Source organism: Meriones unguiculatus, chromosome 6, assembly GCF_030254825.1.
Source record: "Meriones unguiculatus strain TT.TT164.6M chromosome 6, Bangor_MerUng_6.1, whole genome shotgun sequence".
Taxonomy (NCBI): domain Eukaryota; kingdom Metazoa; phylum Chordata; class Mammalia; order Rodentia; family Muridae; genus Meriones; species Meriones unguiculatus.
The window spans coordinates 44865578-44933700 of NC_083354.1; the positions used below are offsets into that span (position 1 = coordinate 44865578).

Sequence of the window (68123 nt, forward strand, 5' to 3'; positions counted from 1 at the left end):
TGTGTACACAAATAAAAAAAAGGAACACTTTAATTGCATAATTGATCATGATGGTTTGGGTCAGAGGTCTTTCTCCTCTCATCTTTCGGATTAACACAGGATGGAGTACTAAGCCCTTCAGATAAACGGTGTGTATCACAGCCAGCAAGGACTTTGGACAATGCTCCATGTAAAATAAAAAAATAAAAAAAAAAAAAAAACAAGAGCTAATTAAGTGTTGGGGCACATAACCCCAGCAGAAGCAGGGAAATCTGGTGAAGTCTGAAGCTATCCTGGCCCACGGAGCAAGACCCTGACTCAACAAAACAACAAAAACAGGGCCAAGGACTGCAGAAGACCCTGGGTTCAATCCTCAGTGCTGTATACCCCAGGCATGGAGACTCATGCCTGTAATCCCAGCACTGGGGGGAGGTTGAGGCAGCATGACTCCAAGGTCAAGGTTGTCTAAATAGCAACTCTGAGGCCAGTCTGGATTGATGACATGAGACCTTGTCCCAAAATAAAAACCGGAGCAATCACTTAATAGCTGTTAAATCCTGCGTCAGGCCCTGTAATGTCATGTCACCCTCACCATCTGGGTGACTAGAGCTGTGGAGCTATGGGCTCCATTTAGCCAGGTCCTCTGTTTTCTCTTCAATTCCGACCAGAACGTGCCACCACTGGGCTCCCTTCTGCTGCTGTTTTCTTCAACCTGATTGTCTGCGCCCCTTAGCCCGTCCTCGCCAGGGCCATTCTATTATTGCGCCATCCAGCCAGTGAAGGGGCCCTGTCATTGCCTCAAACAAAACCAAGCCTCTCGTTGATCGGATCTTAAGACGGTGGCTCGAAAATCCTTCTTCTGGTCCTTTTTCTAGCAGGTAAGTTCCCGGGGGCGCAGCAGTCTGATGCACAGGGCTGCTCGTGGAAGGTGACGGAGGGCCGAAGCGAAGGGGTCCAGAAAGGGACTTGCCCGACCACCGTCTTGCCGTCCCGGCCGGGGTAGCCTACGTGGAACCCAGTCCCATCAGTTGGAGCGGAGCCCACGCTGACAGACCCGCCACCCTGCCCCGCGGACTCGGGCGCGCGTGCGCGGGGCAGGCCGCGCCCACGGCGCATGCGCAGCGGTTACTCCGGCTCTATATTAGGGCCACAGCGGTCGGGGCCTGAGGCTGCTCGTGGACAAGGGCACTGGTTCGTTTAGCGTCCTTCGCTCGAGTGCCCACCGCCGCCTCGTCGAGAGCCCGCGCAGGTGAGGGCCGCGCTCGGTGATCGCGGGAGCCCGGCACGCCCCGCCACCGCGGCCACAAGCCCCATCCCCCTCCAGCCCCCAGCTTGGCTCGGCGTTCATCCCCCGCTCTTTACCTCTTGGGCTACCTCAGACGGCCCATTCCGTCCGCTCTGACATTCGGCGTTTGACAGGCGGCTTCAAAATCTCCTTCGTGCCCTTTCCACTCGCGAGCTCCTGACCCCGGGGAACCTCTGACTCACTGCTGACCCCCTTCCACCAGCCCGATTCTCTGCCTGTCTAATCCAGCTCCTGTCCGAGTCATCCCTGACCTTAACCCTTCTTTCTGCCCCCTTTCCCGGTTCCAGCTGTAAGAGCATGACCTTGTGTCGGCCCCTCAGGACTGGTCTAGACTCCTCCCTTCCTCGGATCCCCAGGAATCCTCCCTACCTGGATAGGTGACAGTGACGTTTCCCCTCGCCTCACTGTTGCCCCTGGGTGTGTGCTAAGGAGTGTCTTACCTACACAGTGCACACTTCTGGGAACCTCTGGCCTCCCACACCTCTTCTGCCTTGTCCTTTATCTCTTTCACACCCTTAGTGGTAAAGTTGCTTTGTGGGGTGCTTTTCTGGAGAGGTGAAGAATGAAGAAGTTGGTTAACTGGATAGAGTGTGGCGCCCACCCGTTTCCTGAGTCCTATGTCAGTGCTATCCTCAGTTGTTTTTTTTTTGTGTGTGTGTGTTGAGTGAGGTGTGTATCTGGGCCTCCCTTGACATAGTTCATCATGGATTCTTCTACAGGATCCCGCACACTTTGCAGACATGGAGACTGTCGTTCGGAGATGCCCGTTCTTATCTCGAGTCCCTCAGGCCTTCCTACAGAAGGCAGGAAAATCTCTGTTGTTCTATGCTCAAAACTGCCCCAAGATGATGGAGGTTGGGGCCAAGCCAGCCCCTCGGACCATGTCCACTTCAGCAGTCCACTGCCAGCAGATCAAAGAAACCCCTCCAGCCAATGAGAGTAAGTAGTGTTAGCAGGGAAAACGCCACCTCCTTCCTGGTGAAAGGCCACCCTGAGGGAGAGCTCACTCTGTCAGAATCAGCACTAGTGTATGGGGAAGGGAGTGGGGGTCACCTTGGAGCTTCTAAGGCTCGTGGCTTTAAAAGTAAACAGTACAGGTTTCTGGTACATGTCAGGTCTGAGGGGCTCTAGCGTTTCCTCGTTGTCCGGGATGAGTAGTTGCTTGCAACCTTTTCTTCAATAAAGATTTGGCCTGTGGCTTATAAAGTCGTAATTTAAAAACTCTGTTTGGTATTTTGAGGCGGGGTATCGTCTGTACCCTCGGCAAGCCTGGAACTCACTGCACAGTCCGGCTGGCCATTAAGTCACAGCCTCCCAAGGGCTGACATCACAGGCCTGAGCTGCTGCTGCCAGCTTGTTTTTTTGTTTGAATTTTTTTGAAAGGTGTATTTGTTTTATCTTATGTGTATGAGTGTTCAGCTGTACCACACGTGTGTCTGGTGTCAGAAGAGAGGGGGTCAGATCCTTTGGACCTGGAGTGGCAGATGATTTGTGAGCGACCATCTCAGTGCTGGAGCTTGAACCTGAGTCCTCTGGAAGAGCAACAAGTGCTCTTAACCACCGAGCCATCTCTTCAGCCCCTGTTACTGTTTTTTTTTTTCTCCTTTAAGAAAAAAACATTGGCAAAATGTATATAACATTACCATTTTAGGTTTTTTTTCCCCATCCGCGTCTCACAGTATAGCCCAGATTGCCTTCCAACTTGTGCAAGCCTTTTAAGTGCAAGAATTAAAAGCATGCACCACCACAGTGCTCATTTTAATCAGTTAAGTGTGAGATTCAGCAGTATTCTGCCACCACCACCATCCAATTCCAGAACTTTCTTCACCTTCCCAAATGAAAGCAGCCATTAAACATTAGCTCCCATACTCCTTCCCCCAGGGCCTGGCCACCACCGCTCTACTGTCTGTCTTTTTTAGCTTCACTGCTCTAGTTGCCTTATGTGAGATACAGTGTTTGTTAGTGACTGTCAGTGCACGGATCCATCTCATGCAGGTAAGTTCTGATGACCGGACCAGAGCTGGTCTTGGTCAGGTTCTATCAGGAGAGGGGCTTTTCAGAGTCCACTTAACCCTGGTGGACATTTCACCTTCCAGGCTTCTCTTCGGTGTGGGCCTGTAGGGAAGGAGTATTTGTTTTGTAAGTCCTGTCAGGAGTTAATTGTCTTTTCTCAGAATGTCTGTAGAGTGGCCACGGTTTGAGTTGTTTAGACTTTCCATAACAGATGTACATTACTTGTAAAATTTAGTTAATTTCAAAATAACATTTCTTGACTTCCCTTTATAGACCATGTTATGGGAACTGTTTTGAGACACCTTACCCAGGCTGTAGAAAGAGCAGCTGGTGACTCATGGGAGTATTCCAAAATGATGAAGGAAGACTTTTCTAGAAGGAAGGTGGACACATTGCTCAAGGGATCGAGGAGGGACTGTAACTTAGGGCACAGAACCAGCCAATGACAATAATGTGTCAGCAGCTTCCTTTGATGAACTTAGATGAGAAAGTAGGTGAGCCGTGTGGCGGTAGCCCGCCTGGGTCTTCTCCAGGCGTACCTGAGGACAATGTGAAGATCCAAGTGATAGCCTGCTTTTCTTTTTTTTTTTTTTTTTTTTTCCTCCAGAAGTATTTTTGAAACTGGCTGAGCCTTGTTAGGAACTATGAAGAGAAAATAACTGCGTGTCTACTCCCGGTTGCCTTAGAGAGCATTACTGTCCTGAAATATGCTGAAACTCCGTGGGGTAGAAATCGCTGACAGTGGTGACCCATGTCAAGAGCTTTTGGGACTAAGTGCACACATAAACCCAGCACTTAGGAGGCGGAGGCAGGAGGAACTGCTAAGTCAAGCATCATGGGCTACATAGCAAGACCCTGTCTTAAACAAACAAACAAACAAAAAAACGAATGTTGGATTGTCTAAAAATATAAAATAGTGCTCTTGATTTATAAGGAGAACTGTTGTGGGTTTGAGAGTTAATTGGGATGGGCTAATACCCTAAACCCTTCAGAGGACCCCTGTTACAGCAGGGCAGGTGAGGACGGATATTAGCAGAGTTTAACAAAGGTAAACTTGGATGTGGAGCCTAGACTAGAATGAGTCTAAAGTTTGAGGTGATAAGGGAAGGACTCAGTGACTTGCTTGTGCACTCCATGAGCAGGTCTGATGCCTCATTCTTTCCATTTCCTTCCTCAGAAGAGAAAACTGCCAAAGCCACAGCCCATCAGGCTCCTGATGAGTCCCAGATGGCACAGAATCCAGATGGCACACAGCTCCCGGCTGGACACCCGTCACCCGCTGCAAGCCAGGGCTCTGGGAGCAAGTGCCCTTTCCTGGCTGCACAGCTGAGCCAGACAGGCAGCAGCGTCTTCCGCAAGGCCAGTCTGGAGCTTCAGGAGGATGTGCAAGAAATGCATGCCGTGAGGAAAGGTAACAGAAAGAACTCCAGCCAGTGGAAAGAGTGAGGGGGTCCTTGGGGCCCCCGAGACCCTCCAGTTTATATGCCAGCTATCACTAGCTGTCACAATAATGATGTGAACACCTTCCTCTTTTGGTGCCAGAGGGGAAGGAAGGTCTTCAGGCTAGACAGCCCAAACTGGATTGCAAAATGTGGTACTTGCTTTCTGGTGAGGGTGTAGGAGGTAACCAGCTTCCCAAGTCATGCTCAGTTTCTGGAAATAACCTGCAGTCTTGAATGGATACCTGCATTGGTCTGTCTCTTTGGTCCTTCCTACCCTTTGGCAGAATGGAAGATAGAATGCTGGTGTTACTGCAGTAAGTGCTGTCCTAGGACTCCCAAGCTGTGTGTCCTGCTGATGGTCATGGAGGGACACTAACCCCATCTGAGCTCCCAACAGCCCCTAAAAGTCTCAGCATGCTCCACATGATGGCATACACCTTCAATTCCAGTACCTGGGAGGCAGAGGCAGGAGGATCAGTGTGAGTTCTCATCTACATAGCCAGTTCCCGGACAGCCAGGGCTGCAGAGGGAGACTCTGTCTGTGGGCATGGGAGCTGCCTCAGTAGGAGTTGCTTTCTATGCAAGAAATATTTAGGAGGGGAGTAGGCTGTGCGGAGTCCAGGCGGGAGGCGTGCCAGTTGGCTGGGGAGCATTAGGCTCTAATTCATGCCCATTAAAACTGGCTGGAAGCTGTGAAAACAAAATGGCACTGAAACCAGGGGGTTCACTAGACATGCCCAGGCAGGGGGATCTTGAGCTTTGGGCCAGCCTGGGCTACAACAAGAACCCATCTTAAACCAAAAAGCTGAGTAGCAAAAGCTACTATAGGCTGAAGGAAGAGACATTCCATACACTTCATCACAATCAACTGGTTATGACTGTTTTGTTTTGTTTTGTTTTTTTTTCCCCATGAAATAAGCAATAGGCATTTTTTTTTTTTTTTTGAAACAAGGTCTCACTATGTAGCACAGCTTGGCCTTAGATTTATAGAGCTCTGCCTGACTCTGCCTCCCGAGTGCTGGAGCGAAAGCCAATGCAGATAATAAGCTATTTTGGAAAAAAAAAATTGATTTTAATGCATGGATGTTTTGCCTGAGTGTATATTTGGGCACTAAAGTGTGCCTAGCATCAGATCTCCTGGAACTGTAGTTACCGACAGCTATGATCCACCATATGGATGCTGAGAATCGAACCCAGGTCCTCCAGGAGGGCAGCCAGTGCTCTTAGCCAATGAGCTATCTCCTGCTACACCCCCCTGTAAGCTACATTTGACAGTATGTCTAGAAGGTGTTGTGAACTCTCTGTGCCTCTTGTTACTTTTGTTACAGAGGTTGCCCAAAGCCCAGTGACCCCCAGCGTGATCACTGTGAAAACTGACAGAGAGGATCCAAGCCGACTGCTGAAGAATTTCCAGGATATCATGAGACAGCAAAGGCCAGAAAGAGTGTCTCATCTTCTTCAGGATAACTTGCCAAAATGTGAGTCTTGTTGTTTATGAGTTACATATATGTCTGATTAAATGTGAAGTTGCATGATGAGGTCATAGTTGAAGCCCCGTGGCCTTGCTTGAGTACTGCTGGGCTTAGTGGCAGCGAGAGCTACTCGTGCTGGCCTTCTGTCTTTCATGACCCACCGCCTGGGCACTGGGCAATGTGCCAGACACTCGGCAGGTCTTGTTTACCCTCCCAGGCCAGGACGTCTTTCCAGTCATTCTAGTTTGGCAATTAATAGTGCCATTAATTGGCCAAACTGAGGGCTGAAGAGATGGCCCAGAGCTTAAGAGCACTGGCTGCTCTTCCAGAGGTCCTGAGTTCAATTCCCAGCACCCACCAGGTGGCTCACAAGCATCTAAAATGAAATCTGGTGTCCTTTTCTGCCATGTAGGTGTACATGCAGGCAGAACATTGTATACATTGTATAAATAAATCTTGAAAAACAAAATGGCCAAACTGAGATTTGAACCCAGATTCATCCTTTCCTAAAACTCAGATATGCGTCTTAAAAAACTGTACTATCTTCTGTTTGTTTCCACCTTAGCTGTTTCCACTTTTCAATATGATCATTTCTTTGAGAAGAAAATTGATGAGAAGAAAAATGACCATACCTACAGAGTGTTTAAAACCGTGAACCGGAAAGCACAGACCTTCCCCATGGCGGATGACTATACGGACTCCCTCATCACCAAAAAGCAGGTGTCGGTCTGGTGCAGCAATGACTACCTGGGCATGAGTCGACACCCACGAGTGTGTGGGGCCGTCATGTAAGTGGCTGTCAGTTTTCAGACACCACTGTCATTCTTTGGCAAGACAGGGATGCTTTATACAGCTGGAGCGTTTATGGGAGAATGTTTAGTCACTGAACGTGTGCCGTGGTGGTACACTATTATTCTTCGCAGAGACAGCTCTCTCTGTCAGCTTTGGCAGGAGTTATGGGGTTGAAGCCAGGTTACTCGGCTTCACAGTGGAGCCCCTTTACCTGCTGAGCCACCTCAATGGCATGGTGTTCTTAGCCTCTGAAAATCTCTACAGATGATATCTGGGCTGGAGGGTATCTCAAAAAGCAAAGACGAAAAGCATAGGGAGGAGCCAGGCATGGTGGCACACGCCTGCATTCTCAGCACTCAGAGAGGCAGGGGCAGGTGTACTTCTGTGAGTTCGAGGCCAGCCTGATCTACATGGTGAGTCCAGGACAGCCAAGGCTACACAGAGAAACCCTGTCTTGGGCAGGAGGAGGGAGAAGGCTATAGAGGAAAAACCTGATGCTCACCTCAGTCCTACAAGCTCACCCCACCCACCGCACCCCACACTCACAGGAATACACATACTTGTGTGTGTGCGCGCGCGCATACATACACACACGCACACACACGCACACATGAACACTTTGGGGCTAGAGATGTAGCTAAGCTAAATGTCTGCTTTTGTGGAGAAACCCTAATGTACAGATAGTGGAGGGGCTGTTTCAGTAGAATGTGTTAAAAAGGAGACTAAGGTCCCTTTGTCCTGCAGGAGGACCATCATGTCTGAAGAGAGTCAAATTCTTCAAGAGGCTAAAGAGGGCCCCACGTGCAATTGAGCAGTAGCTTCGTGTGTGTGTCCTAATGTTATGTAACTGCTCTGCAGCCTTCTTGAGTATGCTTTCTCTTATTATTGGGGCAGTGATTATTTTTAGAAAAAAAAAAGAAACCTTAGTTTAAGTTACTTGGCTAATACTCCCTAGTGACTGTTAGGTGAACTTACTCTTTGGTTTTTTAAGATTTATGTGTCTGAGTGTTTTGCCTGCATGGCTGCCACGTGTGAGCCTGCTGTCCGTGGAAGTGAGAAGAGGGTGTTGGATCCTCTGGAGCTGGGAACTGAACCCGGTCCTCTGGACGAGCAGCCAGAGGACCACTGAGCCATGGCTCCATTCTTTTAAGATGTATGGTCCCCAGTTTCAAAATGAGAAAGATGCTAGATGAGATTGACACAATTTTCATTCTCCTGAATTTTTAAAATAAAATAAAAAAATAAGCTGGCCATAGTGGTGCACACCTTTTATCCCAGCACTGGGGAGGCAGAGGCAGGAGGACCTCTGTGAGTTTGAGGCCAGCCTGGTCTACAGAGTGAGTTCCAGGACAGCCAGGGCTATATGGTGAGACCCTGTTCCAAAAATAAAAAGAAACAGTCAAAAATAGAACCATGAGTTTTCTTGCTTGCTTGGGACATGGTCCTGTTGTTGTTTGTGGTTTTTTTGTGCTGAGATTACAGGCACATACTCCATGCCTGTTTAAGCAGTACTAGAGATTGAACCCAGAGCTTTGTGTATGCTAAGCAAACACTCTACCAGCTGAGCTACATCACTGATCCCAAAGTGTGTGTGTGTGTGTACGCGTATGTTTTTTGTGAGTGTGTATGAGTGTGTGTGAGTGTATATGTGTGTGACTGTGTGTTTTTATGATGTGTATTGTGTATTCATGTGTTTTGTATTTGTGAAGGTCGGGTGAGGAGTGTAGGTATTGTAGGACTGAGGTCAGCATTAGTTCTTTCCTCTGTAGCCTTTTCATCTCTGTGTTTTGGGATGTGCTCTGCCCGAGTGCTGGGGTTGCTGGAATTGAAGCCCTTGGGTTTCAAGTGAGTTCTGGAGATCTGAACCCTGGAGTATTGGTATTGTACTTATCTTTCACAGGGAGACTGTGAAGCAGCACGGTGCTGGAGCGGGGGGAACTAGGAATATTTCTGGAACGAGTAAGTTCCATGTGGAACTGGAGCAGGCCCTGGCTGACCTCCATGGTAAAGACGCAGCGCTCTTGTTTTCCTCCTGCTTTGTGGCCAACGACTCCACCCTCTTCACTCTGGCTAAGATGATGCCAGGTAAGGAAGCCCAGTGTCGTGACCTAGCACACTTGAGGTTACTGTGTCATGACGAGAATCCTGGTGACAAGGAAGGCCCACTCCAGTTCAGCCTGACTGCTGAGTGTCGGGACACTGTCCTAAGCACCAGGTGCTGACTGCATGGTGTTGAGTCTCAAAGTCACAGTCAGGGGTGACTGAAACACGAGGAGAGGTCCTGTCCTTATGCTCCCGACGCATGTGTGCTTCGGATTCGAAGACGCTCCTTTAGCAAAATGCTTCATTGCATTTAGTCACATCTTCACTGGCTTTGAAACGAGGTGCCGTATTTACCGCCATTACCCATATTTAAAGACCGTTTTTGTTTTTGGAGGCAATCTCAATGTAAAACCCAGGCTGGCCTCCAACTCTTTGATCCTCCTGTCTCAGAATGCTGGGCTTACAGGCATGTGACATTGTGGCTTTAAAGATTGCCCTTTATGGGTTTTGGGTTTCATGATGCTGGGATGGAACCCAGGGCATCAGCTCATGGGAATCTAATGCTTTGCCATTGAGCTTCATCCTAGCAGCCACCAGGTATCTCTGCCTTAGCATCTTCCCAGAGGAGAAGCAGTAGCTAGTTACTGTGTCAGGACTTTATTTTTTGAAAAAATACACTGTGTTTTTGTAGTAGCCATTTTCAAGATATTATCAGCAGGAAGAGGTCTGTTGTATCTGCCCAGGAAGTATTTGTCTTGATGTCTCTGCCACTAAGTAACATTTTCCTCATGTCAGGCTGTGAAATTTACTCTGATGCTGGGAACCACGCCTCCATGATCCAAGGGATTCGAAACAGTCGAGTGCCAAAATATATCTTCCGCCACAATGACGTCAACCATCTCAGAGAACTGCTACAAAGATCTGACCCCTCGGTCCCCAAAATCGTAGCATTTGAAACTGTTCATTCAATGGATGGTAAGTCTACACTGAGACTAATCTGAAGCCCGAGATGCAGAACTAGGCTTGAACTGTTTAAAAAGAAGGTGCATGGGCCCTGGGGATAGAACTGTTTGTCAGGCTTCTGCTTAGCTGTGTCTGAGGTTCTGTCCTCAGCTCCAGAAACAAACAAAAAAATGTGATGTTTCTGGTTTTGCATTTTTTTTCTCTGAAGGAATTCTATAATTGAGAGGCTTTATATGGATGGGGTAACTGGGCTGTTGCTAGACTGTATCACCTCAAGGCAAACAAGAACTGGGGGAGAAGTTCATTTTCTCTCCAGTACTAAGAATGACCCCTCGGAACGGACAGTACTTGTTTGCTTTGGCTCTGAGCACCATCAGTGCCATCTTCCCTGGCTTTCCTCAGGAGCAGTGTGCCCACTGGAAGAGCTGTGTGATGTGGCCCATGAGTTCGGAGCGATCACGTTTGTGGACGAGGTCCATGCGGTGGGGCTGTATGGGGCTCGAGGTGGAGGGATTGGTGATCGGGATGGAGTCATGCCAAAAATGGACATCATTTCTGGGACCCTTGGTATGTATGCTGTGCAGAGTCTGTCCTTTTACACTGAACTCTTGAGTATCTGACAAGACCAGCACCTGCCTGGCCCAACTGCCACCTGTGTGATAACACGTAAAGCCTGAGCTATTTCTCTTTGGGGTTTCGTCTTCTTGAGACAGGGTCTGAGTCTTTTTGCCCAGGCCGTCCATGTTTCAGGGTCTCAGTACTAGGTTGGCAAGTGTGTGTCATCACTTCTGTCTTGCAGTGAAAAAAAAAAAAAAATTTTTTTTTTTTTTCAGTGAATACTAGCCCAGCTTTGTAGAATCCCTGAGAGCATGGAGGCTCACAGACTCCCACAGCTAAATATGACAGAAATTACTTGCTATCTGAGCTCATTCCAGCCACAGCGATGGCTCTTACTACACGCTGTGACAAAGGCATTCACTCTGTGCTGCTGAATTTAAAAGGAGAGAGAAGCCCATTGCTTTTCTAGCAGGCGTTGGGAGGTGCCATCACTCCAGCTGTTCCAGCCTGTTCCCCTCTCCATGCTGGCACACTGAAGCCTGAGCTTCAGTCCTGGTTGCACAGCTCACTCCTGTGACCTTGGCTTATGAGCTGACCTTTTTTCTTTCCCCATCAATATGACGAAAGTAGCAATAAGATATCAGAATTCCCGTAGAGAAGATAAATAGGTTGTTTGTAAATCATTACTATAGACATTGCCTGTGCCTGTGACAATGAGTCATTAAGAGGTTTGTAGAAATTTGAGGTGTTTTTTTGTTTTGTTTTGTTTTTTAAAAACATCCAGAATTTGGTAAGGCAGTGAGAAGCCTGTGTAACAGCCAGCTGAATGCCAAGCTAAAGCCTACACTTGGTCAAGGATCAGCAGGCAAAACCCAGCCTCCTCCAGCCCTGTCAAGGGGGTAAGAGGTCTGGTTCCCGAAGACCCAGAGATGCCAGGGGAAAGCCACCTAATCCAAGTGTCAAATCCCAGTTTGTGATGGAGGTTTGTTGGAGGTCTAGCACAGTGAGGTGGAAAATGCTAGGTAGCTAGGTAGAGTAATTTTCCACTATAGGAGTTTGAACCTACCTAATCCTTTTGTGGTTCAGCAAAAATGTTCTCTTCGGAATACAGAGTTAAGGCTCCTGAGAACCCTTCTGGAGTCCTAAATCCTGAAACTTGAGCTACACATTACACAAGGGCCTTGACCAGAACAGAAAAACAAGCCTGGCCCTAAATCAGCCCTAACAGGTTCTGAGTGTATTTATCCAGCAAATGCCAGGTGTCCAGAGTCTCCCGTTTGCCTGAGTAGCGAGTCAGGCCTCAGTATTGCAGCAGAGGCCTTAGCCAGGGATTGCCGCAAAGTCAGTGCCTGGGAGCTCAGGTTGTGCGGTTCAGCTCCTGTGCACCCACTGCCGTTGCCCGCCTAACAGAGCCCCCTCCTCCCAGGCAAAGCGTTCGGCTGCGTTGGAGGATACATTGCCAGCACAAGGTTGCTGATCGACACTGTCCGGTCCTATGCTGCTGGCTTCATCTTCACCACCTCCCTGCCACCCATGCTGCTGGCTGGAGCCCTGGAGTCTGTGCGGATCCTGAAGAGCAACGAGGGCCGTGCCCTCCGTCGCCAGCACCAGCGCAACGTCAAGCTGATGAGGCAGATGCTGATGGACGCTGGCCTCCCAGTCATCCACTGCCCCAGTCACATCATCCCTGTGCGGGTAATGGCCTGTCTGTGATTGGACCGCGGGAGGCTGTGCCGCCACACAGGATAGGCCATTGCTCTGGTTCTGCCCTCCCGAAGCTGGGCTTGGGCAGGGTGGTTGCGGGGCTGGAAGTGGTGCTGGGACTGCAGCCAGCGGCCCTCTGCCATGTCTGTCTTCAGCTGCCTTCACAATAAGAATGAAGTCTTTGAACCCAGCAGGCTGGAGCACAGTGTCCCTCCCTAGAGCATTGACCTTTGCAGGGTAAACAAGAACAGAACCTGTGTCTGGAAAACTCTAGAAGCCTAAGCATGGGCAACTTTGAAGTGTGACTTTCCGCTTCGTAAATTTTAAAGTAGATCTTTCCCTCCCCTCTACAAATCATATCCCTGTTGCTGTCACAGGTAATATAAGAAAATAGCTAGTGTATCCAGAGCTGGGCAGTACCTCCTGGGAACAAGGATGGAAAGGGGGAAAAAAAAAAAGCAGCTCCTTGACTGTGCAAGGCCTGAGAGGGCAGCCACGTGACGGTCATTCCACTGTAGCCATCCTCCCTGCAAATGCCAGCTCCCTCAAACTGCAGGTGTTCAGACAGCGTTTCCCGATTCCCCCAGGCTTGCACACTCAACTGCAGTCTGGCCTGGAGCCTGAGCCTCATTCATGGACACTGTGTTCTTGACTGTCTCTGCCAAGTGAGCATGTCTCATTCTGACCCCGCTCTCGCTGTGGTGGTGAACGCAGGTCGCCGACGCCGCTAAAAACACAGAGATCTGTGATGAGCTGATGACCAGGCACAATATCTACGTCCAGGCCATCAACTACCCGACGGTGCCACGCGGGGAGGAGCTCCTGCGGATCGCCCCCACCCCGCACCACACACCACAGATGATGAGCTTCTTCCTGGGTGAGTGGAGGCAGAACCCCAGGGGCGCTCCCCCACCGTAACCGCAACCCGCGCCCACGCGAAACTCATGCAAAGTTCCTGGTGGTGTTACCCGTATGCACTCAGGCACGCATTGGTTTCTTCTTGTTCCAAGTGGCTGACCGTGCCCTTAGGTGCCACACAACAAAATGCTTAAATTAGACAGTAGTGACGAACTTTAAGAGTGTGCACAATCTGTTTGGAAGCCCTCAGGAAGCCTGTTGGTGTACTTAAAAAAAAAAAAAAATTTCTATTTACGTTTCTTATATCTTTCTCCCAACTCTACCCCAAACCCTTCCAACATCCCAACACCAGGAAGGAGAGAGAAAGGGTTAGTGGGAGAGAGGGCGCAGTTCTCTTAGCTGCTTCCTGCTGGTTAGAGTCCTCGGGTTCCTTGGAGCCAGTCCAATCCTCGTTTCAGGAGATCTCCAACTTCTTGTCTCACAACCAGGAGCAGCAAGGAGGAAGCAGGAGCAGCCTTGTTCTTTCTCTGAACTCACTTTCTGGGCTCTGGCATTTATTCTCTCTCCCTCTGATTTAAACTATCTGCAGCTGGCAAAGAGCACCCTCAGAGCCTGCATGAGGCAAATAGCCTGCTGCTGTGGACCATCTGAATCAGTCCCACACCCCACACCTGGGACCAAAGCCAAAACCACGTTTCTATCCACAGGAGAGACCTGCTACCCCCCAGCCCCTCTCCTGTCTCCTGCATGCACAGTTGTGGTTGCCGAGGGGACTGGAGGCCTCTGATGGCACAAGTCTGCCCCAGCCGCTGGGCGTTAGCTCACACTTCCCTGCCCTGCTTTCCCTTTCCTGACCTACGGTCTTTCAGCTAACTCATTCTGGTGGCTCCATGCCGCTCCTCACAACCCCCACGTCCATCCCAAAGGCAGAGACTGGGGGGCTTTTCCGTGCAGGTTGCCATTGCCACAGAGGAACTCTGCCCTCTTGGGCCCTCCCAAGTCAGCGTAACTTCCCGTTACAGACTTCCTGTTCAAGATGCTCAGAGTATTTTGTTTGATTTTGGTGCTGGAGCTGAACTCCAGGTGTCAACACACTGCATGGACGCTCCACCCCTGAGCACCACTACCCCATCCCCACCCCCAGATACTCAGGTTAGTGCCCTGATACTGCAGCAGCTTCCTGAATCTGGTTTGTGAAGTAAAACCAGCCCTTTCTTTTGTTTTGTTTTGGTTTTTTGAGACAGGGTTTCTTTGTGTAGCCTTGGCTGTCCTGGACTCACTTTGTAGACCAGACTGGCCTTGAACTCACAGACGTACGCCTACCTCTGCCTCCCTGAGTGTTGGGATTACAGGTGTGTATACAGGTGTGTGCCAGGATTACAGGTGTGTGCCACCATGTCCAGCTAAGACCTAACTTTTTTTTTTTGGTTTGGTTTGGTGTTTTTTTAGGGGGAGGGGGGCTTAAGACAGGGTTCTCGTGTAGCCTTGTGGACCAGGTCCAGGTGAGATCCAACTCTTACCACAGTGTCATTGAGATAAATTGACATACCATGAAATTTACTCTCTTAAAACACTGAATTAAAGCCGGGGATGGTGGCACACTTCTGTAATCCCAGCACTCTGGGAGGCAAAACCAGGTGGATCTCTGTGTGTTCAAGGCCAGCCTGGTCAACAAAGTGAGGCCAGGACAGAAAGAAAGAAAAGAAAGAAAGAAAGAAAGAAAGAAAGAAAGAAAGAAAGAAAGAAAGAAAGAAAGAAAGAAAGAAAGGGGTTTCGATGCATTCACAATGTTGAGAAGCCGTCACCTCTCATCTCTGCTCTCGGGATAGTTTCATCACTTCTTCCCTCCTGCCCATCCCTCCCCCACTCCCCCCCCCCCCCCCCCCCGCTGCTCTTATTCTCTGGACAGTTAATGAGTGGGACCATGAGGCACTACTGCTTATCTTATTACTTTTAAGACAGAGACAGAGTCTAGTTGTGTGTGCAGCCCAGGCTGGCCCCGAGCTCAGGTTCCCTCTCTCACCCTCCTGGCACTAGCTGTGTTCTTTTCATCACCACATAATCTCCCGTGTGTGGAGTGGCCTCATTTCGCAGGCGCATCAGTGGATGGGCATTTGGGTTGCTTCCACTGTTGAAGTCTTAGGAGTGTGCTGCCCTCTTCAGTCCTGCATTCGGGTACAGGTTTTTGTGGGGGCATGTGGTGTGATTCTCTTGGGCAAAAGATCCCTGCAACGTTCAAAAACTTTCTCTCCCCACAGAGAAGCTGCTGGTCACGTGGAAGCGAGTCGGGCTGGACCTGAAGCCACACTCGTCAGCGGAATGCAACTTCTGCAGGAGGCCCTTGCATTTTGAAGTGATGAGCGAGAGAGAGAAAGCCTATTTCTCAGGCATGAGCAAGATGGTGTCTGCCCAGGCCTGACTGTGACCTCAGTTATTCACCTAACCCCAGGCCATTACCATATCCAAATGTTAGCCAGAATTGTCTTTATATGTGAAATAAATTATATATTATATCTTAATCTATAGCAAAATCATAGTCCTGAAAATAAATTCCAGTGTGTTAGGTGTTTCATTCAGTGCTGACCACCAAATGAAGAGATATCCTGTGGTCTGTGTTGTGGCTGTACAAGCTATAGGGCCGGCCAGGCCTTCTGCTGTGCTTGAACCTGACGAACATGGCCCTCAGCTGGCAGACCCAGCTGCCACCCCTGTAACTGCAAGCAGAGATAGCACCTGCTGCCATGTTCCCTTTAAGCTTCCTGCCTCAGACCCAGAAGGGGCAGTCAGTGTGCCCACAGTCCTGTGACAGCTCTGTCTTTCCTGCTTTCCCTCAACCTCCCACTTCCCATTGAAAGTCAAGCCTGAGGGAGGAGGGCCCATCTATGCTTGCCGATTTTGTAGCCCGACAGCTCCTGACCCCTAGTCATGTCCTCTGCAGAGAATGTGGAGGGCTTTGTGCTCCTCCTCTACCCTCTGCACTCATATTTGGGTCTTGCTCTTCTTGCACATTCTAAAGACACCCTTTATCTTCTTGTCATGATTGTCTCCCCCTCGCTGACCCTTTCTCTGACAGGCCTGCAGCAGACCTCCCTGTCTGAGCAATAACAAGCTGTCCACCCAGGCTAGACCTTCAAAGCTGCAGCCTTCTTTGCCCGGCCTTTCTTTGCTGGTCAGCTTGTCACCTCTGTTTCCCTTGGAGGTTGCTTTTTGCTTTGCCATACTTTGCCTGTCTTGCCAAATGCAGCCCTTGGCTCTGCTGCCTCTCGTTAGATCCTTCAGTCCTGTCCGAGTGGCTGGCCTCGGGCTTTTTACAGCTTTCCCATCTCTAAGCTGTGCCAGTCACTGCGTCCATGAATGTTGTTGGTCCCGCTCCACTCAGTGCCCACCCCACACAATCTCCCCGAGGTCTCCCAGGCGCACGTGGTACAGAAAGCCCCCTGCCTGCCCCCCAACCCCGCCCTGCACCTGCTCCTCACGTCATTGGCTCAGGTTATCTATCTGGCCTCTCATCCAGAGCCAACTCTGTGCTCTCTTACATAACAGCAGCAAAACACATTTCAGGCCAGGCCACTGCTGCCCTCAGGTGCCTTTGCCTCCTCCACCCCAACAGCAGTCTGAGAGGTCTTACAAAACCACAGAGAGAGCTACGTATGAGGCTCCGTTGGCAGAGTGCTTTCCTAGTGCACACAAAGCCCTGGATTTGGTTATCAGCATCTCCTAAACCAGGCATCACTGGTGTCACACTCCTGTAACCCCAACACTGAGGATGCACACAGATTGGGCTTGTAAACTCGCCCCATTAGTCATTCTGCCCCTTGCTTATTCACTCTGCGTTGTAGCTGGACTTCTCTGCCCAAGTTCTCTTTGTTTCTAGGCCTTTCTCTGCCTGAACTTTCCTGCTCTGGGTCATAACATAGGCACTCTTTTTGTTTGCTTGCTTGCTTGCTTGCTTGAGACAGGGTTTCTCTGTGTAGCCTTTTCTGTCCTGGATTCACTTTGTAGACCAGGCTGGCCTCAAATTTACAGAGATCCACCTGCCTCTGCCTTCCTGAGTGCTGGGATTACAGGCATGCCACACCCGCCCCTGGGCCCCTGGCTTAGCATAGGCACTCTTGATATAAGACAAAGTTTCAGGTCATGGGTGGCACATGCCTCTGATCCCAGCACTTGGGGGCAAAGGCAGGAGGATCTCTATGAGTTCCAGGAGAGTTCCAGGACAGCCAAGACTACACAGAGAAACTGTCTCAAAAAAACCAAAATCAAAACCAAAACAAATCCTAAGGACACCTCACCAGGCATGCTAGCCCAGCCACAGGCTTCATTGCTAAAATTCCTTCCCTTGGAAAAATGTAAACATCCATCTCCTCCTCCTCCTACAGGCCAAAGGACAACCCGGGGAAACAATGAGTCCATCAGGTTCCCTTCCAGGGCAATAGGTGAGGGTTGATGGCCAGGAGTGTGACAGCACAGCCACACTAGGAGGTCTACACCCAGCTAGGATGACGCTCCCCTAGGCCTGTGAAGATGCAGTTCCCTCCTCTTATCCTTCCCCACCTGTATCCTTCAGCCCTTCCCAGATACCCCCAGGCCACGAGCAATCAGGGCAGGATTACATACAGCAGGTTGGGAGGAGTGGCTGGACACTCAGGTGATGGTTCCATAGAGCTTCCCCACGCCCTCTTTCCAAGAATCAACAAGCCCAGGTGTGATGCTCTCTGGCCAGCAGGCCCCGCTGAACTCCTGCAGATATCTGCAGCCTCTGACATCTCCACATCTCCGCATCTCAGCCTCCTGCCTCAGGGCCCTTTAACATCCTGGTCTCCACCCGTGGAAGCTCTCCCCCTGTCATGGATGCTCTCTCCCTGTTGTAATACCGCCTTGGGGGAAGGTGCCTTGTCTTCTCCATTGTGTCCCCTCCATGACCAGCACAGAGCTCAATATTCAGCAGGTGCTGAGAAAATATGTGTTGATGGAAGGGGACCCCAGTGACATCCAAGTCACACAGGCAGAATGGGTGCGCTGAGGAAAGGCCGGTGGGCAGTCGGAGGTGAGAATGCCAGGCATGCCGTCTGTCTCACAGCTGTACAGGGGACAACTGCGCGTTCTCGCTCGGCCTACTGGTCAAGTCCCATTACTTGACAGTGCCGTGGGGAACATGGCTGCCTCCTGGTCTCATCAGATAAAGGCATCATTCCCAGGCAAGCCACTGGGGATGGCGGAAATCCTATCACCTCGGAACCACAATACGGTTCCTTCCTGATGGGCTTTCTCAGGTTCGCTGCCTCATTCCACCTTCCAGGGCTATCCATTGTCCCTCACGTTCCCACGCCTAGAGCACCCTCCACTGCCTTTCCTTCAAGTGGGATTGTTTGCCTTGGGCAGGGGCAATGTCCGAACGCTCCGGAGGACCCACTCTTTCTTCAGAAGACGGAGCCAGCAGGATGATCAGGGTCTGTAGGTGTATTTTCTCCTCCCTGCTTCTTGGGGTCATGAGAATGCAGGAGGGAAGGATCTGCAGGTAGCAAATGGGGCATGGGACTGTTTAGAAGAAGGGAGTTAAGAGCGTTCCTAAGCAAGTCCAGTGTGAAACTGTCTGAAGCTGTGAAGTTTCGTTTGCAAAGAATGTTTGGATAGTCAGAGCACAAAGTGCCAAGGGGAGAAAGGCTGAGTTGTTTGTTAAAACTTTAGTAGACCAGCAGGGGGCATAGCTCAGTAAAAGGCATGCTCTGAAAGCATGAGGGCCTGACCTGACTCTCAACCCACTTAAAAAAAGCCAGGCACAATGGCTCATCCCATCATCCCAGTGTTTCAGAGCAGAGACAGCAGGACCCGTGGGGTTCGCTGGCCAGCCAGGCTAGCTTAATTGGTGAGTTTCAGACCAAGAAGAGACCATGACTCAAAGGTGGTGGCCAGTATTCCTGAGGCTGACATGGAGGCCTGTCCTCTAGCCTCCATGCACACCCACATGGGTACCCACACATGCACACATACATATACCCACATACAAGCATATATATATACTTAGTATACAGACTTAGTATATACTTAGTATACAGACTTTCCTCAAGTTGACATTTTCTTCCTGTCAGCTTTTTCCTGTCTTGTGCCTGTAGTTCAACCTGTCTGGTCCTCACTGCTCCCCAACATAAGGAGGCAATACCGAGGCCCACAGATTTTCTTACCAAAAACTTCCCGTATCTCTGATGCCCACCTTCAGACCTTGTCAGTGATCTGGGCAGGGACTCCTGGCCAGGAATGTCATTCTCTGGGTGGAAAGAAAAACACCGGAACCCTGTCAGCTGTTGGTTCCAAGCATCAATTCTCACACCTCATAACCACGCCTGAGGTCCTGCCTTTCTACACATGATTGACAGCCAGCAAAACAGCTCTGACCAATGTCTTCAGAGATGAGCAAAGTGAAGCTTCCAAAGGGAAGGTCACCTGTCTATGCCAACCCAAGTGGCAAAGCTGGGATGCAGCCCCTGACGATCTTGGCCAATGACAGCATGGAGGAGAGGGCTGGAACCATCCAGAATGCTTCTTAACCACAGTGCCACAGAGCTGGTTCCCACCCAACCTGTTCTGGTATAGCTCTGTCCTGTCCAGTCTCATAGATCACTCAGCTACATGTGAGATGAATGGGCAAGTGACCACACACACACACACACACACACACGTTCTACTTGGAACTGCCAGAGAGCTGCCTTGCTGTCATGGATGATAAACAAGCCATAAGCAGGAGCCTGCTTCCCCCTTCTGCTTCTGGCTGTGGTTGAAACAATCTCAGAGCCACTCAACAGGGACTTTCCCAGGCTTTCAGGCTGCAGAGGAATGCACTTGTTTTGTTTTGTATTTTCTCCAGGCCACCGGATCAGAGCCTGCCTGGGACTTTGTGGGTCAGGGACTGTACTGTCTTTCATTTGAGTTGATTAGAGGGGACATCATGGCAGAAGCCCCTAAGCTTGAGTCAGAAAGGAGTTATAGCTCAGTGTCAAGAGTTCAGACAACAGTGACACACACACACCAGTAAAAGAGGAAGGGGACCTGTACTTCCTTCATGCCTGTACCCTAGAGGTGCAGGCGGTGGGTGGATGGGTGAGGGAAAGGGGGCAGGGTAGCTGAAAATCCGGTTGCAAAATCAGCAATCTGTGTCCTAGCTTCAGCACTCTCTCCCACCCCCAAGGAGGAGGCCTTGAGTGGCCAGCCACTGCCTAAGCCGGCCAGACTGGTTTACTTCTCTCTCATGCTGCCTCGACCCCTGCACTGTGTGGCTGTGTCTTCTCTCTCTTCTGCTTCTCAGTGGCTGGGGTTGGTGGTGGTAATGAAGGCAGTGGTCTCAGGATCAGGTTCCTGAAGGCTCCTGTCACAACACTACCCTCAAGATCAATGTACTTGTTGAATACAGACCCTGTCCGTGGACAGCAGCTGCTTTTTGAGGTCTACACAATACATTAAAAAAAAAAATAGAAACACAGACCTGGGTATGGGATCTGCACCTTTAATCCTAGCACTCAGAAGGCAGAGGCAGGAGGATCTCTATGAGTTAGAGGTCAGCCTGGACCAGATCAGCCAGTTCCAGATCAGCCAGAGTTACGTAATGAGATCCTGTCTGAAAAAGACAGACAGACAGACAGACAGACAGACAGAAGACAGAGAGAAGGAAGGAGGGAGGGAGGAAGGGAGAGAGAGAGAGAGAGAGAGAGAGAGAGAGAGAGAAAGAAAGAAAGAAAGAAAGAAAGAAAGAAAGAAAGAAAGAATACATGCAAAGAGACAGCTCAGGGGGTAAAGGTCCCACAATAAATAAATAAACATAATAAAAATGTTTAGGAGCCAGTTAGAAGACCCATTTGGTTAAGGCTCTTGCCTCTGTTGACACAAAAACATAACCTTTGACTTGAAGGGGATAAAAAATAGTTTATTCTTTTAGTAATGGAGCAGAGAAAACACAAGTAGAAGCATGGCATAGTGGCACACACCTTTAATCCCAGCACGTAGGAGGCAGAGGTAGGTGGATCTCTGTGAGTTGGAGGCCAGCCTGGTCTACACAGTGAGTTCCAGGACAGCCAGGGCTATATAGTGAAACCCTGTCTTGAAGAAGAAGGAAAAAATACTACAAGTTGAGGCACCTTTCAAATACACTGGTAGAAATCTTAAGTAGGTGGGTTCAAGCAAAGCGAGGGCGGGCATATCTCAGCTATACACGTTGGATGCTATATGATAACATTGGCAGAAACTGTTTTTGTTAAGTGAATTATCTGCTCTGTCACAGACAGACAGGCAAGGAATGACTATTCAGAAGGCTAGAGATAGCCTAATATAAATTGTAATTAGGTTCTGGGCCTGCAACATTTCAACCCCTGCACGATGACTGATGTTTTAAGGAGCCTTATGGAAGGTTCAGTGAAAGGTGCGGCTTCTTTTCTGGAACTTATGTACATCCCCAACTGAGTTCAATCTCTGAACTTCTAATGGTAGAAGGAGAGGGCTGACTCCTTTGTCCTCTGACCCCCACAAGCCAGTCCAGGCATACACACACACACACACGCACACATGCACACACACAAAATAAATGCAACTTAAAATTTAAAAAAAAAATTCTGAGCATGGTAGTATACACCTTTAATCCCACCACCTGGAAAACAGAAGCAAGTAGATTTCTGTGAGTTCCAGGCCAGCCTGGTCTACAGAATTTCAGGTTAGCTTGGACTATTTAGTGAGACCCTGCCTGGCTTAAAAAGAAAGAAAGAAAGAAACAAACAAACATATACATATATATTCTATCTTGATCAGATGTGACAATGCCTGGGGCTGAGTGTCAGCATGTTTGAGAGTCAAGTGCACGGAAGAGGCTCCTTCCCTTTGCAGCCAGGTGGCAGCTCACCTGGGAGTCTTTTGATGTCTGAACAGAATGACCCAGCATGACCCTCTATGCGGAAGTGGGAAGGGATGGATTATGAGTTCATCTTAATAGGTGTGTTCAGCCTGTGGTCCACAGATTGATGGTCCCGGCATAGCTGTGAATGCAGCCCAAAACAAACTATATGCTGAATTTTTTTGTTAGTTTTTTTTTTTTTTTTTGGTGTGATTTTATTTTGCTTTTAAGCCATGGCACAGATCTCAAATGTGAACTGTGTACGGTAGATATAGGGCTGTCAAAAGGGTAGATACAGGGCTGGGGAGACAGCTCGGTCTACAAAGTGTTTGCCATGCAAGCATGAAGACCTGCATTTTATCTCAAAACCCACATGAAAAAGCTGCCTGTGTCATCCCAGGGATGGGAAGCTGGAGATGGAGAGTAGTTGGGGCTCTCTGGCCAGCTAGCCTAGACTAATCTGTGAGCTTGGGGTCAATGAGAGACTGTCTCAAAAACCAAAATGTATAGCACCAGAAGAATAGCATGTGAGGTTGACCTCCGGCCCCCAGCAAGCACACATGTGTACATGGACCCTCATACATACATATGAGTGCTTTCCATCCCTGAATTCCCTGCACACGCGCGCGCGCGCACACACACACACACACACACACACACACACACACACACGCAGGTTGAACACACCTTTGAATCTCCTCTGGATCCCAGCTCCTTGCTGCTACTGGCCGGACTCTAATCAAGGCTGGCTTTCTTTGCCCAGCGTAGGCATGGCCACCAGAGCATGTAACCATCCCTCATTTTCTACACACCCAGCAGTGACTGCCACCCTGCTCGGGAGTTTTCTCAGGAGCTTGCTGAGGACCAAAGATAAACTAGCCCTGCATCTTCTCTGCCCTCATGACGGGCCAGGAGGTGAAGGAGGCAGATCCCCTAGATAAATACAAGACAGAGAGGTGCTGACCCAGGCTTGCAAGGACAGCAGGGCATTCAGAGGACAACTTAAAAGAAAAAAAGAAAAAAGAAAAAAAGGCTGAGCATGGTGGTGCAGGCCTGAAATCTCAGTAGAAGCAGGCGGATCTCCATGAGTTCGAGGCTACCCTGGTCTACAGCGGTTGCTCCAGGACAGCCCGGGCTACACAGAGAAACCCTGTCTCAACAAACAAACAAACAAACAAACAAACAAAAGGCAAACCCGGCCCTATTCCCTGGAAAGGATCAGTAAGTCCACAGTTGGTGACTATCTCCAAAGCACCCCACCCTTTGCTCTGCGCGCCCAGTTTTCATCTAACTCCTTCCTCTTTGTGAAGATCTGGAGAAGTCCGCCATCTCTCCCCCGAGCCACACCTCCCAGGAGCTCAGGGCTGGTGGCTTGGTAGCACATTTTGAGCACCTGCCAGATACCGGGGGAGTAAAGTAAGACAGAGCAAGGCAGGCAGAGCAACCCGGGTGGCCGGCTGGGCGTGAGGCGCAGCTGTTCCCAGCTGTTTCCCTGGGCTATTCGGCTGCGGGTCCCCGGCAGAAGTTTCGGTTATAGAAGTGCCGGTTGTCCCTGGTCAGGGACGTGCTCAGCTGGGCCCAGAAGCTGCTCTGTCCGCTGGGCTGCTGGGGCCAGAATAGCACGCTCTGGCGGCAGAGGCGCTGGCGCAGCCGCACGTAGCGGGAGCGGTGGGCGTCGGGGCGCAGGATCACCAGCACCACCACGTCCTTGCGGTCCTCCAGCAGGCGCTGCTGAGCCAGCAGGAAGCTGGTGCGCAGGAGGCCGCTGACCCGGTCGGTGTGGGCTAGCACAAACAGAGTCTTGCGGCTGCTGTAGATGGAGGCCCAGAGGTTCTCGAAGAGCGTCTGGCCCGGCAGCCAATCCCGGTCCTCCAGGCACAGGCGCAGGGCTCTGCGCCCGCGCCGCTCCTCCAGCCGCACCCGCAGCTCGTTATACACCCAGTCGGCCACTGCGCTCTGCGCCTTGTCGAACACTACGAAGGCATCGTAGGGCAGAGCCTGGGCCCCGCGCCGGCCCCGGGCCAGCAAAGGAAGCCACGCCAGGCACAGGTGGAAGCAGTACCAGAGGTCCCAGCCGCACAGGTGATGCAGTAAGGGCACCACCGTGCCCGCAGCCACGGCCAACAGCGACAGGCTAAAGCACTCCCAGGAGAGAGCCTCATCCAGGCACAGCCGCAGGTCCTGCTTAAAGATGCTGCTGCCCTGCAGCTGGCCGGGACTGCCACACTTCACGTTGATGGCCAGGCCAGATACCGCCGTCTGGATCTCCAGCAGGAAGTCCAGGAAGGTCGCCCCACAGGCACAGTGCAGAGGGTTGCTGCTCACATCCAGCATCTTCAGGCTCAGGGCGGTGGGTCCAAACCAGGAGCGATCCACGGTCTTGAGATTGTTGTCGCTGAGGTTTACCTCCCTCAGCTCCTCAGCCAGAGCAAAGAAGGCTGGGACCACAGACACGATATTGTTGCTGCTGACATCGAGTTTCTGGAGCTGAGTGCCATTAGGCAGGGTGCCATTGGTCAGGGCCTTTAGTAGGTTTCCTGCCAAATCCAGGGTTGTCAGTTTAGGCAGGAAGGCCAGGCTGCTCCAGTTAAAGAAAGACAGAAAATTGTCACGGAGGCTCAGATTCGTTAGGCTCTTGGGGAGGTTATCCAGGTTCTGCGGAAGGAGGATATGCAGGTGATTCCGAGACAGGTCTAGATAGTTCAGGCCTGTCAGGTTTTGGAAGAAGTGGAGGTAAAGGTCCCCCTCGCCCCACATGAGGCCCATGCCGTTGCCGCTGAAGTCCAGGTACTTCAGTGAGTGGCTGTAAAGACGTGAGGACACGCGGCTGTGAATGCCATTGTATGCCAGGCTAAGGTACTCCAGCCGTAAGAGGCGGCTCACAAAGCTAAAGTTGTGGCCTATACCCTGCATGCTGAAGGCCTGGCTGTTATAGCTCAGGTCCAGCTCCCGTAATTGTGGGAGCTCGCTGAATGATTTCCCATGGTACAAGTCCAACTTGTTATGGGACAGGTCCAGCACCTGCAGATTGGTCAGCGGCAGGAACTGAGAGCCGTTGACAGCCTGTGCAATGCAGTTGTGGCTCAGGCTGAGGCAGTGGAGGCGTGAGAGGTTGGCAAACATCTCAGGCTTGATGGCCACCAGGTTGTTCCGAGACAGGTCCAGTTTGAACTCTTGTGGTTTGCACCCGGGCATGAACTTCTTGGAGCCAGGGGAGCTCAACATAGGTGGGGCAAAAACCTCAGGCCACAGATTCTCCTGCTCTCCATCATTTGCCTCTTCAAGGGCGGCTGCTGGCGGCGGCGTTAGAATCTCACTGATGCGGTTGTCTGACAGGTCCACAAACTGAAGGACTTTGAAGGCACCAAAGATGCTGATTTGGGCCTGGTTGATAAAGTTCATTTGGAGATGCAGAGTGCGGAGCTTGGGCAGACGGGTCAGCGACTCGAGAGTTGCCTGGTTGAGCAAGCGGAAGAAGATGCCGTTCATGTTCAGCTCCTGCAGTGACACCAGGCCCTTGAAGGAATTTGCCAGGTGGAGCTGGGCAAAGGAAACCTTCTTGTGGTAATTGAAGGACAGATCAAGCTTGCGCAGGCGGGTCATGTTCTGAAAGACCGTGGTGTTGGTAATGCAGTCGTAGAGAAAGTTCTCACTTATGTCCAGCTTTGAGAGGTTGACCAGACCTTGGAACCAGGAGGGCTCCAGCCAGTAGAGAGAGCTGTCCTTCAGCACCAGGCCTTCAAGGTGGGTCAGGTGATGGAAGGTGTCAGGTTGCAGCTGGAGGTACTTCTGTCTACAGTCTATACAAGGGTTGATGGCGTGGTCACAGCGGCGACAATTCCCGCCCACATCAAGCACTCGAAGGGACGTCAGATTGGCTAGGTCTTCAGGCCCCAGCTTGACAATGTGGTTATAGGACACCAGAAGGTACTCCAGGCTGGGGGGCAGTTGGCGGGGCACCTCCGTGAGGTTGTTATACTTGAGTGACAAATGGGTGAGATTGCTCAAGCCCAGAAGGGCACCCGGGGCCACCTCTACTGCCTTGCTGCAGGGGTTCTTGTAGTAGCAGTTTCCATCCATGAAGAGAAATTGCAGGGAGCTCGGGAAACCAAAGCTGCTAAAATGTAGTACCAGGATGTTGGTGTGACTCAGGCTTAGCTTCTTCAGGGAGCTGGGCAGTGGGGGCACAGTGGTGATGCCGTTGTTGCTCAGGTTCAGCTCTTCCAGCTTAGGCACGTTCAGGAAGGTGTGGCGCTCAATGGTCATGTGGCAAGGGAAGTGCATGGGGCTGAGGCCGATGGGAGGACAGTTCCATTTGAGGTTCAGATGCAGCAGTTTGGGCAAGTGGATGAAGTCGGTGTCGTGCAGGTGGTGGATACGGTTGGAGACCAAGGAAAGGTTGGTGACGTTGGAAAGGAGATCTGTTGCCAAGAAGTGAGGCACAGACTTCAGGAACAGCCAATCACAGTCCACCAGGCCCAAAGGCTGATTCAGCTCACAGGGCAGGAAGGCAGGCAGGGTGCCCAGGGCCAGAGCCCCGGACAGCACTGCAGCCTGTACTAGAAGAGACACAGGGTGTAGGGTCCTGTGCCGGAGAACCTTTGAGAACCAGGACAGAGTGAGTGTCTAGTGTTATTGAACCCTCTCTTACCCTCTCTTCCTCACTGGGGCTTTCTTCCGGGCTTCCAAGTGCCCCCTTCTTTTCTTTCCAAGTGCCCCTTCCCCCAGGCCCCTTCCAGCCCACTCAGAACCAGTACTTGGTTTTAGGCACAGACACTCAGTCAGAGCGAGGAAACGGAACCAGGAATGGGCCTGGAATCCAGACCCTAGACTTGGAGCTTTTGCTCTGAACATAACCCATAGCAGGGCCAGGACAGACTCTAAGAGGCCCGCTGGGCCTCACCCACTTTCTGTTCCTCTGGAGCCTCCTCTTCCCCCTTGACCTCAGCAGCAGCCTGTGCTCTGTCCCTTGAGCTTTCCTAGAGCCTTGCTCCACTAGCCTCTCCTTGGCTAAAGAGTGGGGAGCACTGAACCCCTACTGAGGTGTAGGCTGGACCCCGTCTAGGCACCAATGGCGCTTGCTGGCTCCTTTTGCCCTCCATCTGGCTCCCCAGTCTGCCTTGAGAACCCTCAACCTGCTGAAAGGCTCTGAGAGGGCAACGGGCAGTGGATCTGCACTGTGCGGGCCACACACCCCCAGTGGCTCAAGTCCTGGGCTTGCACCTCCCTATCCACCTAGCGGGTTCCACTCTCTCCGCTCAGGGACCCCCGTTTGCTCCAATTCACTTAGGGCCCCATGAGTGTTCCAAGGGCCCAGAATGGACAGTCTTTTCCACTGTTGCCCATTCTAACATCATTCCTTCTCACGATGCTCCTCCCCCTCGGGCTAAGCACTGGGATCCTACCATGTTGAGAAATGGAAGAATCTTCAGAGCTCCCTCCAACAAGCTGGGCACCAGAGAATGATGATCCACGCTGCTGTCCCTCAGAGAATTGAGGAAGCAATGACACTTTCACTATAGCTGAAGTAGCTACTTTATCCCTACCCTGCTAGAGCAGGTGGTACAATGAGTCACAGGTCATTTGCATAGCCAGATGGCAGGCAGCCAGCCCCCTTCACCCCTTCCTCTTTCCACCCTCCTCTCTACCCACAAGCAACCAGCAAAGCCTCACATCTGTCCCCTGAGAAGTATGGGAAGGGACCAAAGCCCAAAGTCCAGCCCAAGATCGATGAGAAACCAGAATTTAAAGTGGCTCCAGAAGAGTTGGGCTGAGCACTGACATTCATGTGGATGGTGTCACCTCACCCTCAGGCCTCAGTGTTCATCCCATGGGTACTCTCAAGACGGTGGCTCTCCCACCTGCTCTATCCCCAGAACTCTGTAAGCCAGACGCTGGAGCCCATATCTGCCTTTGCCATTGTAGCAGCCTCGACATCTCTTCCAGGAATAGTATTTCCCACTCTCCTTTCCCAATGCCCTATCAGTCCTCCTAATGCCCTATCAGACCCCAGACAGCGGCAAGCAGAGGCCAGGCTGTGGCTGGTCCAACTGGGACTCTGGCTGACCTTGCTGTTGTGTGACACTATTCCTCGGGAGGTGGGGGCAGATGTCCAAGAAAGGGAACTAATGACAGACAGACCAAAACCGAGGGTACCACTAACGTCCAAATTGGTTAACCAATGAGTTTTATTGGAGTTACTGGCAGAAGCATTGGGTGAGGAACAGAAATGACTCAAAGACAGCTGCATCACCAAAGCATAGGTTATGGGTTACACAAACGCTGGAAAACCTGGCGCTCAAGGCACAACTTGCTGGCAGCTCAAAATGTTGAGAGCGAATTGGCCAGGCAGCTCTGTTGATCTGAGCTTTTCAGGCAGCTCAACTGGTCTCTGCTTCTTCCAGGAAGCACACCTCTTTGTCTCAGCATTTTTTTTTTTGTAAAGATTTATTTATTTCATGTATATGAGGGCATCAGATGACATCATAAATAGTTATGAGCCACCATGTGGTTGCTGGGAATTGAACTCAGGACCTCGGGGAGAACAAACAGTGCTCTTAACCACTGAGTCATCTCTCCAGCCCTTCTCAGCACTCTTTACTATCAATATAAGCTTGGGGAGGGAGGACCTAGTACATCTGGTCACTTTCAGGGACTTCCTGAAGCTTTTTAGTTGTTTACATCCTGAGAGGTTATGTTGGTTGGTTGGTTGGTTCTTGTTTTGTTTTGGTTTGGTTTTGGTTTGTTTGTTTTTAAGGGGAGAGTTGGAAATGCAGAGAAATAGTTTTATTTGCCATAATAGGAGAATTGTTATTGACATTTAGTAAGTAGAGTCCAGGAATGCTGTTAAAGGTTCCACATTGCAAAAGGCAGCTTTCTCAATGGTTACCCATTGGTTACTAACTTCTTATTTTTTTATTTTTCCAAGACAGGGCTTCTCTGTGTAGCCTTGGCTGTCCAGGAACTCACAGGCTGGCCTTAAACGCAGAGATCTGCGTGCCTCTGCCTTCTGAATGCTGGGATCAAAGGCATGTGCCACCATATTCAGCTACATCCTGAGTTTTAAGGAGCTTCCCTGAAGGATAGAACAGCTCACCTACTGTGCTAGCATAGCACTGAGGTCCTTGCATCCACATATCTGCAGAGAAACCAGGAACTTTAGTCACACAGAATTGTCTTTCTAATAGGAAAGAAGAAAAACCTGTTCTTCTATCTAGAAAGCTGAGAACAGAAAGTGATTAACAGCCTGCTGATCTGCATTATCTGTTGGGCCAGGCCACATCAAGCTCCTATGACCAGGACTAGAGTTAGTAGTTAGTAATCTAAATGACCATTATAGCCAGAGGCTCCCTCAAGCTCCCCCAAGCAGGACCGGAGATGGCTAATGGCTCAAATGACCCCTATGCTATCTGTATGACTGAGACTAAGCTAGGCCCTCAAGCCCTTAAGCTAGCACAGGTAGCCTATTTCTAGAACCCACTTGATTGGAAGAAATGCTCCTACCCTGAGTTGAGTTTTGATATAATTATGCTTCCTTGTATATCAGGGATTATATTACACCAGGAAACTTTAAAAAAAAATATGCTGACCTTAAATACAGTGGGAATAAATTACCTGTTATGGAGGCTCCCCGAAGTCTGATCCAGGTCGACAAAGTCAATCTGCAGAGGGGTTTTCATTCTTCTCTCTTCCAGAAGTTCATGTCCCTGTAGGACTCCTGCAGAGTCAACCTACCTCGGAAGAAAGTACACACAACACTGACCTACTTGGCTTGTCACAACCTGCTGACTAGAGCTGGTTCTTCAAGCTCCAAAAGCCCCAGAGACCCCAAAGAGACCTCAAGCTCTGATTCTGTCCCTTCAGAAACTGCCCACTGCTCACAACCTGCACAGCTACCTGCATCTCTAACTAGGTCGCCCTGGCGGTCTCCTCTTCCCAGGAACCTATTCAAATTGAGCTCCTGGAAAGGCCTGTTCAACACCCCCTCCATACATATGCACACATACAGACATACATGTGCATAAGAGTGTGTGATTCACCCGCATGTATGCTTGTGCACCACTTGCATGCCTAGTATCTGAAGAGGTCGTAAGAGCATGTCAGATTTCTTGCAACTGGCACACAAGCTGTGAGCCACCATGTGGGTGCTGGGAACTGAACCCAGGGCCTCTAGGAAAAGCAGCCAGTGCTCTCAACTGCTGAGCCATCTCTCCAGCGCTCCCTGTTCAAAAGTTTTCATTCTAGGTCTCTCCTCTGCCCAGATCCCTCCATAACCGCCCGGAACTCTAGTCACTGTCCAAGCAGTAGTCAAGGCCTCATGCACGGGGGCTGGAGAAATGGCTCAGAGGTTAAGAGCACTGGCTGCTCTTCCTTTCTAAGCACCCACATGGTGGCTCATAACCATCTATAATGAGAACCGGTGCCCTCTTTCTGGCATGCAGGCACACATGCAGGCAGAACGCTGTATACATAATAAATAAATAAATAAATCTTAAAAATAAAAAGACCCTGTGCATCTTATGCTTCCATTTCCCCTGATCTGCTGGCAGCCTCACTGGCTCCTTGTCTTTCACCTGTGTGCTTTCTTGCTTCGGGGCCTTTGAACATACTCTTACCTCTGCCTGGACACCGGTCTTTCCCAGATTCCCCACGTGGTTTGCCTCCTACCTTCACACAGGGCACACAATTATCCTTTCTCCATGACGGGGCCTTTCTTGTCCTTCTCATGAACCTCTCAGCTCCGCTACACAGCCATCTTTCCAGCACGATGAGGGTAATGCAGGAGAACTGAGAGTTCAAAGCCTGCCTGAGCTCCATACTGAGACCCTGACTCAAAAGAAGTAAATAGGCAAAAGTAAATAAAACGGCCGGCCCCAGATCTGGCTCTCCTGAGCATTGTGGCCAGCTGGCTTTCTCCCCCCATAGTGCCCTCTTCTGGCCTGCAGGCACACATGCAGGCAGAGTACTGTGTGTGCGTGTGTGTATTGGTTTTTCTAGACAGGGTTTCTCTGTGCAGCCTTGGCTGTCCTGGACTCACTCTGTAGACCAGGCTGGCCTTGAACTCTCAGGGATTCGCCTGCCTTTGCCTCCCCTGGCAGAGGCGCATGCTACTGCATCCAGCAAAATAAATAAATCTTAAACAAACAGACCAAAGTCTTCTTAGGCATCCATCTCCTAATTCCCCTAATCCTACATATCATCAGGGGAGTGCGGACAGAAAGCCAGGAGGGTGAACTGTTAGAGCAGAGCCAGGGACTGTGGATATAGCTCAGTCGGTACACTGCTTGCTTAGCATTTGCAATGCCTTGGATTTTACCCTCAATAACCCATAAATCAGACATAGTGGCACATACCTACAGAGCTTCAAGATCATCCCCAGCTACATAGCTAACTTGAGGCCAGCCTGGGGTGTGTGAGATTCTGTCTCAAAAAATTCACCCAACAAATGAATAAAAGAGACAAAGCCAGGAATAGTAAAATTTTTTTCCATACACGTTTTGCAGCTCCCAAATAATGGCACAGAGTCCAAAGCTTTATTCTAACCTGCCTACACTCTTCCGGACTACTGGCCCCGGCCGCTCCTGTTCCATCTGCGTCTTCCTGGCAACTTTGTGACCTTCTCCTCTGATTCCTCTCTGAGGAACCCCTCCCTGAAATCCTAAGTCCACAGCCCTACCTCTTCTGCCCAGACATTGGCTGTTCAGCCCTTTATTAACCAATCAGAGATGATGGAGAACACTTTTTTACACAACACTGAGACAGGAGATTCTTCATAGACATGACAATGCCCACATCCTGACTGCAACCCGAAATCAGCCTCTGAATACACAGAGCACAGGACCATCTCCCAGCAAGGTCTGGTAATGCATATGGGTAATGCCATCATTAGGGAGGCTGGCCATAGTTATATAGACCCTGTCTCGAAACAAAGCACCAAAATATTAAGAAGGAAAAATAAAGACGGGAAGACCTGACTTGATGCATGATTGATGCATGGGCTCCTGGAAGCAAAGCCCAGAAGAATCTGGTTCTTCTGGTTCAGAGTTAAGAACATGGCCAACCCTGCCAAGAGCCAGCTTCACACAAGGTTAGCCTTATCTGGCCTCCAGATCTGTGAGAATTAAATCTGCAAGGTTTTCTTTTGTGTTTTTGAAACAGTTTTTTTTTTAATGTTGCTCGGGTCAGGCTCAAACTACCTCTTTTTTAAGCCACTGAGTTTGTGGCAACTTGTCACAACACCCACAGGAAACCGAAACACCCAGATCTCCAAAGCCTTGTGGAAGTGTGTAGGCCTCATGGGTAAGGGCTTCTGCCCTCACACTCAGAGCATCTCCCACACAGCGGAGGCCAAGACCAACAGGCCCCTTCGGAATGGGCAAAAGGACAACAATGCATTTAACAAAGGCACCCAATTCCCAGGGTCACGCTCGGTATTGATTTAAAAATATTTTATTCTTTAGAAAATACAGCGTTCAATCACCCCTTCCTGTGACATCTGGCCCCTGCCAACCGTCCCCACCCTCTGTGGCCCAAAGCTTCTAGACTGGGCTGGGACCATAGCATCAGGTCTCCTGGAGGCTAGGTTCATGCCAGGTCCCCCACTCGGACCCCATGAATGAGCCAGGCAGCCACCCCGTGCACACAGACTGAAAGGCAGGGACAGCGACAGGGCAGGGTCACGATGTGCTGGTCCAGTGGCCCTCGGGAAGCAGCAGATGCGTTCAGCCATTTGCCCTCCTGTCCCACAGGAAGCAATTCCTTAGAGCCCGGGCTGGGGAGGAAGGAGGGGCAGGAGCGGGAGGGTGGCATCCCAGCCAGCAGTCCACATGCCTGGCCCTGTCCCCAGTCCGGGCATCTAGCTGTCGTCCCCATTCTCGCCAGGGCCCCGGATGAGGCGCTTGTGGCCGCGCTTGCCTCCAGGGCCTTTGGGCTTGGCGAAGGCCTGCTTGAAGGCCTGCTGCTTGGGATGTACCTCCTCGTAGAGGAACTCGGCTGTCAGCTCCGCCCCGTCACCAATCTCGATCTGCCAGGGTCAAGACAGAAGTCATCACTATGCTGAGGGCCCAACATGTATCACTCTTGGTAACCCCCACTCTTAGAGTCATCCCTGGTGCCTGTCTCCTCTTAGGTTACCACAGGATCTACAAGGTAGGGTCTGTTACCCTGCCGGCCCGAGTCACCTTCTCCCAACCCCCCTCCCTGCCAGACCCTGGAAGAAGGAGTGGACAAAGCAGCCAAGGCATGGGCTTATGTGTGTCTTGGATTTTCCCTGGGCCTTAAGCTTCCCACCCATCCAATACCCCATTCCTTCCATGCAGAAACGAGCCTTGCATGGACTCGGGATGCCAGTGCCCCACAAGGGGAATGGGGTCCCGGGACCCTGGGAGCATGCGGTACCTTCTTAGCTATCTCCAGCTGGAAATCTTGCTCTACAGAGTCGAGGAGGCGGCTCTTGCAGCTGGAGTAGAGCATGCGCTCCTTAATGCTGCACTTGTAGCCCGGCATGGAGTAGATGAACACTGTTGGGGATGAGGAGATGAGCCCACGTAGGCCCGGGGCACCTGCAGACCTTTATGGCCACGGTAGGCCCAAGCAATGGCTTGCCATGATGCTCCCGGCCAGCTCCGAACTGAGGTCCCTGTCGCTGCTACTTACCCACAGATTCCAGGGGGTCACCCTCGTGGGTGTGCTTATACAGGAAGAAGTGGTAGCGGGCAGCATCTCGGGGTACCCGTGAGGGTAGCTGGGCCACGTTTGTGGGTTCTGTGTGTACCAGCTCGATGGTCTCCCGTTCCAAGTCCAGTTTCTGAGTAGGAGCAGAGGAGGTGGGAGGGTCTCACTGCACCCATTAGGAAGCAGGACTGGTAGGCAGGGAGGGGTGTTTGGGGGCCCTTTCCCCGGGGTCCCCTTTCCAAGGCTGGACCTCGGGCTGCAGGGGTTATTCTAAAGAGACCTTTCCTGGCTCCAACGCTGCCTCTTTGAAGGTTCCCACGGAGGTCCCTGCCCAGGGTGGTGTGGTTGGCCTTGACCTCAGCAAGGCATCACCACGGTCCACCCTCAGAGGCAAAGCCCCAGGAAAATGTTTGGAAGGGAAAGCCATTCTGCTTGGGCAGAATGGGCACAAGGACTCTGCCCAGAAAAGAGATAGTCAAGGGAGCTACAAAGGAACTCTGGCAGAGGACGAGCATTAGCCCTAAGTGTCAGTGTAAACCTATGGTATCTATATGTTGTAAAGGTATATATGGTGTCTGTTGTGGCCAGTACTTAGGGGCAGGGAGAGAACAGCATGTTCTCTCTTATTCTCTCTTATTCCCCAGGACAGGTTTTTTCTGTATAGCCCTGGCTGTCCTGGAACTTGCTCTGCAGACCACGCTGACCTCTAACTCAGAGATCCATGTGCCCCGTCTGTTGAGTGCTAAGATTAGAGGTGTGCGCCACCATACCTGGCTTATTATTATATTTTTTTAAAAGAAAAAAATTGAAACAGGGTCCGGTGTAGATTAGGTTGACCTTGACCTCGCAATGCATGGGTGGCTTGGGAGAATAGCCCAGGAGATGGGCACAGGGCTCTGTGGCCATTTGCAAACACGAATAACCAGAAACAGGAGGGGCCCATGGTGCCTGGCCTGTGTGTATGACTGCGTACCCACCAGCTGGATATAGTTGACTGTCTTCTGCTTGAGCTGCTGAAGCGCCCGCTGGGCCTCAGGCTGCAGCGGGAAGGCCAGGCCCTGTAGTGTCTGGTGCTTACTTTCCACGCTGATCTCAGTCTTCACCTGCGGGGCGGGGCGGGGCGGGGCGAGGCGAGGCGACCATGAAGAAGAGCCTCACCTACCCACACCAAGTTGGGGCCTACCCCGGTCAGTCTCCTGGCCCTCCTCGTCCTGCACACCCACCTCATTGATTCGGATCTGCTGGAGCTCTCTCTCAGCCGACGTCAGTGGGGCAGGTGCAGCGCAGGATGACAGGTGCTTCTGGTACCCGGCCAGGGAGAGGTCGTCCTGTGGGGCAGGTTCAGAGGGGTAAGTGGACACCTCAGGCAGGTAGGCGACCAGAAGCCCACTGTGCGTCTCAGCCTGCAGCCCCAGGGTTTCATGCATGCGAGGCAAACACTATCAACCATGGCACAACCCAGTCCCCAGCCCTCCCATATCACCCTGACCCTGGCACTTGAGTGACCCTATAACCCTCGCCCAGTGGTCCCCATCCCTCATTCTGGCGTGGGTGACTTACCTTTACTGTCCCAAAGAGCTCATCCTTGATGTGGCCGCCTCCAAACTCCTTCTTCACTGTGGCTCGTGTGGCTGCATACAGCATCTTCAGCCGCACCTGAGATGGGCCAAAGCTGATGCTCCAGGAGCCAACTGCAGCCCCGCCAAGAGGCAGGGCACTGAATCAGGTCATCTCACTGGGCCCACACGCCCAGCAGGGGGCGCAGCGAAGCTGTAGCAAGCAGCTTTCGCCAGCAGGGGGAGCCTCCACCCAGCTTAAACTCAGCCCGGAGTCCGGTTGATGGGACGGCAATCTAGGAAGCCCGGGCTCTGCAGGGGTTGGGGCGGAACCTACTATTCCTTCCCTTAGTCTCCTTAGGCCAGAGTCTCTGGTCTGTTTTCCCCCCTTTCCACTGGCCCCAAGCAGGGTGACGGGACTCACAGGCGAATTATCAGGTGACCAGGCCAGGAAGAGCCATTCGAAACCCTGAGCATTCTGCGAATCCAGGCGGAAGAGGAGGTAGCAGGGCTCCTGGGCATCCAGCAGCGGCAGTACAGCCCGGTCGTAGTCCTGGTCCCAGCGCCCCACTGGCTCCTGCGAGGCACCGAGCACGAGCTGCTCTGGGGGCAGAGGCCGGGTGAGCCGAAGTGGCACATCCCACCTCCTCCTCCGCCTGTGGACCTGTTCTCTGGATGGAGCTCTCTGCGCGAACTCAAACCTACCGGCCACTCCGCCCCACTCGCCCACAAGCTCTCAAATCCCCAAGGTGTGAGGCTGAACTGCAGAGGGGTGAGTATGAGTCGCTGAACTGGACCACACGTGGCAGCTATGGGTGGCCACCTTTGTATCCGCTCTTGCAAATGCTTGTGTTCACCCACACTCACGCATTTGTGCACGCACAAGCCCACAAAGGACCACAGCTGTGTGCCCGCTGCCGGCAACAGCGCATTCCTCTCAAGGTACTCCTTCACGGGATGCTGCTCAGCGCCATCTCAACTGTGTTGAGATGCTTCCTGCTCTCAACTCCCTCAGCCTCTGGCTCCATCATGCCCCTCTCAGGACAACGTGCTAAGGGATAGGCTACCACCCCCAGTTTCAGCCCACCACCCCAAAGTGTGGGGGGGGAACAATAGCAGCCAACTATTTTTTGTTTGTTTTTTGAGACAGGGTTTCTCTGTGTAGCCTTGGCTGTCCTGGACTTGCTCTGTAGACCAGGCTGGCCTAGGATTCACAGTCATCTGCCTGCCTCTGCCTCCCCGAGTGCTGGAACTAAAGGCGTATACCACCAAGATTGGATTGCCAGCTATTTTTTTAAGGCAGGGTTTTACTATATATTTAGCCTCAGTTGACGCTGAACTCACGAGCCTCCTGCATCAGTCACCCGCCTTTTAAGGGCCTGGGATTATGTGTGAGCACCATCACGGCCAGCTCCTGCTTGCTCTTTCGTTTGTGTGGTTGGTTTTTGAGGCAGGTTCTCATGCAGTCCAGAAAGGCCTAAAACTTACTTTGTGCTGGAAGATGAACTTCTGATCCTCAGATCTCTACCTCCTAAGTGCTGGGGTTATAGGCACCACTTTATGAAGTGTCCAGGGTCAACCCAGGGCCTTGTGTATACTAGCCACTCTACCAACTGAGCAACATTCCTAGACCCTTGTGCTTGTTTCTGATAGAAAGCTTTGCTATGTAGCCCAGGCTAGCCTCAAACTTTCAATCCTCCTGCCTCGGCTCTTCTAGTGCTGGGAACATCAAGAGTATGTCACAGGGTTTAGCGAACAACCAAATTATTATTATTATTAATTATTATTGTCGTTTTTTTTTTTTTTTGGGGGGGACAGGGTTCTCTGTGTAGCCTTGGCTGTCCTGGACTCACTTTGTAGACCAGGCTGGCCTTGAACAGCAATCTGCCTGCCTCTGCCTCCCCGAGTGCTGGGATTATAGGTGTCCACCACCATGCCCGGCCAACTTGTTATTTTTCATTTATTATTATTACTAATGTGTGTGTGTGTCTGCGTGTGTGTCTGGCACACATGGGTATGGGGGCATGCATACATACCACAGGGCAGATGCACAAGTCGGAGAACAACGTTCAGGCCTCAGTCCACCGTAAGGTCCACAAACTGGACTCAAGCTGTTAGGTCTGAGCCATTCTGCTGGCCAGCCCGGACCTGACAGGTCTGCTATAGCCGTGGCCAGATAGGTCACCCAAACACAGTTTCAAGCTGAGATCTCATCCGGACACCATTTATGTACTTGGTCCCACAGCCCAACCCTGAGGAAGAACTGGGCAGAACAGTGATCCTAGCTGGGCCATGGGGGGCCACAGCCCTTCACCGCCCCACCCTTTCTAACAGAGCAAAGAAGCCAGCTGCCGGAGAGTCCAACGCGCGAGGCAGGTCGTGGCCTCCGTGCCTGCCCACCCAGGACTCAGACGGGGGTCAGGGTGGAAAGGCAGCTGTTTACTCCGTTGTTCATACTTTTCAAGTTTTTCATTTACCCCGTTTTATGAGTGTTTTGCCTGGATTTACAAACGTGATGGCGGCGTTGGATACCCTGGAACTGAAGTGATAGATGGCTGGGAGCCACCGTGCCGACGCTGGGAACAGAATCGGGTTCTTCCGCAAGGGCGGCAAGTGCTGACAATCGCTGAACCACTTCTCCAGCCGCTTGTTTTTAAAGCGGAATCTCTGGACAGGTGAGACAGCTCTACCAGTCAAGGTATTTATTACCAAGTTTGGTGACGTGAGTTCAATCCCAGGGTTCCACGTGGCCAAAGTTGTTCTCTGATCTACACGCATGCACACACACTAAATGTAAGTTTAAAAATAAGCCAGAATTTGGATATTTTTAGACCAGGGCTTATGTATCCTAGGCTGGCTTCTAATTCACTATACAGCCAAAAATGACCCTGAAGCCATGGCTACATAGTAAGATTCTGCTCAAGAGACTAACAGCTGGCCACAGTGGCTCATGCCTATAATCCCAGTACTTGGGAAGGCAGGGCTACACAGAGAAATCCTATCTTGGGAGGGAGGGAGGGGGAATGACCTTGAACCTCTGATTCTCCCACCTCTACCTCCCAACGCTTGCCATTTTTATATTTGGAGATAAGTCTATATAGTCCAGGCTGGCTTCAAAAAACTGGATTTCCTTCTGGCTCAGCTCTCTCAAGTGCTGGGATTATAGGCATATATCATCATTCTAAGCTTTACCCGGAATTTTATATAAGAAGTATAATTTGGGCCTGGCAGTGGTGGCACATGTCTTTACTCCCAGCACTTGGGAGACAGATAGAGGCAGATGTCTGTGAGTTCGAGGCCAGCCTGGTCTAGAGAGGGAGAGCTCCAGCACAACCAGGGCTACACAGATAAATCCTGTCTCGAAAACAAAACCGGCACAGGCATAGTTTTTGTTGTGGTGGTTGCTTAAAAAAAGAACTATAACTGAGTTTCTGTAGAAAAAACAGTAGCTCTAGCCACACTCACCTAGATGTAAACCCCTACCCCAGGCATTCCCAGGAACCCCAACACTTGGAATGCTGAATTAGGATCAGTCTACCTAGAGATCCCTTAGGCTTTATGGAGACCATCTACAGGGGACAGCTTGCCTGGGAGGTTAACAGACAGGGCTGAAAATGGGGGCCACTGAGCTCAACTGTCTCTTTAAGGGTAGGAAGCCCCAGGAGGCCGCTATTCATCACCTACCATCATGACTCCCTACCCAGACTCTGAGGACACCTGGATTCGAGGATCCTGGACAAAGCCCAGCCTAGCTGTGGCCCTAAGGCCTGAGGTGAATCCTGGGTCTGGCAGGCCCAGCTGAAGTGAACAGGACTTGGCTTATTCGGGGAGCCCAGTGCCAAAGGGCTCACAGCAGCATGACCACTGAGAGGGCGGGAAGGACCCTCGGAGAGTCTGGCCCACACCATTCCCAGAAACCATACCACTTTCTGCTGAGGCAGGCGCTTGGTGCAGAGGGAGAGGGAGTCCTTGTTTCCTCACCCCTAATTCAGCCTCGGATGGATCCTCCGACTCCCTGAATGCTCCTACTTCAGGCCTTGGCTCAAGCCCCACAGCCCTGTACCCCTTGCACTCCTCCTACTGCCCGGTAAGAAACCAGGTCCGAGGGGCAGCTCGAGGCCCTGTCTGTGTGGAGTCGCTTTATCCTGCTCTCAGAATGAGCGAGACCTAAGTTCTTTCTTCCTGTTCTGGGGACATCTACCTTTGGGGAGGTCCATGGCATCTCAGTACTCTCACAGCTGGCAGCCAAGCCAGGCTCAGCCTGCTGAACACACACACACACACACACACACACACACACACACACACACAGCAGGGCTTGCCCGGCCCCTGCCACCTCCCTAGCGCAGCTCCCTGACAAGATCCATCTCCAAAGCCACACCGCCTCTAGACTCTAGACGCTAGGGCCGGACAGACCCACAGGTCAGGACTCTGCACAACAGGGTGGCCACTGTCCCACCTGTAGGACCCCATGAGTCAGTCTCCTCTACGAGTGGCCTCATCCCCATTCTCAAATGGAGAAACTGAGGTCCGAAGGGGGCCAGAAGCTAATACTCCTCTTTCCTACCCCCAGAGGGAACTGGGTTCAGCCTCCATCCCACGCCCCGGCCTGTGGGGGGACACTCACCGTCCTCAATGATAACTTTGATGAGTCGGATGGAGCCAGCCCGGGCCTTGGCAAAGAATTCCTTTAGCTCTTCGGTGGCTACAAGCACAAGAAACATGGTTGTGGTTGGTGAGCAGGCAGGGTGGGCAGCGATGAGGCTGGGTGTGCTAGCGTCCTGTGGGGTCTGGTGGCTGGGCTGGGAAGTGGGTTAAATATGGTTCTCCCATGTGACTGGGAACTTGAGACAGCCACTGAACATAAGCTCCCAAATTTAGCCAGCGGGAGTGGCAGGCGGTGGCCTACTGGCAGGCAGGAAAGGGACGGGTCACTTGAAGATGGACCAGGTTCCAAGACAAGCCAGGCTGGCCAGAATGAAGGGCACCCGCTTGTCCCCCTAACAATAGGCTAAGCCGCCAGTGAATGGACACCCGCTTAGCTGGTCAGTGGAAGTGGACGCGCTCATTTAGAGACTCAAACACGACACACTCGCGCACAAATCCCACGTCGCCAACACACATGCAGGTAACAGACACAGCTGCGGAGTGTGTCTACAGCGTGTGTACAGGCAAGACAGACAAAATACACAGGCCACAGGCGTGTGCAACCCATGAACACACTTGTTGCCCAAGTCCCCAGCCAGTCTGCACCAGAAGAAAAGCCTGCCAGCCCCAACACAGCCCTATCAAGGGGCAATAAAGCCTCAACCCCCAGGCGGTCAGGAAGGCTTCCTGGAGGAGGAGTGGTGCCCAGGAAGAAGGCTCCATCTTGGAAATTGGGCATCAGAGCAGGAAGGTGACCAATGACTAAAGATAGTGTGCCAAGGTGAGGACCATGGTCAGAGCTAGATGACCATGAGTCATCTCCCACTAGTGGCGAGAGAGAGGGAAAACACAGTCCAAGTGTGTGAGGGACCTGCTTGGAGTCTCTGGCTGAGTGTGACCTTGGGGCTGCCAGGGGTCAGAAGGAACACAGCTGGAGAGTTGAGATCACAGAATATTTATAGGCCTTGGATAGGGCAGCTGATGGGCAGCTTAGGGGCGGGGTGGAGGGGGCTTTAGGTAAACAAACTCTCAGTCATGTCCTCAGGCGCTCCCCCTTTCCCTGCGGAGTGACCTTATGCCTGAACCCCACGAAGGTGCACACCACCCACGGAGGTCCCTGAGTGGACAGAAGCATGGCTTGGTGCTGGATACGAGGGACACAGCCCCACTGGCCATGTACAACTAGAAACCATCAGCAGATGCCTGAAAGCTTTAAGCCTCATCTTCAGGGGCCTGGCTCCCTCTTAGCTGCATGACCTCTGACCTCTCTGAACCTCAACCTCATCTATGAAACAGAGCTAAGTGCCTCAGACTCAAAGGCTTGTGGTAAGGAGTGTAAGAGAGACAGTGCTAAGGAACAGGCATGTGTTGATAATATTTTAGGGTTTTTTTTTTTTTTTTAAATCTAAAGGTGGCTCCTCCTGCTTGCCTAGACCTTGAGAGAGAAGCCAAGAATCTCCCCAGAGGGAGAGTCTGACAAGCCGCTTCTACTGTTACCAGGGCAAACTGAAAAGCCAGCAGGGAAAGTGACATCCTTCCTCCTGCACCCCGATGCCTCTCCAGTCACCATCAATAATCCAGAGGCCAGACCTGGGACACCTGAGCCTCTGTCATCAAAGATTCATGCCTCCCCGCCGCCACCTTGCCCACCTCCAACTCTAGCAAGCCTCAGGTTACGGTCCCTCTTGGGCTTCACTCTGAGGTCAACAGGCCTGCTCCTATGGCCAGGCCAAGGCTGGCACCTGATCCTCCAGGGTGGTCTTTCTTGCCGTCTGAAGCAGGCCCAAGAGTGGGAAGCTCCCCTCGCCAGGCCTGTCTCACTGCATGGGGGATGAAGGGATAAGGCAGAGCCTTGGCCACAGGGTCTCTGAGCAGAGTGTGTGTTTGGGAGTGGGTGGTAACTTCCTACCCTCTCCCCCCAGCTGGAGGCAGCAGCTCAGGCATACAAAGAGGAAGGAAGGGCTTTGCAAGTCGAGGCAGCCGTTTTCCCCGACAGTTCCCCACTTTGGGGCTGACTCAGGAAACCTGGCCCTCCATCTCCAGGAGAGACTGGCCCACCTGTGGGAGGCCAACCAAGCCTGATCCAGGTCCCTGCATGCTCAGACCAGCAGGATGGGGATGGGGCAGGGCCAGGGAAAGCCTCTCAGGGCTGAGCATCCACCAAGCAGCCACAACCGCAAGCAGGGATGCAGGCGGTCAGGCAGGTCGATGGTGGTAGCCCTGGCCAGGGGATCACGGTGTGGTGACACGAGTGGCTGATGGCCAAACCAACAAGCTGTCTGGGCGAGCAGCCTGGCCTTCCCTACTGGCCAAGGAAGCAGTCCTCCTTCCGGGACAGTAACAGATGGGGACACTGAGACCAGGTAGGGCCAAAATACCTGGCCCAGCTATTGCTTCTTTCTCAGTCTATTCAAGGAGGAAATGCGGAGGGGAGGGGGGCCTGGAGAGGGGCCGTGGGTGTGGCACTCTGAGAAGCTGCAGAAGCTTCCTGTAGATTAGGGTGGAGCCAGGAACTCCCCTAGAAAGTCTGAATCCTCAGCCTCTTCCCTGCTTGCAGCTTCAAGTTGGGACTTTTGGTGGCCTGGCTGGAGCAGAAGGAGATCTCAGTGGAAAACGGAAGAAGTCAGAGGCCAAGGTCAGAAGTGCAACTCTCCCCGTTCTACTTCAGAGGGAGGGCCAGCTTCTGTCCAGCCTAGTCTGCAAGAGCTTGGGGGTCCTACAAGGAGGAAAGGTCAGGATACCCTCTCCACACATATACACAAGCCCATGCTAGTCATAAGACACCCAGGCAAGCATCCATGGTAACACACACACACACACACACACACACACACGCACACACACGCTCAATGTGCCTGAACTGTGCACACATACAGACACTCACAGATGTGTGCACACTGCCAGGAAACACTGATGTCTGAGACGGTCCATGCCACCCACAGTGTGCAAACCCTGCCACTAGTGCACGCACACGAAGGGGGCTGGACAGGCATGACCAAGTCGCCTCCAGATGGGCACACACAGGACTGTGTACAGAGGACATGTGCACATGCGTGTGCGTGTGCACTTTTCCAGATGTGCACATCCGGGTACACCCCATCTCCAGAAAGGAACAAAAATACCCAAACGGGTACACACAGGCACCTCCGCCCCCAGATGGGTCCACAAGATACCTCCACCCTCGCTGCGTGCATCCACGGACACCCACTCCCCGCTGTCTGTACTCCCCCCAAGACGTGCCCATCCCAGGGACTCGCGGCTGCAAAGGAGAACAGGAAGCTTCCCCGGAGGGTGCCGAGGAAGAGGTGGGTGAAGGGACTAAGCGCGGAGAACAGGGGCGGCGGAGCCAACGGGCCCCCTGTCCGCCCTCCATCCGCCCTCACCGTGGATGCCGGTCTGGTGCGCCATGGCTCAGCGTTCGGCTCGCCCGTGCCGTCGGAGCGCTCCGGCTTGGTCCTGGCCCGGCTCGACTCGGCTCGCCTGGACTCAGAGCTCCGGAGGATGTGGCGGTGGCACCGAGCTTCGCGCAGCTTCCCGGGCGGTGCCGCAGGACCCGCCCCCAGCGCGCCCCGCCCCCGGAGGGCGAGGCCGACAGAGGCGGGCGCTGGTGGCGCGCGTGCGCGCAGCGGCGCCGGGGTCCCGGTCGCCCAGTGTCGCGCCGCGCCTACCTCGATGGCACGGAAGGGGCCTGCGGGTGCCCGAGGGGTGTGTGGGCGGTCGCTGGTAGGCCACAATCCTAGAAGTCTGGAGGCGGACCCTGCGCTTGGGCGTGGGAGGGACTGTGCGCTTGCCCCGGGGTTGGTTTGAGAGTGGGGGCCGATCCCGGCGTACCCCAGTTTGTGACCGTGAGGGGAATGTCAGTGTAGGCGGGCAGGCGCGCGTGTGTGGTCGTGTGTGTGTGTGTGTGTGTGTGTGTGTGTGTGTGTGTGTGTGGTCTTGAACCCCAGGACTTTCCTTTCAGGTTGAAGCCTAGACTTATCCACCAGTGTCAGGTGTCTTTGGTGGCTGGGAGCCCTACGCTGAGAAAGTGAGGGGCCGTGGAAGGAGGTGAATTTTGGATGAAATTCTGTAGGAGAGACGGGGTGACCTAGCAGAGCAGAGGAAAGTTTTCCAAAAAGAAGGTCCATGTCCTAAGTAAAACCCAGTGGTTAAAGGACCGGGCCTCAGCCTGAGAAACTTCCCAGTTCTCAATGAACTTGTCTCCATCCTCAGCAGTTTTTATTTTTTATTGTTTATTTTTTTAAGATTTATTTTATTTTATTACATATATACCATAGGAGGGCGCCAGATCTCATTATAGATGGTTGTGAGCCACCGTGTGGGTGCTGGGAATTGAACTCAGGACCACTGAAAGAGCAGCCAGTGCTCTTAACCTCTGAGCCGTCTCTCCAGCCCTCTGAGCAGTTTTTAAATAAAAGTTTTTACATAAAAAAATAAAAAAAACCTCAAATTAGATAAATTAATAGTCTGGAGAGACGGGTCAATCAATAAAGTGCTGTGCAGACATATAATTTCAGATTGCCAGCATCAGAGTGAAAAACCTTGGCTTTACCCGCTGGCCTGGCAGGGAGACTTTGGGGATGTGGGGAGAGGGCCTTGAGGAGACAGGGTAATACCTGGCGCTCATTTGCCTGCCGGCCCAGCCAAACGGGGAGCTCCAGATTTAGTGCGAGAATCTTAAAAATTAAGATGGAGGGCAGTAGAAGAAGCTGGCTTACGAGCGCCTCTGGTTTCCACACTGCACCTGAACACACACACACACACACACGTGTGCACAGCAGATGTGTATTCCACACACAGACAAAATAAATGACACGTCTGTGGGAGGACACCATCCTGGGGCTGGAGACGCTCAGCTGACAGAGTGCTCGCCTAATGTGCAGGACATGCATGACGTCCTAGTGTAAGACCTGGGGTCTCACAGCTCAGGAGTTCAAGATCGCCCCCTTCCCAGAAACTCCCCCAGACCAAGACTCGTTGCAAAAGCAAGAGGTTTAATTTAACCATTGCGCAATGGGGTCACCCCTGCCGGTCAGCAAAGAGTGGCACCGGGAGACAAAGGCCTCTAGGTTTTTCAAAGAAAAATTACGGGAAATTTGAAGTTGCAGTTTTGGCAATTTAGGATTGGATGAGGAAGCTATAAAGTAAGATAATTGGTTAGTCTTAGGTGCTCAAGCTTGGCCAGTCCTGCCAAGTGTGGATGCAGCTGCAATTAAAGGTGGGGGTGGTTCCTTGAAGCTTAGGGCTGCGGGCTCTTGGCTGGAGGTCAAAAGCTACTCAGAAGTCTGGGTTGGTTGCTAAGAAACACTATCTCAAAGACAAGGGTCTGGTCCTTTTTGCTGAGTGAAGGTCATTGCTTACTTGCCTTTTTTTTTTTTCTATCTGTCCTCACAGATAGGGTCACATTTTTTTATTCTCTGGAAAGGTACTAAGAGGCTTTAGCTTAACCTGAATTAGCTTAACCTGAACCTAAAACTCAAAACTATAGGCTTTAGAAGACATACAGGTTACAAAGTTAGCCTAACCCTTCCACTAGGTTTCCCCAGCACTACACAAACCAGGTATGGTGGCCAACACCTGTAATCCCAGCACTAGGGGCACAAAGGCAGGTGGCTCTCTGGATTCAGGGCCATCCTGGTCCACCTCGTTAGAGTGCCTCATAAATAAATAAATAGAAAGAAAGGAAAAAAACAAAAAACGTTCAAGATTAGCCCGAGCTACCTGGCCAGCTGGGGCTACATGGGACAGTGTCAACAAACAAGAAAAAAGTTTAGAAAAACAACAACAACAACAAACCAACTGGGGGCGGAGCTGGAGGGATGGCTCAGGGTTTGAGAGCACTGGCTGCTCCTCTAGACTAGGATTCAATTCCCAGCATTAGCTCCAGGGGATCTGTATATGCGTACAGGCAAAATATCCATACATAAATAAACCTAAAAAAAAAAAAAAAGTCAGTGGCTGGGTAGAGAACTGGACGAAGGAAACAGGCCACCCACAAAAGAAAGACACAGTCCCACAAGTCTATAAAGAGCTGCTTCCCCTGTCGGTGACGGCTAAATAAGACGAGTTAAAACTGAACTGTGTTTGGTATTTTAGTTACCTGCAGGCAAAACCTTTTAAAACTGTGATAAGAATTGTAGCTGTCAAGGATGCGTAGATAGGTTAGGTAAAGCGCTGTGATGAATGATCTTGATTGTGAAACTAATTATCTAGGAGCGGAAGCTTCGAGCTAGTCCTTGAGGGGCATTTCCAGAGAAGTTTAAGGAGGAGAGAAAACCCGCCCTTGAATGGGGGCAGCACCATCCGGCTGCAGACACAGTGTGACCAGCGGCCTCCCTGGCCTCCCTGGCCTCCCGTTCCTGATTGCCTGATTGGCTTCCGTTGTGCTGGACTAAACAAGCTCTTCCCCCCCCCCCCCGCAGTTGCTTTTTGTAGATACTTTGTTACAAGGACTAAAGTAACTAAGGCGAACAGTATGTTCAAGATCGTCGTCTGTATCCCTCTCTGTTGTTGGAAGCGGCATGGAGGGAAGGGAGGTGTCTGGCTGTCACTTTCTCAGACTTCCTTTGACTCAGACCTGGGCCAGGCACCACCTACGGGAACCACTGTCCCCCGTAGAGACTCCGCATTCTCTCTGCTCCCATGCCCAGGGTGTGACTGGGTGGGCTCAGTAGGGTTGGCCCCCTGACCCTCGGTTACTGTGGTACAGCTGTTTTCTAAGCTGTTTTCTTCCTCCTTGGGCAGGAGCGGCTAGCTGAGCGGGAAGTGAGGCCTGCTGAGCACTGGCCTGCGCTTAGGAGCAGAGGCAAAGGTAGGAATGCTTCGCCCAACCTTGGGCCTTAAAGGTTTTGAATTGAAAAGAGGAAGAGAAATCCCTTGAGGGTGGTCTGATTCAGCTACCCTGTCATACTGGAAACCCTGGGCATCAAACACTTCCCCTCTGTGGGCCAGAGTCCTCTCTGATGAAATGGAAATTGCAGCCTTGCAAAGGGGCACCTGGTCTGCGGCTAGCCTCCAACAGGGACGGCTACCTAGGGGTTAAGAGACATTCGGAGCCAGAGTGATGGCGCTTGCCTGTAGTCGTAGTACATGGAAGGCAGGGGCAGAAGGAGTGCCTGGAGTTTGAGGCCAGCCTGGGTTACACGGTGAGCGAGCGCCTGTCTCAAAACAACAGAAGTCAGTGAAATTCTTACACTTCCAAGTTCGCGCCTTTGCCCAGCTGGAGAAAGGAACTACGCTCCCCTTCAAAGTCCCACAGGTTCCTCTTGGCCATCGCTTACACCCACACTCCTGGGAGGATCTTGTGCTGCCCAGAGAAGCCATCTTAACTGGAGGGCAGCCATTTGGGAGCGGGCCTCTGAGGATGGGGAGGACCAGGGTGAACAGAACTCTGGAGCACGCTGAGCACACTCTTACTCAACATGTCGGTCTCACACCTCCAAAGGACACACTGTCCCCATCCTCCTCCCCTTGCACAAGGCTGAGGCTCTGCGTGGCACCCGTGGGTGGCTGACTCCCCACGGTCCCCTCTCAGAAGACCAAGTCCCACAGGTGCGGGTGAGCCTGCGCGCCTGCGCAGTGCTACCCTCACGCAGGCGGGCCTCACCTCGCTAGGCCTCAGTTTTCCTGCCCATTAAGTGGGAAGGACTGCGTTCTCCTACGGGCTCGGTTCACTGGCCGTACACCCTGGGGCGGGAGGGGGCGTGGCCTCCCGGCCCAGGCTCCACCCCCAGGCCCGCTTCCTCTCTGAGGCGGGAGGGGGACCCTGTCGTCCCGCTGTGCGCGGGCAGCCCCCGGCCGCCGCGCAATGTCCGCCGGCTGGTTCCGGCGCCACTTCCTATCGGGGGGTCCACTTCCAGAGCCGCGGCCACCTCGGCCGCGCTCCAGCCCGGTGCCCTATCACCGGCCCCGCTTCCTGCGAGGCTCCAGCCCCGGCGCCACCGACGCCTCCCGCCGCCCGGATGCCCGGCCGGTGCGCAGCCCAGCGCGGGGCCGCACGCTGCCTTGGAACGCAGGCTACGCCGAGTGAGTGTCCCTGCCCCCGCGGCCCCTCCCGACCCCTTCCTTCCCTGGGCCCGTCTGGTTGTGTGCTAGAAAACTGGCCTTTGGAGATGTACGTCTCACCACCTCGCACCTCACTCTGGGTTTGGCCTATGCTGTGTGGGATAGGGTTTGGGATTGAGGTGAGACCTCGCAAACCCTGGGCCAGCCCAGGGACTCCGAAGGGGCTGGGCTCTGGTTTTGACCCTCGTGACAAAGCCAGTGAACGGTTAGAAAACTTAGGTATCTTTGGGACTTTTAAAGGTGATAATTGGCTGGCAGAGTAAGCCTGAGTTCAGATCTCCTACAACCTTGTAAAAAGCTGGGTCTCGCAGCTGGGGCCTGTAATCCCAGTTCTGGGGAGGCAGATGCGGGAAGACTCCCGGGCTTGTGGGCCAGGCAGTCTGGCTGAGTCAGTGAACCCTGGTTTAGTAAGAGACTGACCTGTCCCAGAAGCTAAGGTGGAAGGCACCTGGCATCCACCCCTGACCAGTGCGCGCGGCGCGCACACACACACACACTTTAAAAAGAAGAAATAAGCTGTCCAGATGTGTCAGGGATAGCACCCAGAAACAGTTGTCCCAAGTGGAGTCTCTGTGCCCGCCATGACATAGATGAGACGTCACTGTTGATTTCATGGACTCAGGATTATCAATGCAGAGAAATCTGAATTCAATGAGGACCAGGCCGCTTGTGGGAAGCTGTGCATCCGGCGATGTGAGTTTGGGATTGAGGAAGATCAAGAGTGGCTGACAGTGTGCCCGGAGGAGGTGAGGACAGCCCAGCCCGAACCCTGCTTTCAGGCCGGGTCCAGGCGACTCCTGCCTTGCTGTCTCATGGCCTAGCTCAGGCTGGGCCAGAGGACAGCTGGGGAGGCTAGGTGGTGCCTGACACAGAGCCCTTCCTGTACAGTTCCTGACGGGTCATTACTGGGCACTGTTTGATGGGCACGGTGGACCTGCCGCAGCCATTTTGGCTGCCAACACCCTGCACTCTTGCCTGCGCCGGCAGTTGGAGGCTGTGGTAGAAGGCGTGATGGCCACTCGCCCCCCCATGAATCTCAGTGGCCGCTGTGTCTGCTCCAGTGACCCCCAGTTTGTGGAGGAAAAGGGCATCCGGGCAGAAGACTTGGTGATTGGGGCCCTGGAGAGCGCCTTCCAGGAATGTGTGAGTGGGGCCTATGGGGAGAAGAGAAATTTTCCCCTAGGGGCTCAAGAAACTGGGGTATAACTGCTCAACATAGTCACCCCATTCCTTGGGCTGTGGGGAGAAGGCTGTGTTGATTCCCTTTGTCCTCCCGTTGATCTAGTTCCTGTTGTGTGCTAATTGCTCACCTGCATGTGCTCTTGGTTCTCGGTGCAGGCACTGTTTCTCTTCCTGTTCTGAATTACACTTCCCTTGTGAAATTATCTTTACACAGGAATTCAGGAGTCAGTGATTAAGACTTGTAGGCCTGCTTGTGGGAATGCAGTTGTAAGGGGGTGGGGACTGGAGATGGTGGCCAGCTCAGGCAGCAAGCTATAATGACCTTGGTTTGCTCCAGGATGATGTGATTGGGAGAGAGCTGGAGGCCTCAGGCCAGGTGGGTGGCTGTACAGCCCTGGTGGCTGTATCCCTGCAAGGAAAGCTGTATGTGGCCAATGCTGGGGATAGCAGGTGAGTGGACGATTGGAGGGTGGTTGGGGTAGCGGGCAGGAGGGTACCAGAGGGAGTTAAAAACAGTAAAAGGAGGGTCAGAAATGAGGACTGGCTGACTGAGATGTGTTTGTACTTGGCATAAGCCAAGTATAAGGTTGGACAGGGATGCCAAAGCAGTCAGGGGCCATGGTGAAGGGCTGTACCTTTACTCTGTAGGTCCTGGAGTCCTGGAGGGGTTTGAGCAAGGCTCCTGGTGGTTGGAGAGAAGGGTGGCCATGGTGAGAATGGAGGTTGCTTCATAGACCTCTTCCCTGCCTCCAACCCGTTCAGGGCCATCTTGGTACGGAGAGATGAGGTACGGCTGCTGAGTTCTGAGTTCACCCCAGAAACAGAGCGGCAGCGGATCCAGCAGCTGGTAGGTGCCCTTGGCAGGGGGACTGCCAACTCCCTGGGTGGAAGAGGGAGCCTGATCAAGTGGCCTCCCTACCCTAGGCCTTCATCTACCCCGAGCTTCTGGCTGGTGAGTTCACCCGACTGGAGTTTCCACGGCGGCTGAAGGGGGATGACTTGGGGCAGAAGGTTTTATTCAGGGACCATCACATGAGTGGCTGGTGAGCTGGTGGGGTGGAGCTGGGTTTCAGGGCGGGAGAGGCTGCAGTAGAGTACAGGCCTTCGGCTGATTCTAAGTCTGCTCCTGCCTGCAGGAGCTACAAACAGGTGGAAAAGTCCGATCTCAAGTACCCACTGATTCATGGACAGGGTAGGCAGGTCAGTGCCCCCCCTCCGAGAATCCCTCTTTAATTGTTCCCCGCTAGGAGCCATTGTTCATGTCCTCCTTTGTGCTCAGCAGAGCCAGGCCCTGGGCATGTGCTAACTCCTATCATCTCACCTCTCCCTCTCCCCAGGCTCGGTTACTGGGAACACTGGCTGTCTCCCGAGGCCTGGGAGACCATCAGCTCACAGTTCTGGACACCAATATACAGCTCAAACCCTTCCTGCTCTCCATCCCACAGGTGACAGAGCAGTGTAGCCCAGCTTCCATCTGCCCAGAAAGTTAGAGAATCAACCTGGCAGGGGCTGGAAGGGAGCACTGGAGGATTCTCAGGCTTAACTTGCAGGTGACTGTGCTGGATATGGACCAGCTGGTACCGCAGGAAGACGACGTGGTTGTCATGGCAACTGATGGGCTCTGGGATGTCCTGTCCAATGAGCAGGTGGCATGGCTTGTGCGGAGCTTCCTCTCTGGGAATGGAGGGGACCCACACAGGTACTGTACCTGAGGGGGGCCTGAGGACCTGGGTTAGTGCCAGCAACAATGGCCAAGTAACTACAGCTTCAAAGACGGTACTAATTCAGAGCAGGTGGCTTCCCAAGGGAGAGGGAATAAGAGCAAAACCAACCAACCAAACAAACAAAAAAAATATGACCCAAGTGCAGTCCGGTATCTAGTTTGGGGCATTTCAGGCTTATTGCTTGTCCTACAGTTGCACTGCATTTAGGGGGGTCTTCCAGGGAGCCGTCGCTGCGCACTGAGCTTTGGAGGACCGGCCTTCAGCTCTGTATCCAAAGTACATATGCAGGTGTTCTTCACAGGTTCTCAGAGCTGGCCAAGGTGCTGATACACAACACACAGGGGAAGGACGATGGTGCCACCGGAGAAGGGCAGGTGTCCTATGATGACGTCTCTGTGTTCGTGATCCCTTTGCACAGCCACGGCCAAGGGGGCAGTGGCCACTGAGGATTCAGATACTGCATTCTAGAGACTCTTCAGGACCAGTACAGTCTGGGCATATGTCCACTGTGGCCAAGAGCGTGCCAAATGCTTTTGCTTTCTGCATCAACTTATTTGCAAGAGAGCAGCGGATGAAGAGTCCAGGTCCCGCCTTCTGCAGTGGTAACATCCCTCTGGCAGAGGCACTTCACAACATGTGGTATCCACACTGACTCCTCAGCAGCCTAAAGGGTTAAGGGCACTAAGAAGCCTTGGGGAGCAAGGCAGCTCATTTGGTTTCAACCCATAAATGTTCAGTCCATGCATTTAACCATCCATCCACACAAGGTGCCTTGCTGGAACCTCTGAGCAGCCTCACATCTGCTTAATCTAAGATTAAAGCTACCTTAACTTTTTTCTTAAAGTTAGAGGTCTTGGTTATGTGGCTCTGGATGTCCTGGAACTTGCTATGTAGACTAGGCTGGCCTCAAACTCGCAGAGATCACCTGCCTTTGCTTCCTGAGAACTGGGATTAAGAGTGTGCCACAACACCTGGCTGGATCAGCCATCTTGAAGACAGCTCCTGAGACCAGTTCAGATCCTACCCTCCTCTGTCTGTGCTTTGAAGGGCACAGGCCACACACAGATAGTTAGGAGAGTTAAAGAGGTGTGTGAGAAGCCTCCAGCATTGGCTGGGATGATGGTCGCTACCTGGAGCCTGGTTGCTTTCCCCAGTCCCAGGCTTGCCCTACACACCAAGGGACCTCGTGCCAAGTACAAACACTGCTCAGCCAGCCAGTTCTCTTGTTTCTAACCTTCTATTTTTAGTTGCCTAGTGTTGTCCCAACCCACTCTGGTCCCTCCTGTCCACTCTACTCTCCCCTGCTACCCTACATTGTCTGGATTGCTCCTTCAGGGACACAGCTGACATCCATTATTAAATATTTGTATGTAAAAGAGCCCTTGTGAATCACGAGTTGCTCACACAGCTTTGGCTGACACTTCTGCCATTTCTGTGGCCTCAGTGGTTTCCTTTTAGTTCTACCATGCAAACGTGCATGTAATCATGACTGTTACCCATGCTCAGGCCCCTCGTTGCCGAGGAATGAAAAGACCTTTCAAACGTGTCAACTCCGGATTGGAGGTAGATGGCAGAAGGGCTGCCTTTTCACTTTTAGAAATTTGCTTTGCAGGAGTTTCACTACCTTGTCAGATCTGAAACTGTACTGTGGCCTCAACCTTGTGATTCTTTGGCTTCTGCCTCCAGAGTGACAGGTTTCTCACCCTGCAGGCCAGGCTGGTCTTAAAGTATCACAGCCTGAGTTGGCATCAGCTTAATAACCTTCCTCCCTCAGCCTAAGTACTGAAGTTACACGTTGGACCGCTACCAGATTCCTGGTGCAGACATGTTAGTAATAAGGGCTTTACATAAGGCTGCTTGATGAACTACTTCAATCTTCCCCTTAACTTGCCTGCTGGGCAGTGGTGGCCCTGGCCTTTAATTCCATTTCATCATCTTAGATTTCATTTCCTATTTGTTATCCAGGAAAGACAGAACACTTTGGGTTTTTCCACTTCCTATGCAACATGTACACAGAAACACACAGAACCCTAGTTGGCCCCTGAAGTCCCAGGCAGGCAGCTGGTAGATGCTAGAGTGCTACTGTATAAGGCTGCTGAGTTTGGTTTCCTCTTTCTTCGGCACGTCCTCCACATCTTCTCTGAGCAAAGTGTAGGCAACATCCTGTGCCTGCCTCTTGCCCGTACCAACTGCTGAGACAGCTAACTCGCCCCCACAGCCTACTGCCTGTTCTTGTTCATACACAACTAGCGAGTGGGCCCACCAGGTCTCTCGACTGCAAGCACGTCAGAAGTAGCCGCAGCAGGCTTTCCTTTTATTATTTTGTGATTTTGGGTGTCCGTGCCATGGGAATACAACTTTCAGCAAGTAGTTTTCTCCTTCCACCATGGGATCTGAGGCCTGAACTCGGGTCGTGATGTGTGTGGGCTCTGCTGGATAAGGTTGAAGCCTGATGTCTCTGGATAGCCATTTATTTGGGCTTGGTCTGTGGCAGACTCCATTTTCTCAGTGGGTTCTAAGTCTCCCCTGATCTGGTTGACCCCTTGTCTTATAAGGAGCATCACATAGCCCTCAGGGCAGATTCCCTCGTAAGGAAACCATTCTAGCAAGCATCTAGGAATTCCTAGAAATCTTCCACCCTGTTAAAGATCCTAGTCCTTAGCAGTGACCTCCCAACTGTCCTTGGGAGATTTCCCCCTCACCCGTAGGATAATGAAGTACTTCCTTCTTAGGATCATGCTACTACATGGAAAATGAGGCACATGCAAATCAAGCATTTATGACCCCCAACCCCAGCAAATCAAACATTCACCCCTGAAACACTCCCACTGCCCAAAGGTTTATAAATCCCTGATTTCAAATAAATGGGGTAATCAGGGTGCATGCTGCTGACTGGCTGCGCGATGCCATCAGCCTTCCCCCATGACCTGAGATTCATCATTCATTCCCTGCCGGCAGCGTGGCCACTGGCCCTGGCCCTGGCCCTAACAGACTTGTGCTGCTTCGGCTGCAAGCATGGGCTTCCGGCAGCACCCTGCCATCCTTAGCACAGCAGCTTAACCAAGAGCTGTAACACTTTGGTACCACCATAGGTTTTGGAAACCCTGAGCTTCCACTGCTACTGTGGATTGCATGCTAAAAGGGCTAAACTGAAACACTGTGGAAAACCCTTTTCACACCCTGGCCTAGCACACATGGGCCTCACCCTGAAGGGCTCTAACTGTCTGAGAGAAATGGAACCCCGGCTTTCCGCCTGGAAGCCGAGCTCCCAATCCCTCCCAATCCCCCAGTCTAACAGAATGACAGTCATGCTTTCGTGGCAAGCACTTTCAGCTGCTGATCCGTCTTGCTGAGCATTCCCACCAAGCTTTGATGGGTCTCTTACTCTTAAGAGTAGTATAAGCAGGAAAAGCTAACATAGTCAACTAAACCCAATCCAGGATATTTTCTTTCAAAGTGGCCAGCCAAGGTTTTCACCTTTTCTGGTTCAGTCAGGGAAGCAGGTCCTAGAGTTCCAACAATTTCCAATGTATCAACTAAGCAGCGGCTCCCCAGGCAACCAGCTAGTTGTACTGCCAGATATAATGCCCACCTTCTATCACACAGGGCCCGGTAGGGTGCAAGTAATTCTAACAAGAGGTTGCCAGTCTGATCAAAGTTTGAGGTAAACAGTGAGGAACACAAGCAGACAGCAGAAGTGCTCCTGGGGAGCTCACCTTTTCTAGTCACTCATTACTAGCACAGCGGTAATTTAACTGGAGTCTGGAGTTAAGGGATTGTTTGTGCCCAGGGGTTTCCTGTTGCCCACAGGCCTGAAGGATGCCCAATGTTTCACACAACATTACAGGCAGCTCCAGATGAGCCAGGAACCCGTTCCTTCACATGAGAAGCAGGCAAAGTTACCAAAACCCAATGGAAGAGACCATAAGCCATAGAATTCTGCTTAAGATTGGTAACATGGCAAAAAAAAAAAAGTTTATATGTTAAGTACAAAAGGGACATAAAATTGTATGTACAGTAGAATAACAACTATGTAAACACACCAAAGTCTATGCAGAGATAGCTAGAGAAACATTTAACATCAAGATTAACAGTGGTACCATTTGGGTGGCAAACTGGTTCTTAGAGATTCCCCAATTTTCCTTCATAAGCAGTAATTGTTGTAACAGGGAATAATTTATCAAAAAATACCCCAGTGGCTGGTGGTTGAACAGTGAAGCTTCATCTGTACCATACAGAGCAAAGACTCTGGCCAGTTTTTCAGAGGATAGTGAATCCATCCAGGAACATGTCCCCAAACTGCCATCTCTGCCTTGTCTCTCTCTTACCCTGTGACCACATACAGTATCATGGAAGTTCCAGGTGCATCTTTTTGGTTTGTTTTTTTATATATATACCAATTCAGAGGTCAGCTCTGCTGCCACAGGGTCTAGCAGAAGCTGCGAGGCTTGTGTCTTCAAAGGAATGGTGCCTTAGCTCTGAACACACAGTTAATGATCCTGCAGCCAGGGAAGCCACTCTTTCGGGCTGTATAACCTTATTAATCTAGTCAAGCATTTGCCCTCAACAGTTCTTGCACACCTGGACCTTGAGCCCTGAAGGCAGGCAGTAATAGCTCGGATGACCTGCTTCCTACAGTCTATCCACGCTGGGAGGGAGAATTTTAGCAGGATTGGTCAGCAATACTTAGACCTCAGTGGAGGCGGTCACCTTTTCAGGTGGAGTAACAAGTCAAAAGTAATTGCTTAAAAAAGTGTTAGAAGCTGAGTGAGGTGGCACACACCTGTAATCCTAGCACTCAGGGAGGCGGGGGCAGGCAGATCACTGTGAGTTTAGGCCAGTCTGGTCTACAAAGCAAGTCCAGGACAGCCAAGGCTACACAGAGAAACTGTTTCAAAACAAAACAAACAGTGTTAGTGACTGGAAGCCTGTCCAGCATCCCAGCAGCTGTGCACTTGTAGGCAAATCACTGCTGTTGGGTCTTGATTTCTTGATCTGCAGGAGGATTGCTTGCATAAATGTCTGCCGGCCATTTGCTCTACTCTACGGCAGCCATGTTGGGAAGAAACGGGCAACTGCAACTCTTTTAGTGTAGGCTTAGCTAAAGTATCTCAGAAAAAGCAAGAAAAAGGACAATGATGCAGACATAACATGTGAGAGTGACCTATAATTGGCCAAGAAGTTCTGACAAACAAAAAAACACTGTGGTTCCAGCACCCTGTCCCCAAATGCCACAAGCCAGGCATAGAAGCCATGCAAAAGTGACTGTCACACATATACAGGTGCATACAGAGCATAATCAGGCAAAAAAGATTCTAATACTGTAGAGAGGGCCCCAGGATGTGGCGTGAAGAGCACAAGAGAGTCATCCCAAGGCCTCCACTTAGCTGCCATGGAAACAGCAAACACTAGAAGCTCTGCTTCGAGTTGTGTTGTATCTCTAAGGTTAACAGACAAGACTAACACTGTGGCACACAATCCACAAAGTGCTGTTCTCAGCTGCAGGGTTCCCTCTCCTGCTGAACTCTTGATAAACTAGATGAGAGAGACAGGCATATACACATATGTATGTGCATGTCTGCACAAATGTATTTAAGTGGACACACACACACTGTGCTCAAATACAAACAGATCAAGGGTCATATATAAAAAGGCTAAATTTAACATATAACACAGGCCTAGAGCCAGCTCTTGAGTAGGAGCTGGGGAAGAGGGGTATCATGTGTTGACTATGTACACAATTTGTGGTGGGCAGGGAAGGAAGGCATCAGTGTAAACAACTCAGACTCATTCCACAATACTGGCCCACAGGAAAACGTGATGTGACTCAGGTACAAAAATAAACTACTACCTTGCTTTTTACAAGCGAAGCTCAGTAGGACCCCCACAAAAAAGACTGTGGGATTGTCTTGTTGGGGGATTTGCACCAGGCTGCTAAACCTTTCAGCTCTCAGAATTGACCGGCTACCCTCTTCCCTCCCTTTCAGACTCTTGGGCCTTTTGCTAGCCAAAATCCAAGCCCAGGATTTGCCCCAACTACCTCAGGAATACTGCAAAGCCTCCTGACAAACAAGGTCCTTCTGTACATGTCCCTTTCTTTGACCCCAAGGTATATGAAGACTTATTTTTGTAAATGTTTGGCACCTAAGAAACATGATGGTTGTGGAATAATGCCACAATTAATTACACAGGGAGACCCAGTAACAAGACATGCAGGGTGAGGGCAAGGAGTGCTGAACTGCCCTAGCATCTCAAAACCAGAACCGTGGCTTCCCATGCATTTCTGGGGTGGGAGAAGGATGTGCAGAAATTGGTGATTCCACTGGCTCCTCAGCAGCAAATACATTCAAAATTGAAGGGGCTCAAGAGCCCCACTATAACCTAATCGTAAGTCTAGTCACCCTCTGAAGAGCTTGGTGCACCAAGAGCTGGAAAGGCTGAGTGCCAACTGAGTCTGCAGCACCAAGAGTCCTTTCGAAGGCGCTCAGCAAAGTAATTCTTTAGAGCAGATGGAGAGCACATCCTGGGGAAGGCCATGTGGAAAGATGTCCTTCAGCACAGTCAAATCATCAATCAATCCCACTGTCATCTCAGTCACCTCCGACTTTTTCCTGTTGGCCACCCTCACTGTACAAATAGCCCATCAGCATCAGGATCAGTCATCAATGGTGGGCAACCAGAAGGCCTGGAGGGAGAACACAAATCAGCTTTTTAAAAGCCAGGCATCAACCCACTATGGAAGGTTCTTCTTCCCCACCTCACAGCATCAGTCAAGTTTCCCAACCCCAACAGTGAAGGAATTATGACCTGGTAACCCTTACTCCTGACTGCAAGTCATTCTGTTTACTTCTAACATCCACTCTCTACCTTTCACCCACCATGGTGGCCCAGTGTTTAAAAGAAAAAGTAGTGCTGTGTGGGTAACTGGCCTCACAGCTAATCTCAAGTTGACTGCAATCATACCTTTTTTCATCCAGAGTCTGAGAAAAAAGAAGGGTTGGATGGTGGTTTGCTGCCTTTGAGGGCTGGGTGGCTTTGGCTTTATGTGCCCCAGGCTGCTCTCAAACTCACTATATAATCAAAGATGATCCTGAACTGATCTTCATACCTCTACCTTCCAAATGGTTAGTTTGTACACACCTAATAAACTAAACATTTAAATTAGCTTAAATTAGTTTCCTTCTGTCCTTCCAGTATTGGAGGGATTACACCCAGCCAGGGCTTCACATATGGCAGGCAAATGCTCTATCTAAGCTACATTTCCAGCCATTGCTGCATTTCTTCTGGTACTATCTTTTAGATTTCTAAAAGCAAGGAATGAGCTGGGTACAGCTCAGTAGTAAAGGTCCCAGGTGCAAGCCTCGCCATGATGGAACAGTGGGCACTATACTCTGGATAAAGGCAGAGCATACTCAGAGATGGACAGACTGCATAGGAAACTAGAGACCAAAACTCACCTATTTCCCATCTCCAGTTTATTCTTTTTCTAAACTTGTATTTGTGTATGTACACACCATGGTTCATGCATGTGTAGAGGCCAGAAAACAACTTGTGAAAGTTGATTTTCTCCTTCTGAGTTAGAGATCAAATTCAGTTATCAGGCTTAGCAGTAAGCATCTCTCTACCCTCAGAGCTGTTTTGTTTTCAGTTTGTGGTTGAGACAGGGTCTCATATAACCCAGGATGGATTGAACTCCTGGTTCTCCTGCCTCTGCCTCCAAGTACTAAGATTAAGATGTCTGCCAGTAAGCCTGACTGAGTTTGATCCCTGGAAGCCACGTGGTGGAAGGAAAAAACAAATTCCCACAAGCCATCCTCTGACCTCTCTACATATGTGCCATGGCACATGTTCAAGAAGACACAAAATGAAAACGGCGTGTGTGTATAAAACAAAACAAAGTTAAGTGCTCAGATGGTTAGTTATGAACCACTAGAAGAATTTTTGAGGAATTCAATGGAAAAGAATTGGGAAAGACAAATATCACCAGGCATGGTAGCTCACATCTCTCATTTCAGCATACAGGAGACTAAGGCAGGTGGATTAATATGAGTACACAGTCAGCCTGGGCTAGAGAGACCTTATTTCTAAAAGCCAAACCAAAGCAAAACAATATTCAAAATCCTTAAAAAAAAAAAAAAATGCATCTATAAAAGGTTAGAATATTTTAAGGGATAAAAATATTAAGAGAGCCTAAATAGGTTGGGTCTAAAAGCAAGGGCCAGAGCAGAAACTACCCTGCAAATCTCTTGGGAGAGCATAGATGATCCCATCTTACTGGCTTTTGAGGCAAGGTTTCTCTGTGTAAACTAGGCTGACCTCAACTCAGACTCTTGCCTCCCAAGTTCTGGGATTAAAGGCATGTGCCACCACTGACCAGTGGAGCTACAAGTGAAACTGCAAGAGGAAGACCAGCCCAGGCCAGTATCTAAGACGTGACAGTAACAGGGAAGCCATCGCTTCTGAAACATGAACTTGTAGTATGTGGAACCTGTCTGAGGCACCTACCCTCCAAGTAAAGAGGATGCCTATACAGAAAACATTTCAGTGTTCACATACCATGTTAGAACAGGCGCTGGCAAAGGTCATGAATTTGGGGTTGAACTGCAAACAGGTAATGGGACCGGTGTGTTTACCATCCAATACAGCTACTTTTATACCACTCTCTCCATTCCAGACATGGATCTTGCCATCTTCTGAACCTAAAGAGAATGATCAAGACAATACCACTTTAAGAGGCAAATAAAAACAAGTGACAAAAAAGATTGATTGAGATCTGGAAAAAGTTTCAGGACACATTCCTCAGCAGAAACTGAGAGGATAATGGAAGGACACTGGGAATTGATCTGGACCTAATTATTTGTTCCTTTCTCTTTGAGACTTAGTTTTGTTATATAGCCCAGAGTAGCCTTGAACTCTCTTGGTAGCTCAAGCCAACCTCATCTTTGTAATTTTCCTGTTTCTGCCACGCAATTGCAGCACCCAAGTGCTGGTGAAGAGTGGAGTGTGCAGGAATGCCTCACTGCTCCTAGGTTATTTCTCTTCTAGAAAGGGGCGAAATAGCTTCCTGTCTCGGCCGCCATCGGAGAGCAGCAGCCATGGCCCTGTGCTACCCCATGGCCGTCGGCCTCAACAAGGGCCACAAGGTGACGAAGAACGTCAGCAAGCCGAGGCACAGCCGGCGCCGCGGGCGCCTCACCAAGCACACCAAGTTCGTGCGAGACATGATCAGGGAGGTGTGCGGCTTCGCCCCGTACGAGCGGCGCGCCATGGAGCTGCTCAAGGTGTCTAAGGACAAGCGCGTGCTCAAGTTCATCAAGAAGAGGGTGGGCATGCACATCCGCGCCAAGAGGAAGCGGGAGGAGCTGAGCAACGTGCTGGCAGCTATGAGGAAGGCGGCGGCCAAGAAGGACTGATGCCCCCTCCCCCAATAAACGTTGTGCCGCACAAAAAAAAAAAAAAAAAAAAAAAAAGAAAGGGGCGAAATACCATTAGTCTGCTGACATGTAGCCACCAAGATGACTGAATGCAGGGTTACGCCGAGTTAGCAATGCAATATAGTAGCATGGTAGCGTAGTAGTAGCTTAGCTCTAAAGTTCAGGAAGGGAAAACCAACACATTGCCAATTCCAATCAAGAACCCATGCCAGTGTGATGGCACATGCCTGCAATCCCAGCACTTGGGAGATGGAGAATCAGAAATCCAAGGTAACCCTTGTTCAAGGTCAGAAGGGTCATATAAATGAGAACACTACAATAAATGAAAGAGAGGAGGAAAAAAAAAAAGCCAGCAAGATGGCTCAGCAGGTAAAAGTGGCCTGCCAGGAAGCCTGAAGACCTTGAGTTTGATCCACCATGGAACTCCAATGGTGGAATAAGAAAAATAACTCCTGGAAGGTGTTCTCTGACCTCCACACACACAGCACTGCATGTGTGCTTATGTGTACAAAGTAAAAGAACTCCATATAGAAACTCAATAGTCTGAAGGTACTATAAAAAAAAAACCTGAAAATGCCTACTAAATAGTATTTTAATTACATTGCCTGATAACAAACAAATGAACAGTACCAGAGAAATAATAAGGAAAACAAAAGCAGCTCACCAATCATAATAAATTGTGAATCTGGAGTAAACGACGCTTCGAGTGTAACAGCTTTGCTGTTAGCATAACCCTGAAACAAAACATAGCGCTTCTCATTACAGGGCCAGTAATTAATAAAAACCAACATGCAAATCCCTTCTCACCAAAGGCCTTTGAATGTGCAGTGTCAGTAAGACCAAATGCAGCCGCTACCCCAAACAAAACACTCCCATCCCTAACTTTGTATGAAGGGAGGGAAGGGGAAAAAAGACAACCCACCTGTTTATTGTTTATTAAACAATTATATTTAAAAAGCAACAGACTTGGGTCATTTTGTGAGAAGTGAGTGACTGCAATCTAAGGAAGTAACGTTCATGTCCAGGAAGAATGCATAAGCCTACACCTCATCACCGAGTCCGGGATAACCACTAATCTCTACCAGCCATCTGACAGCATTCCCAGCCCAGGCTTATGAACAAGGAAACAGCCATGCTTCGAAGCTGTCAGCTCACCCCAAATGTGTGCATCACCACGCCCTTGAATGCATCAATAAGACGAATGAAGCTGCCATTGGTGGAGATGAGGATGAGTTTGCCATCATTGCTGAACTTAAGGCCTGTCCATTCACAAGTCCGATCGTACTGCATCTTAAAGGTTGCAAATGGTCCCTGCAAAACACAAAAATAGCAGTCCCCAAGTCCACACAAATAAATACTTCTGTCAGAACTCCTTTTCTAACAATTTTGTTCTTACTGTTTAACCTATCCATTTAGTCTTTCTGAGTGGGCAGCAACAGGCGAAGCCCTGCTCTGCTACTCTGTTAACCACCATCTGCCTCCTCCACCACAGAAAGGTGGGCTTTCTAGACAGGCTCTCACTGTGAGTGGCACTGCTGTCCTGGAACTCACTACGTACATCAGGTTGGCCTCACAGAGGTCCATCTGCATCTGCCTTTGAGTGTTGGTATTAAAGGTGTGTGCCAGCATGCCCAGCACAGAAAGGATTCTCAAAATATCCAAGCTGGGGAGGGAGGGACTGGGAGGGAATGAGGGATCGGGACACGGCTGGGATACAGAGTTAATAAAATGTAACTGATAAAAAAAATAAAAAAGAAAAAAAAGAAAAAAAAAAGAATTTCATATAAAATGATAAAAAAAAAAATCCAAGCTGTCCTTAAAATTTCTGCAACCTCAAGATAGCTTAAGGACTCAAAGATTTACCTTATCAAAAGAACGAAGGTCATAAAGTTTGACCATTTCTGAGTTGACACCTGCGGCAAAAATTAACCCTTCTGGATCAAAGGAACAAACTGGTTTTCCCTGTAGATGCATGAGGCCCTAAGAGAAAAGAGGACAACAGTTAATGAATGAAAGAACCCACCACTCAATCCTGACTTTTTCCAATGAAAAGTAAGGAGGGAATAGGAACTGTACCCAGCCTACCTAGGAAACATTAAAAAGTAAAACAAAATTCTGACTAAAATGTAAAAAGCCACCATATGATGTATTTCTAATCAACCTTAACTACACATTACAGGGTTCAAGGAGAACAAACTCCTTGAGGCTAAAAACTAGGCAAACTTTTTTAAGCACTAAAGCCACATTATAATGCATTCTGCTCTGGAGTAGGACATCTGCTTACTAAGCAGTAGCCAACTAGTAAAAGGTTTTACTGCCACATAACAAGACTCTGGGATCCAAAAATGGAACCACTGTTGTCTCCCTTAACTGAGAGGGAGAGCTGATAATGCTTTCCACAGAAAATGCTCAAAAATGTAACTGAGGTACCATTACCTGGCAGTTAGGAGACCGGAGATCCCAGAGTCGAATGGTCTTATCAAGAGACCCAGAAATGAAAGTGTCATCCACAGGTGACATGGACAAGGCCACCACCCTGCAATGTATCAAGATAAATAGGAGTTGAAGCAAAATATGAGCAAAAACTGGATGTGAACCTAAACCATTCTGCCTGCCTACATATACCTGTTCTCCCAAGACTGCCATCTTAGGAAGCATACACAAACTTATCCTAAGCAAGCAAAAGCAGCTAATATAATGGAAAAAAAAAATCAACCTAAAATAAATAAATAAAAGGTTCTTAGGCTGGAGCTATACAGCTCAATGGTAGTGTTAAAAACAAAATATGTGATTCTACTAAAAATAAAAGGCAGTGAGATGCTAGTCCACACCCACTAATGGCTGTCATAAAAGGACAGCTTACTACTGGTGAAGAGGAAAATGATGGAGAAGAACCACTCATGAAATAAGTTGTATGATGTTCTATAAAATCCTTTTTCAGGCTAGGTGTGGTGGCAGTTGGGAGGTAGAGGCAGGTGGACCCGAATTCAATGCTAGCCTGGTTTACACAGTGAGTTCCAAACCAGTTCCAAGCCTGATCCCTGACCCCACCACAAAAAAGCCAAAATTACCCGAGTAACCAAACTTTACTTTTTCTGGAAAGACATTCATGTGACTCAAAAATTCTACTCCAACTATATATACTTGAGTAAATGGAAAATGTCTACACAAAAAGGTTCACTATTTAACAAATCAACAAGATGAGAACTACAAAAACATAACACATTATTAGAGACTAAAAAGAAACCAAGGGCTAATTCATATGACAACAGGGATGAACTTTGGAAACAGGCCACATGTTATCTGAGGTTGTTTATACAAAATGTCTACCACAGAGAAATCTAGAGACAACACTTAAGACGAATGGCTGCTAACTGACACAGAGCTTTTCTTAGGGAATGACAGTAGTGGTGATTGCCTACTACATATACACACATTATCTCACTGTTTATTTTGAGATAGGGTTTCGTGTAGCCCACATTGCCACATTAATAAAACAATGCACATGAACATGCAATTTTCTCACAGTATTTAGCTCAAAGTTCAGAGGTCTCCGTTGATACAAAAGGCTCTGTGCTGCTAAGTACAGGAAACACGATGAGAACCCCTGGCCCTAAGGAAAACTTACCTGCCAGTTCACATGGTGCCAACACCAGAGCAAAGTGAATAAACAGTGGCCTATCCTTTGGGTTACATAGTAACCAACACTTCCTGTCTTCGGCAACACAGAAGTAGTACCCTGCCTGCTTGTAAATGTTACTTCTTTACTGAATTACTTTAAGGAGAAGGAATTTGAGACAGGAAGTTAGTTTGTATCCCAGGATAACCTTTAGTTTACAATGTGTCCAACGTTACCCTCCAATTCTTAACAGTCCTCCTACCCTGGAGCACTAGTATTACAAGTATACACCACCACGCTCATCCAGAAGTACCTTTTTTTTGGCTTTTTGAGACAGGATTTTTCTATGTAGCCCTAGTTGTCCTTGAGTTTGCTGTGTATACCAGGCTGGTTTCAAACTTAAGAAATCTGCCCGACTCTTCTTCCTGAGTACTGGGATTAAAGGTTTGTGACATCGAGTCTGGCAGAAGTTCCAATTCTGACAGCTCTCAGCCATCTGTCCTGTCATCCTTTAAAGCATGACATGTCGTCTTGAAATCAGAGCACTGTGACAGCTACCATAAAACCCTCACAAGTCCCTAATCCCCTCCAATGACATGTAAGGAATCAACAATTACTTGGGAAAAGGGGGGGATGGGTATAGATGCCATTTAAGTTGCCTACGCTCCTGGTAAGCAATCAGAACTTACTAGTTCACAAAGTGAAGACTTGGGGGAGGGGGTCATTTCTTTGGCCTATTCTTGGAGCCCTAGGGTGAAGAGATAAGATTTTTTTTTCACAACTCTAAGCAAAAGCAACACAATATCTGTCAGAGCACTTTACCACACCACTCTATATCATCTGTATTAATGTACATCTCTACTTCCAGCACTTATGAGGCAAAGACAGGAAGATCTCTATGAGTTTGAGGCCAACCTGGTCTACACAGTGAGTTTTAGGACAGCCAAGACCACACAGTAAGACCTTGTCTCAAAAAGAAGGCTGGAGAGATGGCAGAGTAGTTAAAAGCACTGGCTGCACTCCCAGAGTCCTGGGTTCAATTCCCAGCGCTCACATGGCATCACACAACCACCTATGACTATAGTCCCATGGAATCTGATGCCCTTCTGGTTGTGTAGACATATATGTAGACAAAACGCCCATACACATAAAATACATGAAAACAAACAAACAGCAAAAACCCTTTCACATTATATGGAACATTTTCCATGTAGAAGCCAACTCAAATGTTGACCTCTATAGTGGAAGGCCTCATAAACACAAATGATTCTTTTCTTAAGAGCCACCTGAGATTTGGTGCTGCTAAATATCAAGTCTAATGTTTACAGCACAGATTTTCACCTAATAACTGTAGTCCACACATTTAATACACACGCAGATACACAGATTCTTGCATGACAAATACACTCTTGCACTGAACAACACACTAAACCACCCCTGACCTCCCAACCCCGTCTTGGTTTTCCAAGACAGGGTTTCTCTGTGTAGACCAGGCTGTCCTCAAACTGGAGATCTGCCTGGCTCAGCCTCCTGAGTGCTGGGATTAAAGGTGTACACCACCACTGCCTGGCTCTTTACCTAAATTTTAAAATAGATTATGTAGTTACCTCTGAAACCCCATCTCCTGCTTCCATAGCCTCAGTATACCAAGAGTTGACTGAGATCAGTTAACAAGATGAACAAGAATGCTGAATTAGCAGTAAGGAAGGCTGGATTTACTAACAAAACCTCTCCTCTCTCTTTCAATCTCAGTTACCTCACGATGAAGGAAGCATAACTGTAATACTAAGTCTTACCTTTTGCTATGTCCAGGAAAATATCTGATGTATTTGTTGTCATGCAAGGACAAGTAACGAATTGTATCTGTAAGAAAACAAACAAGGGATGACATTGTACTTTTTAAATGAAACTTATATTGCATTTTTACTTTTGAAAAGACAAGGCCCAAGAACCTACTATATTCTAACACCCAAGCAAATTACAAAAGAGAACAACTCTCATCAGCTTAAGTGCATACACAGATTCATATAACTCAAAAGCCTAGTTTTCAGGTGACTGCATTTATACCAACATTTAACATCACTGTTTTGGGGCCTAAATGTATAATTCAGTGGTAATATACTCGCCTAGTGTGTATAAACTCCGAGTTCAATCTGCAGTACTGAGATGGGGTGGAGGACTCAGAGTAAAAACTACATAAAAAAAAAAATCCAAGTCCAATTGGATTCTTCATAAATTACAATTCAACTTGTCCTGAATAAGTATTTCCTGACAAGGAAAAAAGAATCACTAGTTATATAGACACTAATTTCAGTGTCTGCAAAGTGACAAATATTATACTAAGTACCAGGACAGCAAATTAAAGGGCTATACAGTGAGTTTGAGAATAGTTGGGGCTACTATGTAGGCAGAGTCTGCCAAAGAAAGGACAATAAAATAAAATAAAGAGCAAGGGAGGTAAGAAAGAAGTCTATCTAGAAAAGTGAACAATAGGGGCTAGAGAGATGGCTCAGTGGTTTACAGCACTTGGGTTCAATTCTCAGAAGCCATATGGTGGTGGTTCACAACCATATATAATTCCAGTTCCAGGGGATCAGACATTCTCTTCTAACCTCCCTGGACACCAAACACATACATAGTACATAGATATACACGCAGTCAAATCACTCATACACATAAAAGAAAAAAGAAAACAAAGTTATGTTGACAGCAGAATGAAGTGAGATTTGTATGCATATAGTGCTTGCCTAGCATGGCTTGAGACCCTTGGTTTAATTCCTAGCACCACAATAAGAAACAAACAGAAACATCAATGGAAAGAAAAAAAGAAAACAAAAAATAGAAAGAGAAACAAATTGCTGCTGAGAAACAGATAATAGAAAACCTGGCACCAAAATGCAGGAGGGGAAAAGGCAAACAGAAGATAAAGAGGTTCAAAGTATCAAGTGGCTTGTAAGGGTGTTTTTATTTTTTTAATTAATTTTTTTTGCCTTCCTTTTTTTCTTTTGAGATAGAGCCTCACTCTATATAGTCAATGTTAGATTGGAACCCCTCATATAGCTCAGGCTAGCCTTGAAACTAGCAGCAATCCTCCAGCTTCAGCCTCCCAAATGCTGGGATTACTGGCGTGAGCAACACACTTGGCTAGCAGGGATGCTTTCTAATGAGACGGCATTTACACTAAGAGGAAGAAAAAGGAACCCTTTCTATATAATGTATAACAGAATTCCACATGGCTTACGTGAAAAACTCCAAGCCTCTCAAACAACAACCACAAAGCATTTCTGGTTATTCTAGTGCTAAGAATTACTCACCTGCCCTAAAGAGAGACCCCCTCCCCATTACCTGGACTCCCAGAGATGAGCAGGGCTTCGTCATCTTCTCCACCCCACTTGGTAGCTGGCGCGCTGTTCCTGGCAAGGCAGTGGCCTGTACAGTTATCTCCTGTACCGGGTGGTATCATAGACCCTCAAACTGTACAAACTACTACCTCAGCCTGGAATCAGGCAAGAGAACGGAGCACTGGAGGAGCTCTGCAGGACGCACTCGAGGAAAAGAAGGCAACATCCCCACAGCAGAGGCCTGGCAGCAAAGCTGCAAGTGCCATACATTTGCCTCACCTTGTACCATATTTGGAGAATTGTTTAATCACCCAGAAAGCAGTCCAAGAAAAGAAATAGTCATTTAGATATTATATGTATATATACCCTCAGGATCCTAGTATTTATTCTTATCAAAAAAACATCAATGGCATTGCCTACTTAGAAAATTACTTCTGAAACAGATATGAAAAGCAGAAATTACACATGTACTAAAATCAAATTCAGGTAGAAATGTCTCATTAAAGAAAAACTTTTGCCCATTTTCTTTGAGACAGTTTAAAACAACAATCTAGGTTATCCTTGCTGAATAGCCGGGCATGGCAGTGCTCACCTTTATTCCCAGCACTGAGGAAGATTCCTGTGAGTTTAAGGCCAACCTGGTCTATATACAGAGAACCAGGCATGCCAGGGCTACACAGTGAGAGCCTGTCTCAAAATAGAGGGAGGCAGAAAAAAAGCATTCTGTGATTGAGAGCACATACTGTTCTTGCAGAAGATCTGACCTCACTTTCCCAGTACCCATGTCAGATAGCTCATGGCAGCCTGTGACTCCAACTCCAGGATCTGACTTTTGGACTCTGTAAGCACCTGCATTCACACATGTTCACACAACCTCCAAG

The 68123-nt window shown here is 50.2% G+C and overlaps 5 protein-coding genes across 10 annotated transcripts in view; 3 read left to right on the forward strand and 2 right to left on the reverse strand.

The window, feature by feature from the left end:
• The first annotated feature begins 553 nt into the window (after window positions 1-553).
• Window positions 554-15649, forward strand: Alas1 (5'-aminolevulinate synthase 1). 2 transcript variants are annotated; one of them, XM_060385370.1, is made up of 11 exons: window positions 554-857; window positions 2005-2224; window positions 4476-4709; window positions 6069-6218; window positions 6778-7000; window positions 8905-9089; window positions 9843-10022; window positions 10413-10577; window positions 11995-12263; window positions 12987-13149; window positions 15389-15649. In XM_060385370.1, exons 2-11 carry the CDS (start codon window positions 2026-2028, stop codon window positions 15547-15549), a joined length of 1929 nt encoding a protein of 642 aa, XP_060241353.1. In that variant the 5' UTR covers window positions 554-857; window positions 2005-2025; the 3' UTR covers window positions 15550-15649. The 2 variants fall into 2 exon arrangements, with proteins under 2 accessions (XP_060241353.1, XP_021495555.1); XM_021639880.2 differs by lacking the exon at window positions 554-857 and adding an exon at window positions 1060-1228.
• Window positions 15650-21024: 5375 nt separating this feature from the next.
• Window positions 21025-43465, reverse strand: LOC110550187 (twinfilin-2). Of its 3 annotated transcripts, none has more exons than XM_021639885.2 (9): window positions 43262-43465; window positions 39859-39936; window positions 35656-35834; window positions 35236-35331; window positions 34899-35003; window positions 34653-34778; window positions 33658-33808; window positions 33400-33521; window positions 21025-26601 (listed from the first exon to the last, which is right to left on the reverse strand). In XM_021639885.2, the coding sequence occupies exons 1-9, from the start codon at window positions 43284-43286 to the stop codon at window positions 23500-23502; spliced, it is 3984 nt and encodes a 1327-aa protein (XP_021495560.1). In that variant the 5' UTR covers window positions 43287-43465; the 3' UTR covers window positions 21025-23499. The 3 variants fall into 3 exon arrangements, with proteins under 3 accessions (XP_021495560.1, XP_021495558.1, XP_021495559.1); XM_021639884.2 differs by lacking the exon at window positions 21025-26601 and adding an exon at window positions 32436-33025 and having other exon boundaries at window positions 43262-43441; XM_021639883.2 differs by lacking the exons at window positions 33400-33521; window positions 33658-33808; window positions 34653-34778; ... (3 more) ...; window positions 39859-39936; window positions 43262-43465 and adding an exon at window positions 27408-27492.
• Window positions 43466-47498: 4033 nt separating this feature from the next.
• Ppm1m (protein phosphatase, Mg2+/Mn2+ dependent 1M) lies at window positions 47499-51691 on the forward strand. 3 transcript variants are annotated; one of them, XM_060385371.1, is made up of 10 exons: window positions 47499-47903; window positions 48565-48688; window positions 48930-49085; window positions 49462-49574; window positions 49887-49971; window positions 50049-50167; window positions 50261-50324; window positions 50462-50569; window positions 50675-50823; window positions 51150-51691. In XM_060385371.1, exons 1-10 carry the CDS (start codon window positions 47686-47688, stop codon window positions 51292-51294), a joined length of 1281 nt encoding a protein of 426 aa, XP_060241354.1. In that variant the 5' UTR covers window positions 47499-47685; the 3' UTR covers window positions 51295-51691. The 3 variants fall into 3 exon arrangements, with proteins under 3 accessions (XP_060241354.1, XP_021495569.1, XP_021495570.1); XM_021639894.2 differs by having other exon boundaries at window positions 47509-47903; window positions 48831-49085; XM_021639895.2 differs by lacking the exon at window positions 47499-47903 and adding an exon at window positions 47990-48048 and having other exon boundaries at window positions 48831-49085.
• A 3100-nt stretch (window positions 51692-54791) lies between these two features.
• Window positions 54792-68123, reverse strand: part of Wdr82 (WD repeat domain 82) — a 20916-nt gene continuing 7584 nt past the window's right edge. Inside the window, exons 3-9 of the mRNA XM_021639876.2 lie at window positions 65698-65764; window positions 62719-62818; window positions 62146-62262; window positions 61438-61593; window positions 60947-61016; window positions 59405-59547; window positions 54792-57533 (exon numbers count right to left, since the gene is read on the reverse strand). Coding sequence (XP_021495551.1) covers window positions 57504-57533; window positions 59405-59547; window positions 60947-61016; window positions 61438-61593; window positions 62146-62262; window positions 62719-62818; window positions 65698-65764 — 683 coding nt within the window. The 3' untranslated portion in view covers window positions 54792-57503. The remainder of the gene's footprint in view (window positions 57534-59404; window positions 59548-60946; window positions 61017-61437; window positions 61594-62145; window positions 62263-62718; window positions 62819-65697; window positions 65765-68123) is intronic.
• Window positions 59889-61651, forward strand: LOC132654662 (large ribosomal subunit protein eL36-like). The gene has a single exon (XM_060385373.1). The coding sequence runs from the start codon at window positions 59944-59946 to the stop codon at window positions 60259-60261; it is 318 nt and encodes a 105-aa protein (XP_060241356.1). The 5' UTR covers window positions 59889-59943; the 3' UTR covers window positions 60262-61651.

What these genes read in the sequence shown, in the direction of transcription:
- Alas1 (XM_060385370.1), top strand. Translation starts at nt 2,026, where the DNA reads ATGGAGACTGTCGTTCGGAGATGCCCGTTCTTATCTCGAGTCCCTCAG. An exon ending in AACCCCTCCAGCCAATGAGA is followed by an intron (nt 2,225 to 4,475) that starts GTAAGTAGTGTT and finishes TTCCTTCCTCAG; the next exon opens with AAGAGAAAACTGCCAAAGCC. An exon ending in TCAGGATAACTTGCCAAAAT is followed by an intron (nt 6,219 to 6,777) that starts GTGAGTCTTGTT and finishes TTTCCACCTTAG; the next exon opens with CTGTTTCCACTTTTCAATAT.
- LOC110550187 (XM_021639885.2), bottom strand. Translation starts at nt 43,286, where the DNA reads ATGGCGCACCAGACCGGCATCCACG. An exon ending in AGCAGATCCGAATCAATGAG is followed by an intron (nt 34,779 to 34,898) that starts GTGGGTGTGCAG and finishes CCCGCCCCGCAG; the next exon opens with GTGAAGACTGAGATCAGCGT. An exon ending in TGACCCCCTGGAATCTGTGG is followed by an intron (nt 33,522 to 33,657) that starts GTAAGTAGCAGC and finishes CATCCCCAACAG; the next exon opens with TGTTCATCTACTCCATGCCG.
- Ppm1m (XM_021639894.2), top strand. Translation starts at nt 47,686, where the DNA reads ATGTCCGCCGGCTGGTTCCGGCGCCACTTCCTATCGGGGGGTCCACTT. An exon ending in TTCATGGACAGGGTAGGCAG is followed by an intron (nt 50,325 to 50,461) that starts GTCAGTGCCCCC and finishes CCCTCTCCCCAG; the next exon opens with GCTCGGTTACTGGGAACACT. An exon ending in AATGGAGGGGACCCACACAG is followed by an intron (nt 50,824 to 51,149) that starts GTACTGTACCTG and finishes TGTTCTTCACAG; the next exon opens with GTTCTCAGAGCTGGCCAAGG.
- LOC132654662 (XM_060385373.1), top strand. Translation starts at nt 59,944, where the DNA reads ATGGCCCTGTGCTACCCCATGGCCGTCGGCCTCAACAAGGGCCACAAG.